Here is a 72,089-nt window from a genome sequence, read left to right as displayed (position 1 = left end):
CATGAGAGTTCTGGGGACTTGGTGAATGAAACGTGAGGGACAGCCACATCCGAGTGATGATAGAGGTGTGACGCCTTCATTGGCAGGTGAACCAGCGAGACCATGTTGCCTCTGGAGTCCCATAATAAATCTGTCAGCGTAATTCGTATCTCCACCAAGTGGAATAACTCTTCCTCATATTATGGATCAGGTCCTGGAGTGTCTTTGAACCACAATGTACAGTGCAAGAGTTTCTCAGGTTGCTCATCATGTGGATTTGCAGGTGTAGGTACCTGGAACTCCATCCGGACGTCAGGGTTGATGTCTAAGCTATACCAGTAGTGTGGCACCCCCCCCTTGGGAAGTGGCAGAAGAGTGTCGGGATTCAGGGTATAACATCTTTGGAGAGTGACATTGTCAGGGAGCAAGAGAGAGGTCTGGAGGCGGAGATGACGTTGTGAGGAAAGATGCTTTGGCTGGACTTAGCCGAAATGTCATGCGGAGCAAGGACAGTGAGGGGATGTCCGAGGACGAAATTATTGGTCTTATCCAGTAATGCAGCAAAAACGGTACGTAGGCATGAGGGGCTCCCTCTGGCAACAGGGTCTAGCATGCAAGAGAAATAACCAATCGGTCTCTGACGTGTACCATGAGACTGCGTGAGGACCCCCGAGGCGTGGCCCATCTTTTCTGAAACAAACAGTTTAAACGGCAGTTGGTAGTTGGGGAGACCCAGAGCAGGGGAGGAAGAAATAGCCTTCTGTAGAGATGAAAAACAAGTAACTGCATGGGGTGTTAAGGAAAACAGTTCATTCTTCAGAGCATCATATAGTGGTTGCATGAGTTGTGAAGCCTCAGGAATCCAAGACCGGCAATACGTGATGAGGCCCAGGAAGGCATGTAGAAACTGGTGAGTAGATGGAAGTGGTAGATTTAGAACAGCAAGGATTCTATTCCTGGTGAGATGACGGGTGCCATGGGAAAGGCAATGTCCCAAGAAGACCACAGAGGGCCGGCACCACTGTAATTTCGACTTAGAGGCCTTGCAGCCTTCGTTAGCCAAGAAACAAAGGAGATCTTCAGAATCTCGTTCAGCAGTTGAGAGGTCATCCGCACAGAGGAGCAGATCATCAACATACTGGAGTAGAACCACATCAGTATGTGCTCTCTGCCAAGGTTCCAGAACAGTGGACATGGCCTTTGCAAACGGAGTGGTAGGGTTCTGTGCTCCCTGTGGCATAACAGTCCACGTGTACTGCTGTCGGTCATGTGTGAAGGCGAATAGATGTTGGCAGGATGGATCCAGTGGGACACTGAAGAAGGCGTTAGCAAGATCAACTACTGTGAAGAACCTGGCAGTAGGTGGAACTTGTGATAGTAAGGTATGTGGATTAGGGACGACAGCTGTGTCTCGGATAGTGACTTCGTTAACAGCACGAAGGTCTTGGACCAGACGGTATTGGTCAGGTTGGCCTTTCTCTGTCTTCTTCTTAACAGGGAAAAGGGGAGTATTGCATTGTGATACGCATTTTATGAGGGCGCCTTTCGCTAGGAGGCTGTCAACCTGTTTGGAGATGGCGATTGCTTGTGCTGGTTTCAGTGGGTACTGTGGTCTTCGTGGAGGGGCGGCTCCTGGTAAGAGTGTGACGACCACCGGTGGAACTCGCAGGCGGCCTATGTCATCAGGCCCTGAGGAATAAAGTTTAGTGGGAATTCTGTCCAGAGCACTGGGGGTATCCGTGACCCTTGGTTCCTCTGTGGGGGACGTAAGGTGAACTAGTAGGGGTAGGGAGCAGAGAACAGAAGTATCTTTACGTGACAGGGGTGTGAGTAATTCTACCTGACCATCTGCAGTAAAGGTGATGGAGGCCTGTAGGCGGGACAACATATCTGCACCTAAAAGGTTAATAGGGCAAGTGGAGGAAACAACAAAACGTGAGAGGATATCCGAGCCTACACGGAGGAGCTTAGTTAATGGATTGCTGCGGGGAGTACCATCAACACCTACACAGGAAACATCAAGATCTGATAAACAGGATGGGTCTGGCAGGTCTTGTTCTCTAAGAACACTGCGGGCTGCACCTGTGTCAACTAAAAAGGTAGTAGGATGTCCCTCAACGGGGAGGACTACTGTGGCAAGTGCCCCCCCTTTCCCCTGTAGACAATGCCATGGTAGGGGTATTAGACACAGGCTTGCCTGTTACCTATTGTAATAAATCCAAATGGGCCTGGTCTGGACCAGTGTAGTGTCGTGTGGAAGTTGAAGGCAGACTAATCTAGGGGGCAGGGCAGGCTGCACGAATCTGTCTAGGAGCGGAATGAGCATCCTGTGGGTCATTATCACCATACCCATCAGCAGGGCCTGGTGGTGGTGGTGAAGCTTGGGAATATTCAGGGGGAGGACAGGTGGAGGTGGTGGTGGTTGTAGATACCCTGGGGGAAAATATCCAAAAGCAGCAGCAGCAGGGTTAGAGAACCATGGGAGTTGAGACCTGAAGTATCTGGGATAGGGGCAATCCCTCCTAAAGTGGCCAACCTGATGGCAGTTAAAACAAGTTCTGGGTACAGTTGGGGTCCGGCCCTGTGTAAAATGCATTGCCTGTGGCTGCAAGGGGTATACTTGTGCCTGTGGCTGTTGTGGTTGCACGGGGTATACCTGGGGAGTAGTGGCAGGGCCAGGAGCTGGAGTAGTGGTAGCGAGCATCAGGGGGCTATTCCTTCTCTGTGTGGGCTGCAGCACGGACTCTAAACCTTTGGCAACCAACAAAAGGGTGTCTAGGGGAATGATTCTGTACTCAGGCCGTGCGAGTACCAGGCCCTTACGAATATTCTCTTTTAACCCGGCCACGAAGGCAGCGGATAACATCTGAGTGTGTGCTTTATTATAAACACTGAAGCCTAAATCAGAAAATGTTTGGGTTAGGCGTGAATGATACTTTTCTACAGATTCGAGCTTGTCCTGGACAATATCATTGATACAAGTGGCTTGGTCAGTCAACTTGTCTTGGGCCCAGGCACGGAGCTGTTCACAAAAGGTGATTCCGGACTGAAAGTCCATGTCAGTAGTGAGAGGGGCATCATTGAAACTCCTTGCCATGATTGGACAATATGCATCTCCAGCTTTAATTTCACACAAACTGTATAAATCCCGCCAAGCAGCGGAATATGTCTTACGTATCTGAGCCATTCTGCGAAAGAATGGCATGTGCTGTTTTTCAGGGTCTGGGAGAGAAGTGACCAAGGTTGCAGCTTGCGATGGGTTAAAGGTAACATACATCGGTGGGGCACCTTCAGTGGCAGGGGGCACCTGTAGGTGTAAACCGGAGGGAGCTTGTCTCTGGGAGGATCTATTCTCTTGTACATGATCGTCCACGAGGGGAGCAGGGTTTGAAGGCCATGGTAGGACGCTACATCAAGGAAGGCAGGAGCTTGCACAGGTGAGGGCCCAGGAGCAGGGAGGCCTGTGACAACATTACGGGGGGTGACCATCTGTGATGTAACGGGATGGAAACCGGAAGCTGCTGGGGAAATGCCTATAGCATAGGCATGAACTGAAGTGGCCGGCTCATCAGAGCCGACCACCATGAGCGGGAGACTTGGATCCGTAGCAGGGGAGTACGGGACTAGGGCCATGGAAGAGGCAGAGGTCGTTACAGGTTGGGCTGGGCGTGAGAGACAAGCAGACAGGGCGGAAGTCAAAACGGACAGGGGGTCGGAAGGGACAGGGGAAGATACGGGAAGAATGGGGGAAGGAGGCTGGGGAGGGGAGGTAGCGGGAGCGGAAACCATGGGACGGGTTAGGGTAGAGAGGGCAGAGAGGAGTGAGGTTAAATCCACGGGAGGAGGGGTAGGAGGAATATCAGGTAGTGGGATAGGAGGTATAGGAGTAGCGGAATGGGATGAGGCAGAGAGAAAGGATGAGAGGAGAGATAACAGATCAGCGGATCAGAGGAACAACGGAAGGAATGTCAGAGGGTGGAGTAGGAGGAGTAGGAGTAGTGGGATGGGACAAGGAAGAGAGGAAGGATGAAAGAAGGGATGACATATCAGTGGGAGGAGGAAGAACGGAAGGGGTGTCAGAAGGTGGAGTAGGAGGAGTAGGAGTAGTGGGATGAGACGAGGCAGAGAGGAAGGATGAAAGAAAGGATGACAGATCAGTGGGAGGAGGAAGAACGGAAGGGATGTCAGAAGATGGAGTAGGAGTAGTAGGATGGGACGAGGCAGAGAGGAAGGATGAAAGAAGGGATGACAGATCAGTGGGAGGAGGAAGAACGGAAGGGGTGTCAGAAGGTGGAGTAGGAGGAGTAGGAGTAGTGGGATGGGACGAAGCTGAGAGGAAGGATGAAAGAAGGGATGACAGATCAGTGGGAGGAGGAAGAACGGAAGGGATGTCAGAAGGTGGAGTAGGAGGAGTAGGAGTAGTGGGATGAGACGAAGCTGAGAGGAAGAATGAAAGAAGGGATGACAGATCAGTGGTGGGGGCCCTATATCAGAATAAGGGGGGGACCTAATGTCCTCCCCCTGGCCCCCACCCCTGATCGGTGGGTGGGGGCCCTAAATTATAATAAGGGGGGGGACCTAATGTCCTCCCCCCTGGCCCCCACCCCTGAGCGGTGGGTGGGGGCCCTACAGTAAAATAAGGGGGGGACCTAATGTCCTCCCCCTGGCCCCCACCCCTGAGCGGTGGGTGGGGGCCCTAAATACTAATAAGGGGGACCTAATGTCCTCCCCCCGGCCCCCACCCCTCAGCGGCGGGTGGGGGCCCTAAATACTAATAAGGGGAGGACCTAATGTCCTCCCCCCTGGCCCCCACCCCAGAGCGGTGGGTGGGCCCTAAATACTAATAAGGGGGGGACCTAAGGTCCTCCCCCCTGGCCCCCACCCCTGAGCGGCGGGTGGGGGCCCTAAAATAAATGTCCCCCCCAGGTGACTAGGGGTCCCCAAACCCCTGGTCACCCCCTCCCCCCCCAATAAAAATTATCCCCCTACCTACCCCCCTCACCTTAAAAACTAATGAGGGAGGGCCTTTAACTAAGTACCTGTAAAAAAACCGAAAAAAAACAACTTACCATTCGATGTTTTCTTTCTTCTAAAATCTTCTTTTTTCAGCCCCCAAAAAGGGCAAATAAAAAAACATAATACCGTATATACTCGAGTATAAGCCGAGTTTTTCAGCACATTTTTTGTGCTGAAAAACCCCAACTCGGCTTATACTCGAGTCAATAGTCTGTATTATGGCAATTTGCATTGCCATAATACAGACAGGGGGCTGCAGAGATGTTACTTACCTCTCCTGCAGCTCCTGTCAGCTCCCTCCTCCTCCGCGCCGTCCGTTCAGCACCTTGGTCAGCTCCCAGTGTAAATCTCGCGAGAGCCGCGGCTCTCGCGAGATTTACAGTGTGAGCTGACAGAAGAGCTGAACGGGCGGCGCGGAGGAGGAGGGAGCTGACAGGAGCTGCAGGAGAGGTAAGTAACATCTCTGCCAGCCCCCCTCCTCCCCCCACTGAACTGCCAATGCCACTGAACCACCAGGGAAGGAGAGCCCCCCTCCCTGCCATGTATCAAGCAGGGAGGGGGGACGAAAAATAAATAAATTAATAATAATAAAAAAATAATAATAATTAAATTTAATAATAAGAAATAATAATAAAAAAAATATTAAAATAATTCAAAATAAAAATAAAATTGCCCACCCCCCACCAAGGCACTGAAACACACACACACACACACACACTGCACTCATACACACATTGCACTCATACACACACACTGCATTCATACACACACACTGCATTCATACAGACACTGCACTCATACACACACACTGCACTCATACACACACACTGCACTCATATACACACTGCATTCATACACACACACTGCACTCATACACACACAGCATTCATACAGACACTGCATTCATACACACACACACTGCACTCATACACACACTGCACTCATACACACTGCACTCATACACACACTGCATTCATACACACGCTGCACTCATACACACGCTGCATTCATACACACACACTGCATTCATACACACACTGTAAAATAAATATTCAATTCATATATTTTTTTTAGGATCTAATTTTATTTAAAAATTTACCAGTAGCTGCTGCATTTCCCACCCTAGTCTTATACTCGAGTCAATAAGTTTTCCCAGTTTTTTGGGGTAAAATTAGGGGCCTCGGCTTATAATCGGGTCGGCTTATACTCGAGTATATACGGTAACCGATGCAATTATATAAAAAAAAAAAAACGAGCGCTAAAAAAAATAATCCATCTTCACTCATGGAGGGCTCCGCGCAGACTGAGCTCTGCAGGGCGGGGGAAGGCTTATATAGCCTTGCCCCGCCCTGCAATTAGGCTCAGAGCACTCTGATTGGTGGGTTTAAGCCATCCAATCAGAGTGCTCTGACAGGTAAATGAAGAGACTGACAGGTAAGTCTCTACATTTACCTGTCACAGCAATCTGATTGGTTGGTTTGAAATCCACCAATCAGAGTGCTCTGTGTCATTTTACACAGTGTGGGAAAGTTCTTTGGAATTTTCCCACGCTGTGTAATTTGACTCATAACTCTCTGATTGGTTACTTAATCCACCAATCAGAGCGTTATGAGTCAAATTACACAGCGTGGGAAAATTCCAAAGAACTTTCCCATGCTGTGTAAAATGACACAGAGCACTCTGATTGGTGGATTTCAAACCAACCAATCAGAGTGCGGTGACAGGTAAATGTAGAGACTTACCTGTCAGTCTCTACATTTACCTGTCAGAGCACTCTGATTGGATGGTTTAAACCCACCAATCAGAGTGCTCTGAGCCTAATTGCAGGGCGGGGCAAGGCTTTATAAGCCTTCCCCCGCCCTGCAGAGCTCAGTCTGTGCTGAGTCCTTGCCGGGTGAAGAAGGATTATTTATTATGGTTTTTTATTTGGCCTTTTTTGGGGCTGAAAAAAGAAGATTTTAGAAGAAAGAAAACATCGAATGGTTATTATTTTTTTTTTACAGGTACTTATTAGTTTTTAGGGTGAGGGGGGTAGGTCTCACCCTCATTAGTTTTTAGGGTGAGGGGGGTAGGTAGGGGGATAATTTTTATTGGGTGGGGAGTGGGTGACTAGGGGTTTGGGGACCAATAGTCACCTGGGGGGGATTTTTTTTAGGGCCCCCACCCGCCGCTCAGGGGTGGGGGCCAGGGGGGAGGACCTTAGGTCCCCCCTTATTAGAATTTAGGGCCCCCACCCACCGCTGAGGGGTGGGGGCCAGGGGGGAGGACACTAGGTTCCCCCCTCTTATTTCAATTTAGGGCCCCCACCCACCGCTCAGGGGTGGGGGTCAGGGGGGAGGACACTTGGTCCCCCCCCTCTTATTTCAATTTAGGGCCCCCACCCACCGCTCAGGGGTGGGGCCAGGACCTTAGGTTCCCCCCCCTTATTTTACTGTAGGGTCCCCACCCACCGCTCAGGGGTGGGGGCCGGGGGGAGGACATTAGGTCCCCCCTTATTAGTATTTAGGGCCCCCACCCACCGCTCAGGGGTGGGGGCCAGGTGGGAGGACATTAGGTCCCCCCCCTTATGTTACTGTAGGGCCCCTCACCTACCGCTCAGGGGTGGGGGCCAGGGGGGAGGACATTATGTCCCCCCTTAGTATAATTTAGGGCCCCCACCCACCACCCACCAGTATTTTTTCATTAGGGCCCCCACCCACCGCTCAGGAGTGGGGGCCAGGGTCTCGGGAGGGGGGAACTTATTTATTTTATTTTTTTTACAGTGAGCAGCCTCAGGCTGCTCACTGTTTAATAGACATACCCCTACTCGCGGTATAGCGAGTAGGGGCATAATTTACTAATACTAAGTAATCTTTACTTAGCATTAGTAAATTTGGCTGAAAGACCAATTTAGATCTTTCAGCCTTTTAGTAGATAGCTTCCTAATACCGTGGGAATTAGGGAGTTATCTACTTATTCATTCCTGTCATTACATTGACTGGCCAAGTAACTTACATTTTATATGAATGTGTGTTACTTGATTGTTGTAAGTGTTGCAAATGCTTACAGCTGAATCCTGGCTATGTTTGTATACTTTTTATTTACAATTATTTACAATGTAACATTCTTCTTCTTTCACTGTGTATATATATTAGTACTTAGGCAATACTGTGCTTCGGAACTTCGGCAATTCGGCACTTTGACACTTCGGCAACTTCGGTACTTCGGAACTTCGGGACCTCGGCACTTCGGACATTCGGAAGTACCCGAATGTCCGAATTGTCCGAAATTCGTCCGAATACATATTCGGACCGAAACGAATTGCACATGTCTACTAACAGCATGTCTTAACAATAGCTGGATTCTGGTACTCCAAATTGGCTCCCCTCTGTGGTCCTTAGGTGTTTTCTGTTTCAATTTACTTAGGATACAAGTAGTTGAAAAACATAAAGCTTTATTGGACACACTATGGGTACTTCAATACAAGAAAAGTAAATACTTCTACCAGAAAAATCCAAATGACATAAAAATAACATGACGAGTTTCGGCAAAATAGCCTTTTTCAAGAGTTCATTCTTCTTCATCCTTCTGGTTCTTTTAAAAGCCGTCCTTTGGCGCTTTTTTTCCTCAGTCCGTCCTACTTCTTTGTTCCGGTTTCCGGTCTCCGGTCGCATTTTCGGATACAGCGTCTATTAGATATGACGTCATGACGTTCTCTCCACAGTCGCGTCATGACGTGTATATCGGGGGCGGGGCAACTTACTACCCGGACTTTGCCCAAATTGCAAATGGACTCTCAGAAGTTCATGAAGGGCAAAACAGTATATATACACAACATTTAAAACGTTCTTTCGTTCTAAAAAATATAGCTAAAAACGATATCATTAGGCAATACAAGAAAAAACATAAATAGAAAACAAATTCGACCTATTATATTTGGAGAAAGAAAATAAAGAGATGCTATTAACATTCTTGTTACTTTGATTGACTCCTTAAATACATATCAACCATATACACTCTTTTCAAAAAAGTAGAACTTGAGATTAACCCAAAACTTAATATAAAATAAATTGGATAATACTAAAAACATACATTAATTAATATATATATAAATAAAATATATCTATTATGAAAATATATATTCTTAAAAATTGGTATAAAAAGATATATATAAAAAGGGGACATTTAAAGTTTATATACACTACATAAAAATATATATAATATGTATAATATATATATACAAAATTTTACAAGGGGGATTATAAATACGGAGTAATCTCAAAATCTACATTAAGACCTTGTGGTATTAAGGTCTCCATATTAAAAATCCATTTCATTTCGGTTCTATTAAGTAAAGTATCTAAATCTCCCCTTCTCCAATGAATTTCAACTCTTTCTATGGCCACAAACTCTAACTCCTTAGGGTCACTATTGTGGTGTTCCATAAAATGTTTTGAGACACTATGATTAATGAATTGACGGTTAATGTTATAGATATGCTCTCTAATTCTAGTTTTGAGGTTACGTGAGGTTCTACCTATATACTGAAGTCCACATGGACATGTTAACATGTAGATAACATTTTTACTAGTACATGTTATAAAGGATTTGATGTCGTATTCCTTTTTTGTAATATTAGATGAAAATTTCACTATCTTTCTATACTTACTTTGTCTTAATTTGCACCCCCTACATTCCCCACAGTAGTAAAAACCTTTAGGTTGTTTTAAAAAATTGTTATTATCATTCTTGTCAATATCTAAAAAACTTTTAGTTAAAACTTGTTTAAGATTCCTCGCCCCTCTAAAAATCATTTTTGGTTTGTCTTTAATAAAATTGGTTAATTTATCATCTGTTTTTAAAATATGCCAATTTGTATTAATTATTTTTCTCAGGCTATGACTTTGAGTACAAAAATTAAAAATAAGGGGTACTACTTCTTCTTCACTCTGAATCAAATTGTTATCTTTATACTTTAAAAGGGATTGTCTATCGATGGTACCAACTTCTTTAAATATTTTCTCCAAAGAGGTGTTATTATAACCTTTTTCCTCAAATTGTCCTATTAATCTTTCTGTCTGTTGTACAAAATCTTCGTTTTCAGTACAGTTTCTTTTGATTCTCAACATCTGACCTTTTGGAATATTTTCCAACCATGGTCTAAAATGGCAACTTTTACAGTCAATGAAACTATTGACATCAACGGTCTTAAAATACATTTTACTTTTAATCTTCTGGTCTTCTACATAAAAAGTCAGGTCAAGGAAATTAATATTTTGGCTGCTAATGTCCACTCATTATTATTAAGTTCTTTGAAAAGTGTCTTAAGTGATACATATATATTAATTAATGTATGTTTTAATTATTATCCAATTTATTTTATATTAAGTTTTGGGTTAATCTCAAGTTCTACTTTTTTGAAAAGAGTGTATATGGTTGATATGTATTTAAGGAGTCAATCAAAGTAACAAGAATGTTAATAGCATCTCTTTATTTTCTTTCTCCAAATATAATAGGTCGAATTTGTTTTCTATTTATGTTTTTTCTTGTATTGCCTAATGATATTGTTTTTAGCTATATTTTTTAGAACGAAAGAACGTTTTAAATGTTGTGTATATATACTGTTTTGCCCTTCATGAACTTCTGAGAGTCCATTTGCAATTTGGGCAAAGTCCGGGTAGTAAGTTGCCCCGCCCCCGATATACACGTCATGACGCGACTGTGGAGAGAACTTCATGACGTCATATCTAATAGACGCTGTATCTGAAAATGCGACCGGAGACCGGAGACCGGAAACAAGGAAGTAGGACGGACTGAGGAAAAAAAGCGCCAAAGGACGGCTTTTAAAAGGACCAGAAGCATGAAGAAGAATGAACTCTTGAAAAAGGCTATTTTGCCGAAACGCGTCAAGTTATTTTTTATGTCATTTGGATTTTTCTTGTATTGAAGTACCCATAGTGTGTCCAATAAAGCTTTATGTTTTTCAACTACTTGTATCCTGAGTAAATTGGAACAGAAAACACCTAAGGACCACAGAGGGGAGCCAATTTGGAGTACCAGAATCCAGCTATTGTTAAGACATGCTGTTAGTCTGAGCCAGTTTATTAAGTGGCTCATGACCATGTGAGTTGAACCAGTTATTGATTTTATACTTCCTTAATTGCTACTTTATTACCCTACATACGCTGTATCTTGTTTGCAGATTTTACAAGATTGCTTGATTTACATGTGTCAAAGGGTAAAGTAGTATAGAGTGCTCTCACCTATCACTTTTTGTTGTTTTATTATATCTTTTGACTCGTCTTTAATTTCAGTGAAATTCCACCATAGCCAGTTTGAGTATTTCATGAAGATTTTATCTTTATGAAATACTAATTTTGCAAGGGTACTGACATGTTGCTTTAAAGTCAAAATAACCGAGCCAGAGAAAATCTCGAATTCAGCTGTGCTTCCTTCCAGCTCAGTTACGTTGGCCTTAAATTATTTGAGATTCCCTTACAATTTTCACTTTAGTGAATAATAATCCTGTCTATGTATTAAGAAAAATATGGTGGATCTAGCAACCGTACTTGCAGGCAATGCTGGAAATTATAGTGTGCAACGTGTGTGGGACCAGTGACTGTTTGTATGTGATAGCAATGTGAATTCCGTCGTTTATTTGGAATTGAAAGGAGATTATCCTTGAAAGTGCTTTGGTGTATTTTATTGTACAATTATTCAGAAAGTTCACTTTTCTGTTAAAATTCTGATATCTGTAAAGACATGCAAATTCATCCATCCAGAGTTGTATGGAGAAAAATGTTTTCATCTATAAAAAGATAAATTAAGCAATTAATTATACATGATTAGAAGCTAAAACAGGAGATTGTAATAGATGGACAGAGTTAGGAAGATGTAATACAAAAGGTAAACTCATTATAGAGGAATGAGAGATTTGACCATTCATACACTCTGTCATTGGCAGAAGGACCAGTGCTGGAGGGCTTCAACTCGGAGACCATTAGACAACTCTTTATTAAGCTTTCACATTAATGATGACTGACTTGTATCTGTCCTGGACTTCGGGTGATTGAACCCAACTTGTGGACAGGACATATGGGGCCTCTAAACGGTTATACGGACTGCACTCTGGATCACCTGACAATCTGCTTCACCTCTTAAAATGGCTTCAACTCTTATAATGCTGGCCCAGTGAGCAATCTGCACCCTTCCACCTGACCTTGTCCCCCCCAGGGCTGGATTTATATCATGAGTACCCGTAGATACAGAATTCTCAAGTGTAGGCATTCAGCCACACAAACCTGAAAAAAACGCCTACATAAAAATGTCTAACAAAAAATGCTGTATACACACGTTGAATAGTTATATAACTGAAAAGAGACTTGCGTCCATCAAGTTCAGCGCTCCTCACATATGTTTTTGCTGTTGATCCAAAAGAAGGCAAAAAAACCCAGTCTGAAGCGCTTCCAATTTTGCAACAAACTAGGAAAAAATTCCTTCTTGACCCCAAAACAGCAGTCAGATGTCTCCTTGGATCAAGCAGCTATTACCCCACTAATTAGAAATTATATCCCTGTATGTTATGTTTTTGCAAGTGTTTATCCAATTACTGTTCAAACATCTGTATGGACTCTGATAAAACTACCTCTTCAGGCAGAGAATTCCATATCCTTATTGCTCTTACTGTAAAAAACAACAACTTTTCTTTGCCTTAGATTAAATCTCCTTTCTTCCAGCCTAAATGCGTGACCTTGTGTCCTATGTATAGCCCTGTTTATGAATAGATTTCCAGATAATGGTTTGTACGAGCCCCAAATATATTTGTATAATGTTATCATATCCCCTCTGTGGCGCCGTTTTACCAAACTAAAGAGATTTACATTTTTTAACCTTTCTTTGTAACTGAAATGCTCTATTCCTTTTATCAATTTTGGAGCTCGTCTCTGCACTTTTTCTAGTGCCATGATATCCTTCTTTAGAACAGGTGCCCAAAATTGCACAGCATATTCAAGGTGTGGTCTTACCAGCGATTTATAAAGAGGCAAAATTATATTTTAATTACGAGAATTTATGCCCCTATTTATACATGACAAAACCTTACTGGCCTTAGCAACTGCAGATTAACATTGCATATTGCTGCCTAATTTGTTGTCTATAACAATTCCCAAATCCTTCTCATGTGTGGTTATCCCTAATTCACTACCATTTAGGGTGTAGGTTGCTTGTGCATTCTTGACCCCAAAGTGCATACATTTGCATTTTTCTACATTAAATTTCATCTGCCACTTTAGTGCCCAGTCCCCCAATCTATCCAAATCCATCTGCAGCAAAGCAATATCCTGCTTATATTTTATTACTTTACAATGTTTTGTGCCATCTGCAAACACTGAAACATGTATTTATTTTTTTTTTTTTAATTCTTTATTTTTATCGTGCAAGAGTGTACAGTCAAGCTTCATATGCCACAACAGCACTATCAAGCATTGCAAGACAAACATAGGATATCAGTAACATGGCATTAGTAGGAATTGCACATTTTTTGTAGTGTAATAACAGACAAATCACAATAGTGGAGTAATAGTTGTCAGTAGTTAAGAAAAAAAACTCTATGGCTTAGTACACAGGCTATCTTAACTGACGTATGTGCCCTGGGCACTGAGTGAGTAAACAAGCATAAGTGTTCAAGCTTAAGTGTAATCATAGGTTACGGGAATGCCTCAGGTATAACATTCTATGCAGCTTTACATTAGGGTTAAATATGATAACGCTTTTCATTAGTTGAAGTGGGTGTCTGAGCCCTAAGGTTTGCTAGTGTGGCATTCTTGTTTGAGTTCCTCGCTTAATACAGTGTATAAATGCTGTAGGCACTGTAGGTAGTGTGTCTGGCTGAGCATATTAGGATTCAACTCTAGGGCAGATAATAACAGGTTTAAGTCAGAGTCCATGGATGCAGGCTTAGTTACATGAGTCCATCAGGTTGAGCAGGATTTGAGCAGTTCTCCTGTGGTTCTCACTGCAGTGTGTGCTTGGTACGTGCCGCTTGTGCCCTGGTGGTGCTGTGGTGTCATCCTGCGCTGTTCGTTGGCATATGGCGGTGGTTGTAGTAGGCCTGGGCTGGTATGGTGGGCCAGTTCTAGCTGGAGGCAGGGAGGAGGGCTTGGTGTTCTGTCCCTCTGGCTTGTCGTGTCTGGGCTGGCAGCTTTAGGGTCTGGTGGCCCCTGTGGTTCTGTTTTAGAGGGGTGGTCTCGTGGGGTCCCGTTATGTGTATACCCCTTTGCTCCCTGGTATTTGCCTGCAGCCTGTACCTTTTTCTGCTCAGCATGGTCAGCCTAGGGCAGACTTTCATGGTGGTCGTCTGACTGTTCCCTTCAATCAGGTCGGTCGCGCACATGGTTGGCGTGCGGCGGCCATCTTGGTTTGTCGCCCGGTGGATGTTCCTCGCCAGGACGGTTGTTTCGTCACAGGTTGGTACGCTTTTAGGTGCCTTTGCAGACCGGGATGACCCCCCCGGTCCAGAGGGGGGGGGGAAGCGAGACGCCGGCCGGAGACCCAGGAGAGCGGCCGTCTCGTCCCGGCTCAAGCTCCAACGAGCTCCGGGCCCCAGTCGGGTTACTGTCGGTGCCGGACCGGGTCTTAGGCGGTATCCCCGCTTACCCCAGCTTCTGGGGGTCAGTATGGGCACCTGTGTGGTGTTTTAGTCGCGGTTGACCTTCAATTTGCACCGGCTTTCGGGCCCTGAAGCGGGAGCTCAGACAGAGCACGTCTGATCCCGTCGGCGGTCAGGCCCCGCCCCGAAACATGTTTTTTTAATGCCTATTTCAAGATCATTTATAAATATGTTAAATAGAAGCAGTCCCAAAACAGAAAACTGAGGGACAGCACTTACCACTTTTGTCAAGCCTGAAAATTTACCATTAATGACAACTCGTTGTACTCTATCCTTAAGCCAATGTTATACCCGAGAACAAGAATATTCGTCTAGACCAATTTCATTTAGTTTGAACACTAACCTATTGTGAGGAACCGTATCAAATACCTTGGCAAAATCCAAGTAGATCACATCTACTGCAACATTATGATCTATATTTCTACTTACTTATTTGTAGAATGCAATTAGGTTAGTTTGACATGACCTATGTTTCATAAAACCATGCTAATTATTGCTAATAACAAAGTTCTTCCCAATGAATTCCTGAATATAGCCCTTCAAATATTTTCCCCGCCACAGAAATTAAGCTCACAGGTCTATTTCCAGGCAAGGATTCTGAACCCTTTTTAAAAATAGGAACAACATCTGCCTTACTCCAATCCTCCGGTACAATACCTGAAACAAAAGAATCTTGAAAGATTAAATACAGAGGTTCACTTATGTCCCCACTTAGCTCCTTAAGTACTCGTATGTGAGTGTATGCATATATCTGTGTATGTCGGTTTGTAGAATGCATATGTGTAGTATTTGTGTGTGTAGCATAGGCGTTGCTGGGGGGCAGGGGGGCTAAAGCCGCAGATGTGGGGCTCACCCGGGATTACTACATTTGGTAGAGGAGGCAGCGGATATTAGGTTTGTTTTTTTTAATTTAGAATTTTTGTCAAAGCAGCATCCTGTTACAAAAAGGAAGACCAGTAGTGTAATGCTACATCAGGCTACATAAGGAGAGGGGATGGTGCCCCTCAGGTGTCAGTCAGTAGGGGGTGCTGAGGAAAAGAACTTTGCTACGTATTCCTCTGTCAGTTAGGTAGTGTGGAGAGATTTTGGCTGGTCAGAAAATGCTTGTTTCAAGCTACACTTTCTTTAAGATCACAGAGTATCAGCAGCACACTATTAATGGGTAGACAGGACGATACATTACATAGAAAGGAGGGGATATGTCATGATATACTCCCATCTCTCTGTCAGAATATGGTCATCAAATTTTCCTTTGGGATCAAGCCCAAGGTGATTTTGGAACCTAGGAATGCCCTTGTTGTGTGGTAGTGTGTGTGTGCAACAGTGTGTGTATACTATGTTTGTGTGTGTGTGTGTACTGTGTCTGTTGCACTGAGTGTAACTGTGTGTATATATCTGATTGTGTGTACAGTAATGTGTGTCATTGTGTGTTTACTGTCTGTGCTGCAGTGTGTGTATACTATGTGTGAGTGGGGAGGATGTGTGTATACCCGCAATGTTAAATAGCAAGTTGAAATACTTGCTCCAGTCTGCCGGTGTTGCCGCTACACCAACACTGGCCAGAAAGTCTAATATGCCAGCTAGGTTGCAACCCCAGAATTATTGAATTAGACATTTTTGGTTCCAAAAGAAGCTTGAGAAACTTAGTGGAGATAGACTCTTTTGTCACTGATCTGGTATATGTTGCTTCTCAGTAAATCTGCCTAATACTAACATACAGGGGCGTACCTAGAGCATTTGGCACCCAGGGCGGATCCTATTTTTGGGACCCCCCCTGCCCCTTCCCCCCCCCCCCCCCCTCAAATTTAAATATAAAAACAACCATTTTTTTTATGTATTTAGCACTAAGCAGTGTTTGTGTGTTTGAATGTATGCATGTTTTTGTATGGAGTATATGTGAGTGAATGCAGCGGTGTGTTTGTATGTAGTGTTGGCGTTTGAATGCAAGCATGCATTTGTGTGTTGTGTGGTATTTGAATGCAGTGGTATGGTTATATATAATGGTGGGGTGTGTATGTAGTGTTGACGTTGAAATGCATGAGTGTATTTGTGTGTAGTGTTGGCGAGATTTTTAGATGTCTGCACATATACACATACACGGACATACACACATGCAGATACATATACACACAAACACAGTCACACACATATACACATTGACACACATGCAGACATCGTGGCGACTCTAGGAACAATATCTATGGGGGGGGGGGGGGGGGCACATAAGATACCACAGTCAAAACAGGAGGGGGAGAGCAGTACAAATTTTCACTTGGGGGTGGGGTAATATGCTGCCATTGGCTGTCTGATGCCAGCATGCTGTGTTCTGCATGCTGGCATCTGACTACACATTTGCATATTATTCACATTAGCCACCCAGATTTCTTGTTGTGGGCTGGCTGACACCTCTTAATTTCAATCTTTGTTTAGCAGATAACTCCTATTTGCTATCCTTTGTGGGATTGCCATATTTAAGGACACCAAATAAGGTGCTATCTGCTAAACAGCACCCTCATTTAGTATCTTTAAATATGGAAATCTCACATACGGGCACCAATTCAGGGAATGATCTACTAAACAGCTAAAGGATAAAAAAATGCCCTTTTCTTATTTTCAGTTGTTTAGCAGATAAATCCCTTATTTGTTATCCTTATGTGGGATTGCAATATTTAAGGACAGGAAATAAGGGAGCTATCTACTAAACACATACGCAGAGATACACACAATCACACATAATCACAGATTTACACAAACACAATCACTGACCCACACACATACAATCACAGAAGTACAATCACATACACACACAAACATTACATACATACACACATTTAGTAATTAAGAGGTCCACCCTGCCTCCCTACCTTGCTCTAGAAGGGCTGGAGTGGATCCTCAGTCCCTGGTGGTCAGTGGTTGCTGCTGGGATCTCTGTGCTCTTTCTGCACAGTTCCATCGCACGCCCTGTAATGATGCCGAGGCCGCGATGACATCATATCCTGGCTGCCGGCTCACTGCAGGGCGAAGACCGTCAGACACAGTCAGATGCACACAGTCCCACACACAGTCACTCACACACAGTTACAGGCAGACAGTCAAACACGCAGGCAATCACACAGGCAGACAGTCACACATACACACACAGATTCACAGACAGTCACACCCACAATCACAGGCAGACAGTCACACATACACACAAGACAGTCACAGGCAGTCACTCACACACACACACACACACAGTCACAGACAATCACACACACAATCAGAGGCAGACAATCACACAGGCAGACAGCCACACATACACACAACATAATCACAGACAGTCACACACACACACACACAGTCAAAGACAGTCACAATCACAGTTACACACTCACACACAGTCAAAGACAGTCGCAATCACAGTTACACACTCACACACAGTCAAAGACAGTCACAATCACAGTTACACACAGCACACACACACAGTCAAAGACAGTCACAATCACAGTTACACACTCACACACAGTCAAATATAGTCACAATCACAGTTACACACAGCACACACAGTCAAAGACAGTCACAATCACAGTTACACACTCACACACAGTCAAAGACAGTCACAATCACAGTTACACATAGCACACACACACAGTCAAAGACAGTCACAATCACAGTTACACACACACAGTCAAAGACAGTCACAATCACAGTTACACACACACAGTCAAAGACAGTCACAATCACAGTTACACACTCACACACAGTCAAAGACAGTCACAATCACAGTTACACACACACACAGTCAAAGACAGTCACAATCACAGTTACACACAGCACACACACACAGTCAAAGACAGTCACAATCACAGTTACACACAGCACACACACACAGTCAAAGACAGTCACAATCACAGTTACACACAGCACACACACACAGTCAAAGACAGTCACAATCACAGTTACACACAGCACACGACACACTCTCTCACTTACAGTAAGCTTGGGCTGGAGGAGGAGTGGATTCAGTCCCTCCTGTGCTGTAGTTGGGGAAGCAGGGACTCTTTCCTGCTTCCCCTCTGTGTGATCAGTAAGTAGCTCCACCCCCGCATCCGGCTTGGCTCCGCCTCCACGGTCGTTTTAGCTCCGCCCCCAAATCTCTGTCAGGTTTCCTGCTTCCAGCCCCTGCGTGTGAGCTGTGTCGGCTGCCTGGTGCCCCTGCTGCTACAGCACCCGGTGCAGCCACAGAGCTCACAGAATAGCAAGCCTGGCCAGCCCTGGTGGCACCCCCCTGCCTGATGGCACCCGGGGCGGACCGCCCCCCCCCCGCCTCCCCCTTAGTACGCCACTGCTAACATATGCACAAACACATGCATTCACACACTGTACATGTGGTTGCATCGCAAAATACACATAATATATGAAGTTAAATGAAAGAATTTCATGCATAGACCTTTGACTTCAAAGCACCATACACATCATTTTTCATGTGAGTTCATGAGAAACGACTAACCAGTAAGAAACTATTTGAAAAAGGAAAGGTAGTGAAATAATTTGCAATGAAATAACCATTAGATTTATTGCCAGCTCCGAGAATCCCAGTGTTCCTCCTCCCATCGAGGGTTAGGCTTCTGATTCTTCCGTCCATATGGATCCCATTGTGAGGGAAATCTTTCTAAAAAACAAAGTATTTTATATGGCATGGCCTGATTGTAGTTAAGCAGTGGCAGGACTCTTTTCACACAAAATACGTAATAATTAAAAAATAATTATAAATTGCATTTAAAGTTTTACTGCTAGCACTAGTTGTCTAAGAGACCATATAAGAGTTAACTTTATTGCATGTTAAAGGGACACTGTAGTCACCAAAACAACTTTAGCGTAACAAAGCAGTTTTTGTGTATAGACCATGCCTCACTGCACAAATCTTCTCTCTATGGAATATTGGGTAGGAGTCTATCTTTCTTAGAGAACAGCCTAAATTAAGTGTGACATGTTAAAAAAAAAAAAAAAATACAATGGAATTCTTTTTTAGGGATTCTGATTTTAGTCCACATATGTTACTGTAACATTCTTAAAATCAGCTTGAAATTATTCTGATCCACTTTATAGTAGATACTGTATCTTGCATGAAGCATCCGTTTGAAAATGAGAATATCTAAATATATTGGAAAAGAAGTGGTCTGCAGTAATCGTTGTTTAAAATGTTGCAGTCATTTGGCTGGGGTAGCAGTGTGTGTTTGTAACAGCGCGAGCAGCAGCTTGTGTAGTAGTGTGTGTAGCTGATGTAGGTGTGTCTGTATGTGCACCGTGTGGTAAGCAGTATGTATGTGCATGTGTAGAACTGTGGGTAGCAGTATGTGTAATAGTATGTGTAGAAGTGTATGTGTATAACAGTGTGGGTAGCAGCACGTGTAGTAGTATTATTGTCGCCATTATATAGCGCCAACAGATTCCATAGCTCTTTACAATAATATGAGAGGGGGGGTTTACCTATAAATAGGACAATTACAAGAAAACTTACAGGAACAATAGGTTGAAGGGGACCCTGCTCAAACGAGCTTACAGTCTATAGAAGGTGGTGTATAAAACACATTAGGACAGGAAATAATCAAATAAGGTGGGAGTCAAGCAGAGCTGGAGGAGAGAGTAAAGTGCTGCCCTTTAGGAGAGAGCAACAGATAGGTATGTGAGGTAGAGGTTACTCTGTGAGGCCATAAGCTTTCTGCAAGAGGTGGGTTTTAAGGCACTTCTTAAACGATTAAAGACTAGGGGAGAGTCTGATGGCAGTAGGCAGGCTATTCCATAGGAAGGGAGCCGCCAACAAGAAGTCCTGCAAGACTACGGGTGCGAGCAGCGGACAAGAGAAGGTCACAGGCAGAGGGGAGAGACTGAGAAGGGGCATACCTATGGATCTGTGAAGAGATATAAGAGGGGCTAGAATTATTCAGTGCTTTATAGGTATGGGTTATCACTTTGAATTGACTCCTATAGGATACAGGTAGCCACTGTAAGGACTGATAGAGGGGTGAAGTGTGAGAAGACAGACTAGAGAGGAAAATCAGTCTGGCGGCAGCATTCATTACAGACTGTGAGGGGCAATACGGCTTTTGGGAAGACCAATCAGGAGAGGGTTACAATAATCCATCATGGAAATTACTAGACCATGGACAAGCTGCTTTTTAGCATCTTGCGTAAGAAAGGTCTGGATGCGGGCTATGTTTTTAAGATGGAATCTACAGGATTTGGCAACATACTGGATGTGAGGCTCAAAGGTGAGGCCAGAGTCTAGTATGTCGCCAAGACATCACTATTGCAAGGATGGACTTATGTGGATAAGACTAACTTTTAGGGAGAGTGAAAGAGGAGGATTAGTATTAGGAGGAGGAAAGACAAGGAGCTCCATTTTAGAGAAAATTAGTTTCCGAAAGTGGGAGGACATCCAGTCAGAGATAGAAGAAAGGCAAGCAGTGACACGTTGCAGGACGGCAGGGGAGACATCCGGGGAGGAGAGATATATCTGGGTGTCATCAGCGTACAGGTGGTAGTTGAATCCAAAAGAGGTAATAAGTTTGCCAAGAGAGGCAGTATAAAGAGAAAATAGAAGGGGACCAAGGACAGAACCTTGGGGTACTCCAACCGAGACAGGACGAGGGGAAGAGGTATCATTAGAAAAGGAGACACTAAATGAGCATTGGGAGAGATAAGAGGAAATAGTCATAAGGACTGGGTGATTGAAGAATTTGAAGAAGGAGTGCATGACCAACTGTGTCAAAGGCAGCAGAGAGGTCAAGAAGAATTAGTATGGAGTAGTGGCCTTTGGATTTAGCTGCGATTAGGTCGTTAGTAACTTTGATAAGAGCAGTCTCAGTAGAGTGGAGAGGGCGGAAGCCAGTTTGAAGAGAATTAAGGGGAGAGTTGGAATTGAGGAAGTGAGACACACGGGCAAAGACAAGTCTTTCCAGAAGCTTTGAGGAAAAAGGGAGCAGGGATATGGGAACATAGTTAGAGGGGGAGGATGGGTCAAGAGATGCTTTTTCAGGATAGGTACTAGAGTGACATGTTTAAGGTCAGCAGGGACAAAACCAGAAGAGAGCAGTTGAAGATGTGTGTTAAGGAAAGCACAAGACAAGGGGAGAGAGGTTTGATAAGGTGAGATGGGACAGGATCGAGCAAGCAAGTGGTGGGGCGAGAGAAGTGCAACCACCTCTTGTTCAGTAGCCGAGGAGAAAGTCTGAAGGGTAGGAAAGGCATGGTCTACGTGTGGTTGAAAAAGAGAATGGTAGGGTGGTGAGAATTATTTCCTTAGCTGTTCAATCTTGTTGGTAAAGTAGCATGCAAAGCTATCGGCTGTAAGGTTAGTTTGGGGGATGGCCACAGCTGGGCGAAGAAGAGAGTTAAAGGTGTCAAAGAGAGGCCTGGGATTGCAGGAGCATGAACTAATGAGTGAGGAAAAGTATGACGGTTTGGCAAGGACAAGGGCTGCGCTGTATGAACACAATATGAATCTTTAATAGAGAAAGTCTGCCTGGTGCGAGACTTCCTCCAGGAGCGTTCAGCACATCGGAAGCATCTTTGCAGGTAGCGTGTTGATTTAGTATGCCATGGTTGGGTGTGTGTTCACCTCGAGGTGCATGTTTGGAGGGGGGATGCAGCGTTCAAGGCAGAGGTGAGGGTAGTGTTATATGTGGAGATATCCAGTGAGCGACAGGAGAGGGAAGGGATGCAGGGCCGGCGCGTCCATAAGGCGGCACAGGCGGCCGCCTTAGGGCGCACCGGCTCTGGGGGCGCAAAATTCCAGTGACCGGCAGGAGGGAAGTGCTCCCTCCTGCCTGGTCACCTCCTGGATCCCCGGAGCTGCTGGCAGGCGTGCGGCTGACTGGATTAGGAGGCGGCGAGGGAGCTCTCTGATCTCTCTGACCGGCTCCCTCGCGCGCCTTTTGCTGATGCCGCGGGAGCCGGAATATGACGTCATATTCCGGCTCCCGCGGCACCAGAAAACCGCCTGTGAGGGAGCCGGTCAGAGAGATCAGAGAGCTCCCTCGCTGCCTCCTAATCCAGTCAGCCGCACGCCTCCCAGCAGCCCCACTGGACCACCAATGAAAGACCCACGCCAGCACTCCAGGTAGGGAGGCTGGGTGGGAAATTTAAATTTAATTTATTGTTAATTACTTTATTAATTACTGTGTGTGTGCATGTGAGTGTGAGTGTGTATGTGTGTGAGTGAGTGTGTGTGTGTCTGTCAGTGTGTGTGTAAGTGTGTCTATGAGTTTGTGTGTGAGTGAGTGTGTCTGTCGGTGTGTGTGAGTATGTCAGTGTGTGTGTGCGCATGTGAGTATGTGTGTCTGTCAGTGTGTGTGTGTTCGAGTATGTGTCTGTGAGTTTGTGTGAGTATGTATTTTTCTGCATGCCTGTCTGTATGTATGTATCTGTATGACGGTATGCCTCTGTATGTATGTATGTGTCCGTATGCCTGTATGTCTTGTACGTATGTTTCTGTATGTCTCTGTATGCATGTATGTAACTGGATGTATGTTTGTCTCTGAATGTCTGTATATATGTCTCTGTATGCATGTATGTAACTGTATGCCTTTATGTCTCTGTATGTGTGTGTCTGTGTGTCTCTGTATGCCTGTATGTCTTTGTATGCATGTTTCTGTATGTATGTATGTGTCTGTATGACGGTATGCCTCTGTATGTATGTATGTGTCTGTATGACGGTATGCCTCTGTATGTATGTATGTGTCTGTATGCCTGTCTATATGTATGTGTCTGTATGACGTTATGTCTCTGTATGCATGCATGTATCTGTATGTGTGTATGTCTTTGTATGCCTGTATGTATGTATGTATGTGTCTGCATGCCTGTATGTTTCTGTATGTATGTTTCTTTATGCCTGTATGTATGTATGTGCCTGAATGTCTTTGTATGTATGTTTCTGTATGCCTGTCTGTATGTATGTGTCTGTATGACGGTATGCCTCTGTATGCATGCATGTCTTTATATGCCTGCATGTCTCTGTATGCATGTATGTCTCTGCTTTTATGTCTCTGCTTGTATGTCTCTGACTGTATGTGTCTGTATGTCTCTGTATGATTATTTCTGTCTTTGTATGACAGCGTACCTGTATGACTTTGACTGTGTGACTGAAAAATGATGCATGTGTGCCTGTGGCTTGGGAGGAAAGACACACAGGTGAAGATGCATTTTGTTTTTTTTAATGAGGGTTGGGGGCGCCAAAATGCATCTTCGCCTGTGTAACTAAAAATCCTACCACCGGCCCTGAAGGGATGGATAGCAGTTGTGAATCAATATCAGCTGACAGGTGCTGGAGGTCAATAGAATTAAGGTTCCTACTTAGTTGAGGGGGGTTAGGTTGAGGTTGTTGGGTGAGGGGGTACTCGAGAGCAAACGATAGGAGGTGGTGATCAGAGAGAGGATGTGTAGAACTATGTGTAACAGTGTGGGTAGCAGCATGTGTAGTAGTGTGTTTGTGTAGTAGTGTGGGTCACTGTGTTCAGTCTAAGTGAACAGGGCCATGCACAGATCAGGCTCCCTCAGACTAGAGTCAGACAAAGATCATTTTAAAATATTGTTGATTCTATCACATGAAATGTACAAGTCTTTAGTTCTTTTTCATTCTGACCTTCATCTTGTAGTAAGCTTCTAGCTGGGCTCCAGATCCTCCATAACAGCTTACATAAAAAAATGAAAGACAGGTAATTAATACAGATCATCTCACTGTTTTATTGTATTGGGTCCGGAGTCACATTACCAGCATGGCATATAAAGCAGCCACTTACAATCTAACTAGGAGAGAAGACATTCACAAAAATGCTTGGTTAACATCAGGGCCAGATTTACATATCGGGGTCGGATAGGGACAAAAGTCTAAGTAGCCCCATGCTTCCCAACCCCAAAATAAGGCAGATAAATTATAAGTCATTTATTAACTGGACACAGCAGGCCTAAAAACATATAAAGCCCATTCATATTTGACAGCTGTATATGTATAAATGTATGTATGTGCAAATTTCTGCTCTGCTTGTGATGTATTGTATTTGAATCTGTGAGTACACTGAGTGTGTGCAGCTGTATAAATGCATACAGGGTTAATGATAATGTTAGAAGTGGTAAGAATCAGGGGACTTAAAGGACTCCTGACCCCAAAATCATTTTAGCTTCCTTGCAAAGACTTCTTATTTAGCTGCATTTGTAAGTCTGTGATTGGACAGCCACATAAAGGCTGGGCGGGGTTTTAAGGGGAGGGCTTGTAAAGGCAGTAATGTAACTTCTGCAAGCTGTATTTTGATATACCTCAATTAAAGAAATGCGTATTTAAATGCTTGCAAGTTTTCATTTGGGTCTATTTACTAAACAGTGATTTTTATTTATTTTGTATCTGGGCAGTAGAGTCTCCATTTAAGGTTAGAGAGGGGTTAATATTACAGTTATGTTACGCAGCGTGGATAGTGTTAAAAAGATTAACAGCTTGAGAGGAGTTGAAGTTGTAGTGCAAAGGCTGTTTAAAATTATTGAGATTATTTAAACAGTGCCCTCCACTAATATTGGCACCCTTTGTAAATATGTGCAAGGAAGGCTGTGAACAATTGTATTTATTGTTTAACCTTTTGATCCTTTGTTCAAAAAATACACAAAAATAATTGCAAACACAACACAGGTTTATAAAAAAAATAAATCATTGTTAAATATATGTGTGGCAAAATATATGTGTGGCATAATGAGCTGTGTAGCTCTTCCCCTGCCGATTCAGTCAGTAGAGAGAGACGGGGAATTATGTAACTTCCTTTCCCTGCCTCTCTCTTCACACAACAATATAGGAAATGGCACAGGTAGCCTCAACTATCGACTGTGCCAATAAAATACCGGCCAGGTGGCAAGCCTAATTGGGGTACACAAGGTGTTTAGTTTTTGATGAATAGTTAAGCATAGGAATAAGGTCAAGGGTTTATTTTCAGGATTAGACTTTGAGTGCTGGTGTTCTAAGTACTGGTCAACAGAAGTCACCCTCCTATTGACTTCTGTTGACCAGTGAGCCTCCTAACATTGATGTTATTAGAGCTGCAGGAGCTGTTATACAGTGTGTATCAGATAAAGCTTGTCCTGTGTCACGGGTGGCGGTACGGAGACCGGGACCCCTGAATGCCTGATGAAAAGATGAGTCTGCAGCGTGGAAGTGGATTATCAGGGCCTGGTGCAGGGTAACCACACGCCCCCTGGTGTTGAGCGTTTGTGCGGCCACATACCAGGGCCCTGTTTGGTATTAAAGCTCACTTAAAACAGAGGGCACTGTCCTATCACTCCCCTACAGCCTATTTAAGATCAAAAGGCACAGTATAAATGCTAAAAATAACAGGTGCCCCCTAGTGGTCACGGTACCATTTTTAAAAGTAATGTATCTTCAAATGTCCTCTGTCATCATGAAGTCATCTTATGACCTTGATGGGACATTATGCCAATTTCACTATCAGACCCAATCAGTAAAGAGACTGACATAATCAAATTACTATTATTTGACGTCTACTCCTAATCCTTTGGATGCAGGTTCTGTCACTCAGAGACTCCTAAGCACCACCAAGTGTTTCATCTGCTTTGATCTTTTGATCTCCATCTCTGTTCCTTCATTATTTTCTCAAATTAAGACGTCAAGCCTCGTTTCACCATTCATATTTGCATATCCACATAATAAGACATAATTGAAGAAATCAAAATTTGAATATGTTTAACCCATATAGAAACAAATTGTAAGTCTCATATAGTATTTTAATTTACATCTGTTATATGTACTTCTTAGAATAAAATTACTTTACACTGGAATATGATTTTACAGGATCTGTCACATTTCCTTTTTATGTTTTTTATAGGGTCATAAATACTCCATGTGGAGTGTTCTTCTTCCTGTGTATCTAGCGAATAGTTGAAATCATGTGATATTCACCAGCAGACCATGAAATCATGGTGGAGCCGAGAAAATAACAGTGTAGAGACTTTTGAAGTAGTGAATCAGTAATTGGCTAGTTAAATACGGGAGGCTTTTTAATAGATGTCAGGTGTTAATTACTGGAATAGTCACCATTGAAACCACAGAACATAAATGTATCAATCTCATAAATGGGCAGAAGGCAACAATCATGTAAATTAAATAAAAGCAAAATTAATTTCCATATTCTGCATTCGTTGGATCAATTCTTTAACTAGATGACAAAGAATTACCTTTTGGTTGTGAATATTAGAAGGGTTATTCACTAAAGTTTAGATTGTTGGAAATTCAAAGGGAATTTCAAGTTTAAGTACAAACTAGTTAAACAATAAACACAGATGATTTGGCTATTTTGGCCTAAAATTAGAATTCTCTTTGAGTTAACTTTTATTGGTAGTTTTATTATTGCTTTTATTTCCTGCACAGAATAGCTGTGTGGTTTTAACTATTAAAGAAACACTAATAAAAAAAAGAAAAGAAAAACAACAACAGATGTCTTCATGTTATTGTTTTTATTACTCAGCCATATTTTAAAAAAATAATATTACTACTACTACTAATAATAATAATAATAAAAGTGCCTGTAAAGGAACACTCTTTGTTTTGCATTCAAATTGCTGCTTCTCTGGAAAATTGAATAAAGCCTTTTTACTTACCTTTAATTTATCAACATGTCAGCCTCCTCTCAGCTAATCCAGTGCCTCACCACATGGAAGCATGGGGTGGGGGGGGAGTTAATGAGCAATTAATGAGCAATCGCCTCACTGCAAGAAATCAGCATCTCATTCTAGAGATGTGTTTACTCAATGCATCTCTTTGGGAAACACGCTGTGACTTTATGCTGGAGGTGAAGATGTTGCATGTAGGTCCTGCGATCTTTGCTGCAATGCACTAGGAAGTCCCTCTAGTGAATATCTGAGCGACAGTCTCTAGGGGTGGTATTAAAAACAAATGTAAACACTGCCTTTTCTCATAAAAGGTAGTGTGTACACGACTGACCCTGCAGGGACAGTCTCTTTGCCACAGAACAACTACATTGAAGGGACACTCCAGACCCCAACAGCACTTCAGTTTGCTGAAGTGCATTATGTGTGGAGAGTGTGTCCTCTTTTTCTCATTTTACAAAAAGTGCAGGTTTCAATAGAAATGGTCACTTTTATCATTTAACCTTGTTACACACCCCCTTGCATTCAACCAGACAACAGGTCCTGTTATTTCCTAGTTTGGTTAGTAAAGTGAGCTAAATTCAATAGGTAACAATTGCCCAGAGCACCTGATTTGCAAAGACTTCTCATTGAGCTGCATTGGTAAGTCTGTGATTGGACAGTCACAAAAAAGTCTGGGCTGGGCTAGAAGAGGAGGGCTTGCAAAGGCAACAGACAAAAGACCATCACTCGCAATAGTAAAGTCATCAATCCTGATGAATTTTGTCTATCCTGTGTCCACATACTTTGCTGATGCCAAATATCAATTGGATTCAAGAGCTTAATCTGTTTGTGTAGGAAGCATTTAGTGGTTAATTGACAGCCACTAGCGATCTCGGAATTGCAAAATGTAAACCGTGACATTTTTTTTTAGAAACCACATTGTTTTCATTTGCAGAGCTGCAGCGACAGCATCTTGTCGAAAAATCACTTCATTAATATGAAGTGATTTTTGTGCCTAAAGGGTACTCTCATACTGAGACAAATTGTTCATGTTCCTAATCACCAATAACATTTACAGGCAATCTACAGTGTTAAAAATACAAAGTTATATTCCTAACATTATAGTGCCCTCTGGTCTCACTTGCGGCCATCTCCTCCCTTAACATTAAAAAGGCTTTTTTTTCTTTTTACTCACCCGATTACAGCGCTATCATGCTTGGCGCTTAGTTGGCGCTCCACCTCCTCCAACATCATGCGACGGGGGAGCTAATGCACATGCGCAGCGCGCATTGAGAGCGCATTTTGCCCTCCCCATAGGAAAGCAATGCCTGACACTGGATGTCGTCATTGGAAGCTCCGTGGAGGCAATCTTAGTACTGCAATGTAAACATTCTCAAAAACTACAATGATTTACATTGCAGGACTTAGGGGGACAAAGACACTGCACCCAGACCACTACATTGAGAAAAAGGGGCCTCGGTGCTTATAGTGTTATACGTGTTCTACATTGTAATTTTGTTCCAAACAGACCCCTTATTGGCACAAGAATGCAATGTAGTATTAAAGGGACACTATAGTCACCAAAACAACTTTAGCTTAATGAAATGGTTTTGGTGTATAGATCATGCCCCTGCAGTCTCACTGCTTAATTCTCTGCCATTTAGGAGTTAAATCACTTTGTTTATGAACCCTACTCACACCTCCCTGCATGTGACTTGCACAGCCTACATTTACACTTCCTGTAAAGAGTCTTCTAATGTTTATCCTTCCTTTATCTGTTTCATTTAGATTTTCGTATCCCCTGCTAAGTTAATAGCTTGCTAGACCCTGCAAGAGCCTCTTGTGTGTGACTTAAAGTTAAATTTACAGAGCAGGAGATAAAATTGTTTAAGGCAAATTATATCTGATTGAAAGTGAAACCAGTTTTTGTTTTCATGCAGGCTGTGTCAATCATAGCCAGGGGAGGTGTGACAAGGGCTGCATAAACAGAAACAAAGTGATTTAACTTCTAAATGGCAGTGAATTGAGCAGTACTACCTGAGAGGCATGATCTATACACTAAAACTGCTTCATTAAGCTAAAGTTGTTTAGGTGACTACAGTGTCCCTTTAATTTATTTACAATGCAATAAAACATATCTGTATTCTCAAACATGAAAGATTTGTAAGAATTAGTGAGAATTGTGAGAAAAAAAGATCTGTTGTCTTAGCATCATGTGTTCAGAATGTATATAAATCGTCCGTATTATTAAAATTTTAAGGATTATTTACATATAGTTACATAGTTACATAGCTGAAAAGAGACTTGCGTCCATCAAGTTCAGCCTTCCTCACATATGCTTTTGCTGTTGATCCAAAAGAAGGCAAAAAACCCAGTCTGAAGCGCTTCCAATTTTGCAACAGACTAGGAAAAAATTCCTTCTTGACCCCAAAATAGCAGTCAGATGTCTCCTTAGATCAAGCAGCTATTACCCCACTAATTAGAAATTATATCCCTGTATGTTATGTTTTTGCAAGTATTTATCCAATTACAGTTTAAACATCTGTATAGACTCTGACAAAACCACCTCTTCAGGCAAAGAATTCCATATCCTTATTGCTCTTACTGTAAAAAAAACTTTTCTTTGTCTTAGATGAAATCTCCTTTCTTCAAGCCTAAATGTGTGACCTCGTGTCCTATGTATAGCCCTGTTTATGACTAGATTTCCAGATAATGGTTTGTACTGGCCCCGAATATATTTGTATAATGTTATCATATCCCCTCTCAGGCGCCGTTTTTCCAAACTAAAGTGATTTAAATTTTTTAACCTTTCTTCATAACTAAAATGCTCCATTCCTTTTATCAATTTTGTAGCTCGTCTCTGCACTTTTTCTAGTGCCATGATATCTTTCTTTAGAACAGGTGCCCAAAATTGCACAGCATATTCAAGGTATGGTCTTACCAGCGATTTATAAAGAGGCAAAATTATATTTTCATCTCAAGAATTTATGCCCCTATTTATACATGACAAAACCTTACTGGCCTTAGCAACAGCAGATTGACATTGTATATTGGTACCTAATTTGTTGTCAATAACAATTCCCAAATCCTTCTCATGTGTGATTATCCCTAGTTCACTACCATTTAGGGTGTAAATTGCTTGTGCATTCTTAACCCCGAAGTGCATAACTTTGCATTTTTTTTAATTTAATCTGCCACTTTAGTGCACAGCCCCCCAATCTATCCAAATCCCTCTGCAGCAAGGCAATATCCTGCTCACATTTTATTACTTTACAAAGTTTTGTGTCATCTGCAAACACTGATACATGGCTTTCAATGCCCATTTCAAGATCATTTATAAATATGTTAAATAGAAGCGGTCCCAAAACAGAACCTTGAGGGACACCACTTACCACTTTTGTCCAGCTTGAAAATTTACCATTTATGACAACTCGTTGTACTCTATCTTTAAGCGTATTGTACTCTATTTTTAAGAATATTCATCTAGACCAATTTATTTTAGTTTGAAGACTAACCTATTGTGAGGAACCGTATCAAATGCCTTGGCAAAATCCAAGTAGATCACATCCACTGCAACACCCTGATCTATATTTCTAATTACTTCTTCATAGAATGCAATTAGGTTAGTTTGACATGACCTGGTTCTGGGGACTATAGTGTTTCTTTAATGTGAGGTAAATTAGAGATTAGAGCCACAAATAATATACTAGATTGCCTACTTACAACCAGATGAGGATGATGATGGGCTCTAGCTGCAGTCTGGATCCACTGGTCTGGTGTAGGCTGTTTGTAACTGTGGTCACAAAAATCAATGTTCTGGGAGAACGGGAAGCAGCTCCATTTTTTTAACGCCCTTTACACTGCTCAAGGTCTGGGTCCCAGGGTCCACCTTCATGTTCCACCAATGAGTTTGTTCACAGGAGGTGGAGTAGGGGATGTCCTGATATGTGTGTAAGGAATGCATTGTGTGAATCTGTGTTTGTATGTGTAAGGGATGCAAGGTGTGTTTCTGTGTATGTACAGGATGCAGTGTGTGCGTCTGTAAGGGGTGGATTGAGTGTGTGTACTCCATACAAAAACATGCTTACATTCAAACACACAAACACTCCTCAGTGCTAAATACATTTAATTATTTTTTTGGGGGGGGGGGGGGAGAGGGGGCAAAAATAGGACCCGCTCCGCGTGCCAAATGCTCTAGGTATGCCCCTGCTAACAGTTCTTGGTTTAGTGAAAAACCCTGATTTTATTTCTCTGTGAATGTACACCTGAAAAATATAATATTCTTGCACTACAGATAGAATACGATTTTGTTGGTACATCAAACTATACATGTTAAGCAAGGAATGTGGGAAATTCTCATTCCGATACAAAATACAGAACTCACCGCAATAACTGCCAATCTTGTGGATTTACAAAAACAGGATCTTCAAAAGTGAGTTGATTTTTTTTAGTATTTAAAATAATTAATTATCTATATTAAATATTAAAAATTAAGATCTGCTTGCACTTGGAGTGTCCATGTAATATAACCAGCCACAGGCTTCCATTAACTTGCTAATACAGGCCTCAATTTAATAATATTGGTATGTTTTCCAAATGATTTAATATTTTTGGATAAACATTTTTTTTAATTATTTAATATTATAAAAAATATTTAAATGTTATAATATTTTGATATTTTGTGATATATGGATATACATATATTAATATATGGTATATATTTTGATATTTTAGTATATTTATCCAAACATAATAAATAGTTTGGAAATGTGTCCAACAATATTAACACAAGACCAATTTCTTATTTTTCTTACTTTTTATTTTTTACGGGTTACTATCAGATTTTTCAGTATTGTACCTTTTTAGTATAATATTTTTTTTTATGAATGCCTGTTGTATGAAGCAGTACAGAGCTTGAATTGAAAGCAGTAAAATAAGGAGGATGAGATAAGTACTTTACTGACCCCTGCTGGCAACATTGCAAAAAGAACCAAATCTTAGAAATGTACCTGAATTGTGAGAAAAATCATATTTTAGTATATATTTTACACAGAGTATCAACGTTATCATGGACTACCCTTAGAAAAGTATAACGAAATTTACTGTGTAGGTGTATCTTATGTTTCACCTCTACTCACCTCTTCACTGCTGTGTGATTCAGAGCTGCCTGAAGATGGGGGACAATATGCATTTAAAACTCTAGGTTTGCCATTGGAGATTAGCACTTGGCTTCTGCAGGAAGCCTCCTGAAAAGGGAGAGAAAAAACATCAAATCCCATGAACCAATAATCAAGATTTAACCCTTGTTACAATATGACGTATTGAGTGTAACACATTTAATGATGAAAGAATATAGGATAACGTGCTCACAAAACAATCATATAAATGGTGATTATGACTTTTTTTTAGCTATTTGCCCCAGAATAGCTTGATAAATCCCCCATATCTTTATTTCAGAAAGGCGAGGGCTGTGACTCTAGGGACCTATAACCTTATTGGAGTATTTTGCTATCGCTAATATTTTTACAAAATCACAAATAAATATTTGAATACGGTCACAATACGCACCAAGATTATCTCAGCAACAATAGAGCTAGTACTTAAAACAACTAGATTTATGAATTGCAAAGCCCACAAATGCTCACGTGAATAGGTCTGGAGAATAATAACAATCCAGTAATTGGTGAACTCACACTAAATTGTCATACCAATTAGGATCCCAAGTTTGAAATTCCAATGCAGGAATAACAATTTATTGCCATGAAAAACAAAACAAACAAAATAAAAAGAGATCATAGGATAATGTTGTAAAAAAATCCTGACTGACAACGATTGAGAAAGCGGTCACTATACAGCGAAACGCGTTTCGGAAGGAAGACTTTCTGTTATTATTGTTTTTAGAACATTTTATTTGCAAGTCTTATCTTTTTATTTTATTTGTTCAATACATTTATTTTATGCAAGAAAACAGTCAACCATCTTCCATCTGCTGCAAAAGAAGGGTTGTAGCCCCCTTAGGCACACACACCCATATACCAGGAGCGGGGTTTTAGACTCCTGAGAAGGTGAGAAGCCACTTTTTTCTATTTATATCTGTATTTGTGGGAGTTATTACACTAGAAACTGTCTTGCTTCCCTTTTTTCCCCACCCTTTCTTTTCTCTATATATGAGGAACGGGATGAACGGGAAATGAACGGGAAAAGAATCAGAGGTCTAGTGTCACCACAGCACACCCATATTCAAGCGACTTGAGCCTATCCTGAGAGGCCCTGGCCCATGTGAGTGGGATCACTGTGATTTTATAAAACCATAGATATTGCTGTACTACAAGCCACTACAATATTGCACTATATGAGTTTTTATTGTTTCAGATTTGTATATTGTTTACTGCCTATATACTGAATACTGTGTTAACCCATAGGGGTAAGTCCGTATCAATTGAAGCGCTCCAATTACACATCAGGGGTGATTTCCTTTCACAGGTGTTCATTTAATGTTGTCAGATATTTTCACTGGCAGATAAGATTGAATTAAAAATGTGTACTGTAAAGTCACCACTTAGCAGATGTGACTCAATTTAGTAAAAAAATGCAAAGCTCAGGCACGTTTTTTGTTTCTAACTACTCACTGAGAAGAAATTCTGGAATGCAAGCTAACATAAACACTGATCAGAGATAAGGTTTCAGTGTCTGCAACAAGGGGGGTTGAAAAAGCCCAGCCCAGACACATATACATATCCAAAATATATATGTATTAAGGCAATTTTGCCTGGATTTGTGGGAGGTGCTGGTTTGCTACCCCTAGCCTACTTAAGGCACTCCCCTTACCTTGCTCCTTACCGTTCGAGGTCAGCGTTGAATGAGGATCCACTTCCGGGTTCTCTCAGACACCATCTTGGTTTTCTTACCCACGAGTTTCTCTGCGGCAAGCTGTGTCCAGAAATCCTCTTGCAGGGCTTTTCCGTCCGTCCAGCTTCTTACCCCGGTCTTTGTCGTAGATCGCATCCCAGGGACTCCTAAACCGTAAGTTAGACCTACCAGTCACGCCAGGATCGGTTCCCACGGCGCATGGTACAGCACGGGTCCTCGCTTTACGGTTTTCTCTGCACAGTCGCATTACACAGCCTTTCTCGCGGCTTCATTTCGTACAAATTGTTCGGCTAAATCATGCATATTAAGAGAAGCGATCATTTCGCACAACTGTTTTCCCTTGCTTCATTTAACGATTAGCATTTCGGTTGTGTTTTCCGTTCGGCACTTATTCATGTTATATTCATGCACGATTGCTGTTCGCATTAAAATGCATACGTTTAAGCTATTCGTGCTAACTTCTGGTTCCCTTCATACTAGATTCGGTTATTCTGCTATGTATTCACATAGATCTGTTTCGTGAGTTACATTTCATCATTTCATGTATATACATTCGGTTAAATAGTTGCTTGTTTTAATAGACAGACCATTTTCATTGCTATTTAACCCCTTAAGGACCAAACTTCTGGAATAAAATGGAATAATGACGTGTCACACACGTCATGTGTCCTTAAGGGGTTAAAGGTATCACTTATTACATCAAGGGCATGAAACCAGCTAACATTTCTGTATGGATCATTGGACTCCCACGCTTTCCAGGAGTTTTCATAAATTATCCATTTCATTACAAATGGACTCAGCCTACGTTACAGGTCTCATTTCTTTGTTGTTAACCATGACACATAAGGCTATAATTCCTTTTCATGCATACTCGGGTTGAATCACACTGGATCATACTGATCCAACCAATCATACGTTTCCTGCACAGTAATATACATATATATATAACTTACATTTTATGTTTCCCTTACACACCATTATTAAATAACACATTTGTTGTTTGTACATAGGCCACGGCCTCCCTCAGATGTCTTATTAAAGCCATGACATTATTTTTCTGAGTAACACATTTCTATTCCCATGGTATATCACAACATTTTATTTTCAATCATACTCCAGCAAACCATAAAAACATTGCCGCTACAGGCTACAAGTCTGTTTTCTTTCCAACAATCCACACTCATCATACTACTCTCTTTTACCCATTTCAGGCTGTCAAGCTTATATATATTTGCTCCACACGTTTTTTTCCTGTGAATTTGTCATACTACCAGGTACGTACACCTGCTCATATAGTGTTGCGGTCACCGGCCCGCCGAGCCTCACGGCCGTGCCCGACCGGCACGACCGTACCGACTACACGAGCTTACCTGCTCGTCGGCGAGCCGGGGACCGCGCACTCAGTTCTTCCGGGCATCTCGCCCGAATCCAATATGGCGCCGACCACGTGGTCGCGTCTATGGATAGCCCCGCCCCCGAGAGTTATACCAACGTGTGCGTGACGTCACGACGTCAACGCACACGCACGTTTTGGGGTCAGAGGTCGCCCTCTGACCAATCATAGCCTAGAGAGGGGTATTTAAACCCCTAGCTTTTCCCAGAACTTTGCCCTGTCGTGGTTTCAGTTTTCTGGTTTCCTGAGAGTGCTATTTTCGTGTTTCTGATTTCCTGGTATCCTGATCCTTGGCGTTTCCCTGGTTATTCTGATCTCTGGTTTCCATGACTTGGCTTGTTTAATCGGTATTGAGTATTTTCTGGCTTCCTTGACCTCGGCTTTCCCTTTGACCATTCTCTGTCTCTAGCGTATTAGTCCGGCCATTCTAAGGTCCGGTTTACGCTCTATCCTGTTATTTTCCTTTTCTTACTTATGTATATGTTTACATAGTTTCTGCGTGCTGGACCACATTACTAGCCGTGACATATAGTATTCTACCATACATTTCATTTCTTCCCCCTAGGTTAGAGTACTGGCAATAGGGTCACAGGCTTCCCAATAGGTATTTACTCCGTCTTGGCAGTCGCCATCAGTTAGTGGTCCCACGAGGCCAACACCCCGCCTCAACGTTTCAGAGGCAAACACCCATCGGGCCACATGTTAGCTAGCCGCCTCGCATGTTGCATAGAGAGGGCCTCACCTGTCACTCTCTTCCCCTGTTTTCTGTCTTACAGTCACCGAGAGACCTAAAACTCCTGCCACTATGACGAGTGGCCTCAATAACCCTTCGCGCCAACGCATAGATAGAGCCTCTCAAGCCGCTTGGCAATTAGCAGGGCCTCATCTGTCACCAAACAAGTAAAATGTTTCGCCATCCGGCCTAGCTAGCCTGCCAGTACAATTTGGTGGTTTCATATACTAATTAATTGTTTTGTTTATAGTATGTCTCAGGAAGGGGTAGAGGATTTCTCCCTGCCTAGCACCCCGGCTAGAGCTGTCACTCCCACACAAGGAGGAGAGCTAGCTAGTCCAGCATCGATCAGATCCTGGACGTTCCCGCGTATAACCACGGAATTGAGGAGACGACAAATCCCCTACCCCGCTACAGCAAGGAAAGCAGAACTTTTCAAAATGCTACGTAGATCTACAAATAACATGGATGCCGGGGAAGAACCTAGCCAGTCCAACCCAGGAGACATACTTGCCATGTTGTCCTCACTCATGGCGTCCATGAGCAAGGTCAACTCCAGGCTGGAGAAACTTGAGTCGGTCACCACGGCCCTTACTCTAGCAGGGCCACCTGCTGTTGCTTCACAAGCACCAGCCGACCTGCCACTAGTTGCTCCAGCCATCACCCTGGATGACCAGGAAGTTAGCCCGGCTTATATGATACCTGAGCACATAAAAAGGGATATCCTGGAAGGTAAAGACGTCAACCTGGCTTCCCTGTTGATTGCCTTGAGAATAAGACGTATGCTTATGATGATGTATCTGTTGTTGTCAGATCTAGGGATGCCCGCCTGAACAGAAAACTGACTATCCCTGAATTTGTACTAGCCTTTGGTATTTACAGGGATGTCATCTGTGCGGTCTATCCCAACAGAAGAGAGGAGTTTGATCTCTATATGCACAAGCTGGTAGACCTGGGCAATAAATATGGTGGTTCAACCTTCTATGACTACCATAGGTCTTTTTCTGCAAAAGTGTCTGGAGCCTTCTCCCAGTACGGAACACGGTCCAACTGGGGAAGGATAGATACCGTCATTTTTTGCAGACACTTTGCAGGTCTAAGAACACCGGCTTGTGCATACTGCTCCTCCACAGCCCATACTACCAATTTTTGTCCCAACACGGCGGACGAACATGCCTCCACGCAAGGAGCTAGTTCCTCTCGTGCTCCAGAGAAGTTGTCAAGAGACAAACTGGGACGCCCAATCAAGTTTCTGGGCAAGTCCAAGATATGTAATAATTTTAATGTTGGGTCTTGTAATTATAGTGGATGTACACTATTGCATGTCTGTTCAAAATGTCTTAGGGCACATGCAAAGACCATGTGTCCAAATAAAATGTATTCCAAGCCTTACCTAACGTCCATTAATATGCCAGTATTTACTGCATTTATGTCTCAGCACCCATCTAGACACCTAGTAGACTTTCTTATCTCTGGTTTAACAGAAGGCTTCCATACAGGTATCCTACACATACCAGCCGGAACTCCGGAATGCCCTAATCTACAATCCGCACAACACAACCCCACAGCGGTTGACACCCTCATAGCCCAAGAAGTGGCTTCGGGCTTCGTATTGGGGTCTTTCAAAACTCCCCCATTCATAGAATGGCGCACTAACCCCATTGGTATTGTCACAGGGAAATCTTCCCCAAAACAGAGACTCATCATTGATTTATCGGCACCCCACTCATCGGCCAACCCCAGTCTTAACTCCCTCATACCCTCTGAGGAATTCTCCCTGCAATACACCACCATAGATCACGCCATTACCGCTATCCTACAAGCAGGGGTTGGAGCCTGGCTTAGTAGGACCGACATTACTAACGCCTTTAAATTACTACCAATCCACCCCACACTGTGGCACCTGCATGGCATCAAGTGGTCCGGGAACTACTATTTTTTCTCCCGGTTAACTTTTGGGTCCAAAAGTAGCCCAGCTATTTTCGACACATTTGCCGAAGCATTGTGCTGGTTACTATTGAACATAGCCAGATGCCCTACGGTATTACATTACCTGGACGATTTCCTACTGGTCGAGGAGAATACTTCCCCTCCTACTAGTCTCAAAGCTACCACTAAGCTATTTGAGCAACTAGGTGTACCTATCTCCCCTAAGAAAACAGAGGGGCCAGACACGGTTATCACTTTTCTAGGTATCCAATTAGACTCCGTGTGGCGGCAGCAGCCATTAGTAAACTGTATTTTTCTTAAAATCTGTACGTATCCCTTTAAGAACCAAGGGTACGCAAGTGTACTGTACTGCATGTCTATAGAGTTCGTATGCTGGCGGTATAAAAACCCGTCGGCATTCAGTTAATCGTTCCACAAACAGTGATTTCCATCTCTGTTCGTGAAATGAACAAACTGCCGGATGGAGACCACCCTCAGGAGATCGCGTGGCTCTCGTTAAAGGTTGCAACATTGTTGCAAACGGTAAATTAAGAGGATTCCGGGTGGCCGTCGTTCGGCTACCGACCACGCGGCGGTCGGCCATCTTGGATCCTTTGTTAGCCCAGCGGTGTTTGGTTGTCGAGTGCCTGGAACTCAAATTGGCCACTCGGCGGCACGAATACCGCTGGACTTCCAAGCCGTTCGGGAGCCCCGGTCTTTCGGTATCGGGTTCTATGGGATCCTTCGGTAGTTTGGGGGGAACTTAGAAAATAAACGTATTATATGCGGCGTTCGGTTAGTTGAGCTGGGATCGGAGCGGCACTTCCAGGGAATGTGCGCCCCGACCCCAGCTATCTGCCGAATACTCGTTCGCCCAAATCTGACGAATAATATTGCAAATATGTATTTTTATGTAAAAGCTTGTTTCTGCTGCACGAGGGGATAATGCACTTAACAGTATATGCTGGTGGGAGGGTCCCTCTCGTGCAGCAGTGTATTATGGGGGAAATATCTCTCTGGTTCAGTCCCCCACGTAGTCCCCTGTTTCTTCACCCCTGAATTGTCTGTAGGGAAACCCCTTGCATGGGAATTCCCACAAATACTGTGAGTGTGTGAATAAAACGTCAGTTGACCTCCAAGCTATGTGTCGTCTAGTTCTTGGAGGGAAGGGATTGTAACTACGCTACCTGTCGTGTACCTGTTTTGGATTACCTTTCCTATCTACCAGCGGAGATATCTTGGATAATACCTCTGCTCCGCTACACTCCGCCACAATGCTAGCGAGCCTACCACACGATAAGATAGAGAATATTCTCACTTACATAAACAGCTACCTTCAGCGCGGTACTTGCAACCGCAAAGAGCTACAGTCCCTGCTGGGATCACTAAATTTTGCTATGTGCATCATACCTCAAGGCCGCTCCTTTATATCACGACTATTGCACCTTTTCCCACTTTTCCTACATGACACGCACAGGTTGTCCTTAGATACCCAAGCTACGGCAGATCTAAACATGTGGAAGAGATTTTTAACCACTTGGAATGGTAAAAGTATGTTCCTCCCTCAATTGACTGACTCATCTCCTACCATTTGGTCAGATGCGGCATCTACCACTGGTTTTGCAGCAATTTTTGGGAACAAATGGCTTTGGGGCAGCTGGCCTTCAGCAGTTCAGGATTTGGAAGGTTTTTCCACTACTTCAGCTCTTTTTGAGATCTATCCCATCGTGGCGGCTGCCGTAGCATGGGGTCATTTATGGGCTAATATGCCAGTACGTTGTTACTCAGACAACCAGGCAACCTGTCACATCATCAACAAAGGTCGTTCCAAATCCCTTACGATCATGAGATTTCTGAGGAAACTCACTTGGTTGGCAGCTTGTCATAATTTTTTCCTATGTTGTTTCCATGTTCCAGGTGTATGTAACACAGCTGCTGACAATTTGTCTCGCTTTAAATTTCAGGCGTTTCATCAAGCACTCCTGTCAGCTGCGCCCACAGCCACCATCACTCCAACATTTCAACAACTCATACTGGACTAGAAACCATCATGCAGCATAGCAGGACATTGTCCCAATTGGCACTTTCAAACAATACACACAAAACATACAACAGGGCTTTCACACTATTCAAAATATTCCTTCTGGAACATAATATCATGCAACCATTTGTTATGACATCTTTTGGGGGATTTGCTTCTTTTTGCCACCTTAAGCTTAAAATGTCATATAACACCATCAAACTCTATCTCACTGGCATTCAACACCACGTGCTAATCCTACACCCAAATAACAACAGTTTCATGGCCTCTCACCAGATTAAGACCATACTCAGAGGTATTCAGAAATCAGAACCCACACATACAGCCCAGAGGCTACCCATAGATAACCATATCTTCAAAGCATTGTCTAACCTGCTTGACTTAAAACCGTTTGACACCAATACAAATTCTATCATCAAAACAGCAATATACATAGCTTTCTATGGATTTCTAAGACCTAGAGAATTCACTACAACCACCACGACCCAAACTACTCCTTTCTGCCTCTATTCCCTCTATTGACAAAACATATCATTACATCCTGACTTTACCTCACTCCAAAACCAGTCAGCACATACCCGTAAACATTCCGTACTACCGCACGCACAACAGATGGTGTCCCATCAGGGTTCTTGATGCATACATACAGCATCAAACTTACTGCCCTCACAACCATTACTACAGCTACAAGGTTCAGTACTCACCACCACAACCTTCATGACCTACGTCAGGTCCTTGCTCACACAACTGGGCCTCAACACAGCCAACTACTCAGGGCACTCCTTTCGTATAGGAGCCACGTCCACAGCCTCCAGTGTCAACATCCCAACTCATGTTATCAAAACACTGTGGCGCTGGAAGTCATCCGCTTACTCACGGTACATACCGAACCCAGTACAAGAATTAAGGGATGCTTTCAAAAACATGTCTGGTTGATAAATGTATTTATATTGGTTGTCTGTAATAAATTTGATTACTTAATTTTTGCCCTCTTCTTTCTCTTGCCTACCTCATTGTCGGTTCCGGCACACCACAACCGACTTGCTCTTTTTATTATCCTACATTTATTTATGGTATTTCACACTGTACTATCATAAGCACCTAACACAAGTATTAAGGCAATTTTGCCTGGATTTGTGGGAGGTGCTGGTTTGCTACCCCTAGCCTACTTAAGGCACTCCCCTTACCTTGCTCTTTACTGTTCGAGGTCAGCGTTGAATGACCCTCCCACCACACCACATTTTAACATTTATTTATTTCTACCTGGGTAGGCCCTCTTCTTTCTCAGGCCTACCTCATCGTCGGTTCCGGCACACCACAACCGACTTGCTCTTTTTATTATCCTACATTTATTTATGGTATTTCACACTGTACTATCAAAAGCACCTACAAAAAAAAAAAAATATATATATATATATATATATATATATATATCACATGTATCACATTTAACTAATAACCAGACACAGGATTACAAGAAAGATATATTACTTAAGTAATTCAGATTACTTAAGTAATATAGATGTGTCAAAATCATACTTTATAGCCCAAAAAGTAGACTAAAAATCTGCTAGAGAGGACCAAAATCTCTTTGAAGTCTGACAGTTAGATTGACAAATGGGTCATAGCGATAAGACAACTATGACATCAAACGCATCACAAAATTCAATTAACTCCTTATATAAAGTGGTAATAGGAATTCATAATGAAAAATTCTTCTGGTGTTACAATGCCATCTAATGATCATAGTCTATAAGATAATCAATTGAAGAAGGTACACTAACCTAATCCCATTGATTACTTTAAATAAGTGACGTAAAGAAAATCAAGATAAGGTTTTCTTTAAAGATGAGAGAGGCCAATACAATAAAATGATAAAGCAGAGAAGAATGAGAAGGTCACACTCTGAAAATCTAACACTCTGTCTTTCCACCTGAATCTGGTATTTAGTTAACCCCTTAGTCACCAGACCGTTTTTCAATTTTCTTACCGTTAAGGACCAGGGCTGTTTTTACATTTCTGCAGTGTTTGTGTTTAGCTGTAATTTTCCTCTTGCTCATTTACTGTACCCACACATATTATATACAGTTTTTCTCGCCATTAAATGGTCTTTCTAAAATTACCATTATTTTCATTGCATCATATAATTTACTATAAAAAAATCGTAAAATATGATGAAAAAAATAAAAAAACACACCTTTTCTAACTTTGATCCTCAAATTTTGTTACCCATCTACAACCGCCAAAAAAAACACCCATGCTAAATAGTTTCTAAATTTTGTCCTGAGTTTAGAAATACCCAATGTTAACATGTTCTTAGCTTTTTTTTTTTCAAGCTATGAGTACAAGTAGGACATTGTTGTTTCAAAATATATATTATTAAAATGTATCAATACTGACATTGTAACACTGTTATCTGTCATAAATTTCTGAATCACACCTCACATGTACATATATATTTTTTTTTAAAGTAGACAACCCAGGGTATTCAATATGGGGTATGTCCAGTATTTTTTAGTAGCCACAAACACTGGTCAAAGTTAACATTTATATTTGTTTGTGTATTAAAAATGCAAAAAGCTATTATGAACGCTAACTTTGGCCAGTGTTTGTGACTAAGTGGCTACTAAAAAGACTGAACATACCCAATTTGAAATATTTTGGGTTGTCTTCTTTTGCAAATGGTATGCCATCATGGGGGTTAATTCTCATTCCTGGGCTACCACACGCTCTCAAAGGCAACATTACCAATCTGGCAAATTTCAATGTGAAAAAATGGAAAATAAAATCTTATATTTGACCCTGTAACTTTCAAAAACAATATAAAACCTGTACGTGGGGGGCACTGTTATACTCAGGAGACTTCACTGAACACAAATATTAGTGTTTCAAAACAGTAAAACATATCACAACAATATAATGAGTGAAAGTGGCATTTGTGTGTGAATAATGAAAAAAAATTCACTTTCACTGGCAATATCATCGCTGTGATATGTTATACTTTTTTGATACACTAATATTTGTGTTCAGCGAAGTCTCCCGAGTAAATCAGTACCCCCATGTACAGGTTTTAAGGTGTCATGGAAAGTTACAGGGTTAAAGACAGTGCTAGCAAATTAAATTCTCTGGACTTTTGGCCTGGGTTGTCAGGGAGGTCCCTCAAATAGCAATCAATAAAATTACTTAATTATGTAAAAATATTACATAAATATGCACATAGAATTTAAATATATATACATATTTATATATTTGAAGTCTATATATTATATATATACATGTGTAATTTAAATAAGTGTATTTTTATATTATTTGTATATATTAATATAAAAATACACTTAGTATGACAATATATATTTGCATATATATATATATATATACACATATATTGTTTTTTTTAAATTTTCTAAACATTTTTTATTTTTACTTTACACATGCAGGGGGACTGCCTGTAAGTTCATTTATTAACAACAATGATATCGTCAGTGAAAGTGTCAGTTTTTGCTTTTTCACACCCAAATGGTACTTTCACTGACGATATTATTATTGTGATATATTTTACTGTTTTGAAACGCTAATATTTGTGTTCATTGAAGTCTCCTGCATATAACAGTATCCCCATGTACAGGTTTTATGGTGTTTTCAAAAATTACAGGGTCAAATACAATGCCAGATTACTTTTGTTGCCTTTGAGACAGTATGGTCTGATCTGCCTCCTTGACAGTCTCAGCCAATCCAATGCTTTATGTGAACGCATTGTGATTGGCTTTGAATAACAGTTCTGATGATGTCAGCCAAGAAGGCAGATCAGGGGCAGAGCCAGCAGCAGCAGACTGGTGGTTTTAACACTATAGGGTCAGGAATACACCTTTGTGTTCCTGACCCTATAGTGTTCCTTTAAAGGGACACTCCAGGCACCCAGAGCACTTCTGCCCATTGGAGTGGTCTGGGTGCCAACTCCCACTACTCCTAACCCTGCAAGTGTAATTATTGCAGTTTTTTATAAACTGCAATAATTACCTTGCAGGGTTAACTCCACCTCTAGTGGCTGTCTACTAGACAGCCATTAGAGGGAACTTCCTGATTCATAGCAAAGATTTTCTTTGCTAGAGCGTCACTGGATGTTCTCACTCTGTGTGAGGACCTCCAGCGTTGCTCATTTCCCCATAGGAAAGCATTGATAATCTTTTTCAATGCTTTCCTATGGGGAGCGCTAATGCGCTAATGCGCATGCGCGGCATTGACACGCATGCGCATTAGGTCTCCTCGACCGGTGGGCGGGATCAGTCACGCCCACCGGCCGACGGAGTCAGAAGGAGGAGTGGCGGCGGAGGAGGAAGCAGCGACGAGGGACATTGTCGCTGCCTCAGGTAAGTCACTGAAGGGGTTTTTACCCCTTCAGCAACTGGGGAGTGGGAGGGAGAGGGAACCTGCAGTGCCAGGAAAACGGATTGTTTTCCTGGCACTGGAGTTTCCCTTTAAGACTAAATAAAATAACCTCTTTAGGTTGTGGCAGGTAGCGCATTATGTACCTCTTCTGAAAACAGGAAGATTGTAACTTGGGATCAAACCGGCTGTGCTGGAAAAAAAAAGGCAGGTGCGGGTTTTATAAAATATGGATAAACAATAAAACAGAAAAATAACATAAAAGAGAAAAACGTGATACAAGCACATCTCAAGTCTTTAGGTCAGAGACCTCTCCTCCTCTTAGACAAAAGGTATTAGATTGTGAAGGTCCCATGTATGCGATGAGGTAGGGCCTGTAGGCTCTGATGTGTTAGTGGTATGGCCATAAGACATTCAGGGGCCTCCTTTGATGATGAACGTTTAAAGAAAGCCCTGTCTTTTGTTACTGTCAGATATTAATATAGTAATCCACCCCAGCCGCTCTTAATTGTTGAGCAACAGGATTGAGAGACTTCCTCCACTGTAAGGTGGACCTCTGTAATTTATATTTAGATCTTAAACCCCAACTGTGGTTGCATAAGCACATGAGTATCCATTTTACTTTAACATTTTCAGTATTTACTATGACACCGTAGAATACTGGAAATGCATCTGTTTTAATCTCTGCACCTAATTTATATCGGGTTCAGAGAACACCTGTTCACTTCTTCAACTGCAAATAACACTGATGTCTCTTGGATACAAAATTAGTTTGACTTTTTAGCATTGTATTAGTGCACTTACCATTTGACTCCCCATTCTAAAGTCACATGTTGTGGTGTCACGAGCAGAATTCTTGTTGCAGATGGTCTCACGTACACTGAATTCCATTATTATTTCAAGGTCTATGTCAGCAACTCTTGGATATGACACCTGCAGCAAAAGCACAGATGTTATACTGTTTTATAGAGTTAATGTCTGATTAAATGGAACGGATCATCCAGGATTCCCAGACCACAATGTGTGAACATTTTGAAATTGTGTGCTAAATGCGACATGATCAACCTCTGTCTAGTGGAATACAGAATGTTTAAAGGCTCAATCTCAGCTGCTAGAAGTACTCACTCTCATTACTCTGCTTCTTGTTATTCTGAGCAACTTTGTACCCCTGGACTCATCATTCAGCTGTGCAAGGGAAGCATTCAGAGCTGATCTGATAACATCTTCTTCATAGTCAAAAGCTGGATACCCTGGTGTAGAAAGAGGTGCACAAGAACATTGTATGAATATTAAAGCAGAATTTATAAGAAGGGGATGGAAGGCTGTGGACCCACACATGCCTTTACCATGAACATTATTGTTATTATTATTGCCATTTATATAGCTTCCAACATTTCAAATGGACAAAGCAGGACACTTTATTTTTAGGGATGTGAGTGAGAGTGTGTCCAGCACAAGGCTGTTCTGAGACATTTTAGATAACATAACAATTTATGGAACTGAAATATAATTTAGCACAGGATCAAAGTATCTTATTTACAGAGAAACTAATCAAAAAGCTTTACCTTAATGAAGCAGTTTTGGTGTATAGATCTTGCTCTGCAGTCTCATTGCTCAATTCTAAATGATTTAACTCTGAAAGGGACACTGTAGGCACTGTAAGTATTTCATCTCATTGAACCGATTATAGTGTCTAGAGTCCCCTGACACTGTCCCACCAGTCAGTGTTAAACCATTTTTCAAGCAGTTTAACACTAAATAAGGGTTCTGGCCACCAACAACCTGGCCCCTACTGAAGGTATGGGTAAGGTAGAGATTACTAGACTTGGGCATTCGTTTGCAAAAGAATTACAATTTGGAAGAAAATTAGCTTATTCAACCATTTGTCTGAATTCTGAATCTCAAAACAACACAATGGAATCCTTTGACATGATCTACAAGGGTAATTCTGAAAATTATTATTTTATTATTTATATAGCAGCAGCAATTTCCATAGCGCTGTACAATGGAATAAACTATATATTTCATAAACTGGCCATCTGTTAATTTGCTACAATATGGAGCTTAGTGAATAACCCTGCCAGTGCACATGGAGCCATTCAATATAAGTAAGAAATAAATACATGTAGACAGCTCAACCTATAATTATAATTTAAGCTTTTTCTTACCATAGATAAATCACACAGCATAAGATTATCAAACACCTTGTTTTTACTATATACTTAATATAGATTTAGGGGGAAAAATGGATTGAAGATAAAATCTTACTACGGTAATTACTCTTTGCTTACAAGGATGAAGATATACTAATATACTAATCGAAAAACCGAATTCCATCATTTAGGCTAAAATAGCCACAGTGCGTCTATAGATGAGTTGGATATTTTTTCTACATTTTCTATTTGCCTTTGGTTTTGCAAAAACAACAGCATTTGTTGGTTGGTGAATGAACCCTACTGTGACATACAACAGGGCTACAAATAGATACTGTTGGACTATAACCCTAGAGGTAAAGGACTGTAGTCCAATAGAAACACGAGCACTGCCTGTCTTAGTACAGATATCTTGGTCTCCTAGGTACCTCACTCCAGATCTTTACCTGAGCAGCCCAGCAGATATAGCAGAAGGATACCAGGGTGAATGGTTTTCATGCTCTGCTTGGATGGTGACCTTTGTGTGAGACCCTCCCAAATGAAAACCTGCCATTTTATACCCCTATCTCGTCTAATCTAAGCATTGGTAAATGTTTAACATGTCCTGTTTTTTGGAATGTAGCCCAGGATTTGTGTACATTACTTTTTTGAATAGAAAGTAGTTTAAAGCTACATTGTGCCATACCTACTGGATCTAACTCTGTCTGCTAATAGCACAGTATTCTGTAAGCTCTTAAAGCAAATATTACATCAAACGTTTGATGAAGAGATAAAGATAATATTAAAGGAACACTCCTTGCTGCTGTGGTTATGGTGCCTGGAGTGCCATGTCACTCCCGATTTTTAGTAGTCAAAAGCACTACATGGCTTAGTAAAGGAGAGCTTCCTGCTTAGGAATTTCTATCTCTTTGGCTTTATTAGTGGAGGTACAGAAAAGTCATGTTAGTACCCAGGTAAGAAGTAAAACGGTTCAAAAATGGTTGACTACTTACAATGGGTTGGCACCAGTTGACTACATACAATGGGATGGCACCAGGACACTCCTGGCACCACAGTGAGCTGTAGTGGTTATGGTGCATCACAGTGTTCCTCTAAAAAGGTAAATATTTTGAGAAACACAGTTTCTGTTGATGTTAACCCTTCCCTCGCAATCAAAGCAACGCGACCATTATTTAGTGAATGCATCCACTTATTTTTCTCTTTTCTCCAGTGCCAGTGGCCATTTAGAGAAGATTTATTTTCCAGAGGTTTGCTGCAGACATTCATTTTACATTCTGTTGCCATTTTCAGTTTAGTAAGCTGCACTGCTTCTTCTTCGGGGTCCTTACAAATACCTATAAGAAAGGTATTTCACAATTTTTAGTCATCTATTTTTGTCATATATATTGTATGTGAGAAAAAGTGTATTTTTACTTTTATATTAACACCTCAGATTCTGTGTGAAATATTGCAAGATAAAGGACCCAGTATACCTTCTAATGCTTTTATTTCCGCACATTTTTTTAGATTAAACTAATAAGTGAAAAATAAAAATTGTGTACATTTACATAATCTCATTGTTAGCTATGTATCCCTTACTTGAAATAAATATTATTCTAATATTTTTTCAGTCAAAAAGTGCTTTTGAAGCTAGAGCACATGGGAAGTGCAGTTGCGGTGTTCCAGTGCTTATACACAGCAGGAGTTTATGTCCAGGATATCTGCGCTCACATGGTAGGGGTGGACAGGACAAGTCAGTGCACATTTTTATTCAAAAGACAGGTCTTCTAGATGAGGTGGATTACACCTTCTATTCAGCCCCCCACAATACTTATTGACAAACTGATTTTTTTTCTTGTTAATAGTTTAGCCCTAGCAAGAGTATCGTGCACGTCCATAGGTTCCATTACTTGGTAGGACCAAGCTAACATACCAACATAGCCATGACACTGGACAACCTTTTTGTTGCCTCCCCTTGGTCTTGGAAATTGAACACATCCTTAATATGAGATACTGATATAGTGGCAACCACTTGTCGAGAAATTATATAAATATTTTGAGGCGATTGCTATTGATCCTCTATAAACTGAGGGAATTGCATGCCTTGAGACTATTGATTCGTGAAATGCTCCTGGAATATAGAGCCAGTGCTATCACATGGTCTAGAGTGACCTTTTACAAAAAAATCAAACAAAATGGACAACATTCCATCAAGACAGAGACATCCACATATTACAAACATCAAGGATGCTTCTGGATCCTTAAAAACTTTGCCAAAGTGTTCACTGACTTCTATCGGAAATTGTATAACCACACTCGCTGTGACCTCAATAGCAGCGACAGAGAAATGACCAGTATACAAGCTTTTCTCTCCAAATTAGATCTACAAAAACACATAAGCTATGGACTCGCTGAAGGGTAAGATTACGCCTGAAGAAACTGATGCCGCTATAGCTGTAACATATTCTCCCTCACCTTTCGGTCTCTGCACCCAGCATCTGCATGACTGACACTTGCGGCATATTTATGGACGCCGGCCACTGCGGATCCACGGCAAAATATACACCCCACGACCGCCCACGTTGTTGACGATGTCAGCATGCGCGTGACGACACATGGGAGCCGCACGCGCACCTTTTGAGGTCAAAGATCCCGGCCAATCAGAAAGGTAAAACAGGTATTTAAACTCAAAGTTACCTTTCCTCATTGTCCTGTCCTGGTTTCCCTAGTGGTTGTCCGAGAGTGCGTTCCTATACAGTTATATTCTGTTTTTTGACTTTGGCTTTGTTTTTGACTTCCCTGTATTCTGGTATCCCTGACTTCTGGCTTTCCTTTATCGTTGTGTCCCTTTCTGTGTCCCCTGACCTCGGCAAGTATACTGACGATTCTTTGGTACGTTAGTCCGGCCATTCTAAGGCCCGGTAATACGTTACCTATTACCTATCACATCTGTGTGACACAATTCCATGTGCTGGATCAATCAGTAATCCTGACAATAGCATCCCTGAAGGGATATAAAGCCCCTGAGCCAGACAGCTTAGATGGAGGGTGTAACAAACTGTCTTTTGTCACTGGGCTTTTATGTGACCAACTGCCCTTTGCCCCTGGCTTTTGGAGGAGCCTGATTGCCAGCCTCCTGCCTCATGACTATGGCCCTGGGGTGTATGGCCCTTAAAAAACTATATGTGGGCATATTGGGACTTTTAAAAGACTGTTTCTGCCCCTTTGATTCCATGGGAGAATGTGCATCTTCCCCTCCCCCTTTAATACCTATCCCATTGTTCTCCAGCAGGGCGCTGTGCCAGGGACACTGCCAGACCAGTTTAAACTGGCTGCTTTGTCCCTCCTCAGTCTCTCATCAGCCCCCATAGCAAATTTACTCTGTTCGTAGGATTTGAGTGCTGTTCACTTATATTTGTCGCTCAGATCTGAGCTATCTTGGGATAGGTTAAATGTGGGGAACCTAATGTAAATATGAATAATGTATTTTTATGTATTTTACTGTTGGTATAAAATGGAGATATTATCTGTACCTGGAGATAATTGAGTTTACTGCAGTTCCTTAAGCCAATTATCTCCAGCATAGAGGGGAGGGATTTTACTGTGTATGTGGGAGTGTTATTTTGTTAATTAATGTTCCCATTGGTTTGTGTCCCTTTTGTCACAGTTTACCACCAGGTCCAGGGGGTGTGCCTCTGGCTTGAAAACTTGCATAAAAGAAAGCCCTTTGGTGCTGATTAAACAGATCATCTTGTACCTTCATGAAGTTTCGGCTCATGTTTGGGAGATTGGAGAACTACACTCTGGGGATTGCTATAGTCACTTTACTCCCCAGGGTATAATCACTAAGCTCTTCTAAGAGCTTGTTCCTGTTCCTGCTCTCTGGAATTCGGAGAGGTCGACCTACTGGTAACTGGACACTGGTCTTGGGTCCAGAGTGGGTGGAGATGGCGAGACCCCAACCAAGCTGCGGCAGTTCGTGGGAGTCTACAGTGGTTATGGTGTCTGGCGGAGTGCTTGCAGTCCTCGGGAAGCACTAGGAGCATGCGGTCGGGGTGCAAACAGTTCCATTACAGAGGGTACTAGAAGGCTTTTGCAAAGAATTGGTGCCCTATTTGGAATTTTGGTTCAATGACCTTATACACCCTGTTCCAAATTATTATGCAAATTCTATTTAAGTGTCACAAAGATTAAATATTTTGTTTTTCAGTTTAACTCATGGATGGCATTATGTCTCAGGGCTCTTTTGATAACTGAAAACAATCTCGGAAACCTGTGATAATAAGATTGCCAGGTGAGCCCAATTTAAGGAAAAACTACTAAAGGAGGGTGTTCCACATTATTAAGCAGAGCACCATTTTCATGCAATATGGGGAAGAAAAAGGATCTCTCTGCTGCCAAAAAGAGTGAAATAGTTCAATGCCTTGGACGAGGTATGAAAACATTAGATATTTCACGAAAACTTAAGCGTGATCATCGCACTATCAGGGGAGGGCTGGCAGCCTTAGGCCTGGGGGGCAAAACCAGTCAAGTGGCCCATTGCGCCACCAAATCAGTTCACCATCCATGCCCACCTTTTCCTGGTTTTATAACAGATATTGATGTTATGCTAATCCGTAGCTCTTTGCCATACCCGCTCCTTCACGGCTCTGACTTGTTGTCAGAGCACAGGCTGAGAATCTCTGAGCCTGTGCTCCGACTCACTAACTGAGCACCGGAACCACGAGGGAGAGGATATGATCTGACTGCACCTACTGCTGGTGCGCACCAGTGGACCGCCAGCGAATCGTTTAAATTAAATATGCTGGTGTACCCAACTTGTGAGCTGTGTTGGCCGCCGGGTGCCTCTGTTGTCATGGCACCCTGCGTGGCCGCACAGCTTGCCCACCCCAACGGCTGGCCCTGCTGACACACACTGACGTTACTACTTAGACATCCCTCAATATTAATACAGACATCAGAGTAAACACCAATAAACTGTGGAAACAGAGCTGATCCCCCCACATTTATAAAGGTTTGCTTAGAGGATTTATTGTAAGATTAAATCATGCCTCCTCCTCTCTCTCCCCCATGCGCTGCTCTGTAGGCTGGGAGGAAGTGAAGAGTAATCACAGTCTCCCAGCACAACGCCACCTGTGGCTGCATGGGGAACAGCTGTTTAATGTAATGCTTGCAGGACGGCCAGCTGCCCCATAACCTCTTTGTTTCCGTCTCTGCAAAGGGCTCCAGGCACTGCTTGTTGTGAGTGTGAGCCACTGTAAATTAGGGGCAGAGGGCAGAGGGCACTTGCACTGCGGTCAAGACGGGTCTGGGCAGGAGGAGAGTGCAGTGCAATCAGTGAACTCCCCTCCTGTGGGTCACCAGTAGACTGGTGCACCTGCCCAGGATCGGAGCCGGTGCAAGGATTTTTGCCGCCCTAGACAAAATATAAATTTGCCGCCCCCCCCCCATGTGACATCACAATGCCCCACCCATATGATCTGCCATATGAACTAACGCCAGTGCTGCACACAGTGTGTGTTTACATTAAAAAGCCTGCAGGGACCAGCTATAGACACCACAACCACTTCATTAAGCTATAGTGTCCCTTTAATGTGAGGTAAATTATAGATTAGTGTCACTAATAATATACTAGATTGCCTACTTACAATTAGATGAGGATGATGATGGGCTGCAGTTTGGCTCCACTGATCTGGTGTAGAACAGGATCTCTGGAGGCTGTTTGCAACTGTGGTCACAAAATTCAATGTTCTGGGAGAATTAGAAGCAGCTCCATTTTTTGGGCTCAAGGTCTGGGCCCCAGGGCCTGACGGTGGGTATGCCCATAAGGCCCACTCATAAGTCCACTTATATGTTCCACACACCCATGAGTTTGCTCACAGGGAGTGGAGTGTGTAGGGGATGTGTTATGAGTTATTGTAGAGGATCTAATATGTGTGCTTATGGTATATAGTGTATAGGGATACCAGTTTGTGCAGGTGATGCAGTGTGTTTGTGTGTAGTGGAAGCAGTGTGTATTTACTCCCCTTACTCCCCCCCCTCTTCTTATTCCCCCCTCCCCTCTTCTTATTCCCCCCTCCCCTCTTCTTATTCCCCCCCTCCCCTCTTCTTATTCCCCCCCCTCCCCTCTTCTTACTCCCCCCCTCCCTTCTTCTTACGCCCCCCCTCTCTTCTTCTTACCCCCTCCCCTGTAGCGTGGCCGAGCTGCTTTCTGGTCCGCAGTGCCCGGCCGGAGTGATGGGAAGGTGCACACTGAGTGTGCACCTTCCTGTCAGTCCGGCCGGTTACAGGAAACAGGAACTCCGCGCGGAACAGGAGTTTCTGTTTCCTGTAACCGGCCGGACTGACAGGAAGTGCACACTCAGTGTGCACCTTCCCATCACTCCGGACCGGCCGGGACCGCGGACCGGAGACCAGCTCGGCCACGCTACAGGGGAGGGGAGGGAGGGAAAAGCTGCTGCAGCCGTCTGAGCGCTCTTTACAGAGCGCTCGGCGGCTGCAGCATTTAAAGGGCCGGCCCGCCACGGCCGGTCCTAAAAGAATTTCGGGCGGCCTGGGGGGCAATTGCCTCCCTGCCCCCCGGCCCAGCCAGCCCCTGCGCACTATTAAGAGATTTGTGGCTGATTCAGAGCACAGACGGGTTTGTGCAGATAAAGGCACATTGAGGAAGATTTCTGCCAGATCCATGCATCAGATCAAGAGAGCAGCTGCTAAAATACCATTACATAGCAGCAAACAGATATTTGAAGCTGCTGGTGCGTCTGGAGTCCCACTCCTCCAGAGTCTTGCAACTGTGCATACACCTTCTATTCGGCCACCACTAACCAATGCTCACAAGCAGAAACGGCTGCATTGGGAAGAAAAATACATGAAGACTAATTTTCAAACAGTCCTATTCACTGATGAGTGCCGTGCAACCCTGGATGGTCCAGATGGATGGAGTAGTGCATGGTTGGTGGACGGACACCCTGTTCCAAAAAGGCTGCGATGTCAGCAAGGCCGTGGTGGAGTCATGTTTTGGGCAGGAATCATGGGAAGAGAGCTGGTCGCCCCTTTAGGGTCCCCGAAGGTGTAAAGATGACCTCTACAAAGTATGTGGAGTTTCTGACTGACCACTTTCTTCCCTGGTACAGAAGGAAGAACTATGCTTTCCGTAATAAAATCATTCTCATGCATGACAATGCACCATCTCATGCTGCAAAGAATACCTCTGCATCAATGGCTGCTATGGGGATAAAAAGAGAGAAAGTCATGGTGTGTCCTCCATCCTCCCCTGACCTCAATCCTATTGAAAACCTTTGGAGCATCCTCAAGCAAAAGATCTATGAGGGTGGGAGGCAGTTTACATCCAAACAGCAGCTCTGGAAGGCTATTCTGACATCTTGCAAACAAATTCAAGCAGAAACTGTCCAAAACCTCCCAAATTCAATGGATGCAAGACTTTTGAAGCTTCTATCAAATAAGGGGTCCTATGTTAAAATGTAACGTGACCTGTTAAAATGTTTAAAAAGTTAAAATGTTGTTATAAGTTTGATTGAAATAGCTTTTGATTTCAGTAAATATGCTGCAAACACAACAAATTACAATTTTCAGTTCTTTACAACCTATAAAGTGTTTGGAAACTTACTGTGCGTAATAATTTGGAACAGTGCATTGTAAGTTTTTTATGTTTAAAAAAAATACTGTTATCATTAGGTTTGTTCACTAAAATTTTAATTGTACTCTTAATAGTTGATAACATGAGAATTATGCTGACTGTTATTTACATCAATTATTTAGGTAAATGAGAAAAATATAATTTGCATAATAATTTGGAACAGGGTGTAAAAGGAGTGGTGCTGGACTGAGAAATGACGCTTGGAGATATCGTTTTGTTGCCAAAACCGTGTAAAGATGACTCCTCCCCTGTAACTTATTGGTCCATTTCCCTCATAAATCATGACTTGAAAATCCTTGCAAAAGTCCTGGGGGGCAGGCTGAATCCTATATAGGTGAATTTGATCCATGCGGATCAAATGGGCTTTGTACCAGACTGATGGTGATCTGTTAATGTATATGTTAGTGGCATGTATATCTGTGTATGTGTGTGTCAGTGTGTGTACCAGTGTGTGTATCTGAATGTTAGTATGTGTATCTGTGTGTCAATGTGTGTATCTGTGTGTGTGTATCTATGTCAGTGTGTATCCGCGTGCCTGTGTGTATCTGCCATTGTGTGTATCTGTGTCCATGTGTGTATCTGTGTTTGTATATCTGTGTGTTAAGTTGTGTGTATGTGTCACTGCATGTGCATGTGTCCAGTTGTATGTATCTTTGTGTCGATGTGTGTGTATGTGTTAGTGTGTTTATATGTGTGTATCTGTGTGTTAATGTGTATATGTATGTTAATGTGTATATGTATCTTCATGGCAGTTGCCGAATGAAGTTAAGTTAATTATTTTTTCAACATTGAAAGAAGTCCTTGGAGTGCTTTTTCCTACTTTGATTTCTATTAATTTTGCTGACAAGCACCGGGCTATAACCAATATTTTACTGGAGTGCAAACATTGGACAGTATTGTATATATATATATATATGTGTGTGTATATATATATATATATATATATATATATATATATATATGCTGTGTTCCAGCAATCAAACACTAACACATGCAACACCCTTGCAAACACAAACATGAATTCACCAAAATTATATACAAACACACTCCTTTACTCAAACACCAATACTACACACAATGTACATCTGCATTTAAAATACAACACTACATATACACACACCCCTGCACGCAAATTAAGTCATTACATACCAACACACCACCTATATTAAAATGCTAATATTATATAGAAACACCAACCATAAACAAAAAAGCACACCTGCATTTAAAAGCAAACATTACATACAAACACACTCCTGCATTCAATCACAAACACTACAGACAAGTACACAGCTGCATTTCAATGGTAACAGTATATACAAATACAGCCCTAAATGCACAAACATACTCTATAACAAAACATGCTTACTTTCAATTCCAAAAACACGGCTCACAAATACAACCCTGCAAGGATGGGCAAATGGTAGCTCCCCAGGTGGCATAGCATTGTGGGAGTTGTACAACAGATGAGGAGCTATCTTTTCGCCATTCCTGCGCTAGAGAGGGGCTCAAAAATGTTCTTACATGAGGGGCCTCTCTACATTAGGTCCGCCACTGTACCTCGGTGTATGGCTGACAGCGGACCCTACCCGCTTATACCAGTAAAATTATGTCCCGCTGTTTAAGGCACTGATCGAAGACATGGAAAAGTGGGTTAGGGAGTGTGCTACTATGTGTGTGTTTGTTAGTGTGTGTGTGTATGTGTGTATCTGTTAGTGAGTGTGTTACTATGTGTGTGTCTGTTAATGTGTGTGTGTCTATCTGTTAGTGAATGTGTTAGTATGTGTGTGTCTGTTAGTGAGTGTGTTAGTGTGTGTGTGTCTGTTAGTGAGTGTGTATGTTGTCTGTTAGTGACTATATGTGTCTGTTCGTGAGAGTGTATGTTGTCTGTCAGTGAGTGTGTATGTCTGTTACAGAGGTATCCACTCCCATCATCCCCAGCCACCCTCCTGCAACTTAAAGGTAAGAGGAGGGTGGCTGATAAATGAGGTGTGTATGTATGTGTATGTCAGTATGTATGTATGTCTGTGTGTATGTCAGTATGTATGTATGTCTGTGTGTATGTCAGTATGTCTGTATGTATGTCTGTGTGTATGTCAGTATGTATGTATGTCTGTGTGTATGTCAGTATGTATATATGTCTGTGTGTATGTCAGTGTGTCTGTATGTATGTCTGTGTGTATGTCAGTATGTATATATGTCTGTGTGTATGTCAGTTTCTGTATGTATGTCTGTGTGTATGTCAGTATGTATATGTCTGTCTGTGTGTATGACAGTATGTATGTCTGTGTGTGTGTGTGTATGTCAGTATGTATGTATGTCTGTGTGTATGTCAGTATGTATATATGTCTGTGTGTATGTCAGTATGTCTGTATATATGTATGTGTGTATGTCAGTATGTCTGTATGTATGTGTGTATGTCAGTATGTATGTATGTCTGTGTGTGTATGTCAGTATGTATGTCTGTGTGTGTATGTCAGTATGTATGTATGTATGTATGTCTGTGTGTATGTCTGTATGTATGTCTGTGTGTATGTCACTATGTATGTATGTGTGTGTATGTCAGTATGTCTGTGTGTATGTCAGTATATGTATGTATGTCTGTGTGTGTGTCAGTATGTATGTATGTCTGTGTATGTATGTCTGTCTGTGTGTATGTCAGTATGTATGTCTGTCTGTGTATGTATGTCTGTGTGTGTGTGTCAGTATGTCTGTATGTATGTCTGTGTGTGTCAGAATGTATGTCTGTGTGTGTATGTCAGTATGTATGTCTGTGTGTGTATGTCTGTATGTATGTCTGTCTGTATGTATGTCTGTGTGTATGTCAGTATGTATATGTCTGTGTGTATGTCAGTATGTATGTATGTCTGTGTGTGTATGTCAGTATGTATATGTCTGTGCGTATGTCAGTATGTATGTCTGTGTGTATGTCAGTATGTATATGTCTGTGTGTATGTCAGTATGTATGTATGTCTGTGTATGTCAGTATGTATGTCTGTCTGTGTATGTCTGTCTGTGTGTGTGTGTCAATATGTATGTATGTACGTCTGTGTGTGTGTATGTCAGTATGTATGTGTGTATGTGTCTATCTGTATGTGTGTTTGTCAGTATGTATATATGTCTGTATGTATGTCTGTGTGTGTCTGTGTGTATGTATATATCTGTCAGTATGCATGTATGTCTGTGTGTATGTCTGTATGTATGTCAGTATGTATGTCTGTGTGTATGTCAGTATGTATATGTCTGTGTGTATGTCAGTATGTATGTATGTCTGTGTGTGTATGTCAGTATGTATATGTCTGTGTGTATGTCAGTATGTATGTCTGTGTGTATGTCAGTATGTATATGTCTGTGTGTATGTCAGTATGTATGTCTGTGTGTATGTCAGTATGTATGTATGTCTGTGTGTATGTCAGTATGTATATGTCTGTGTGTATGTCAGTATGTATGTATGTCTGTGTATGTCAGTATGTATGTCTGTCTGTGTATGTATGTCTGTCTGTGTGTGTGTGTCAATATGTATGTATGTACGTCTGTGTGTGTGTATGTCAGTATGTATGTGTGTATGTGTCTATCTGTATGTGTGTTTGTCAGTATGTATATATGTCTGTATGCATGTCTGTGTGTGTCTGTGTGTATGTATATATCTGTCAGTATGCATGTATGTCTGTGTGTATGTCTGTATGTATGTCTGTGTGTATGTCAGTATGTGTGTCTGTGTGTATGTCAGTATGTATATATGTCTGTTTGTATGTCAGTATGTCCGTATGTATGTCTGTGTGTATGTCAGTATGTATGTCTGTGTGTATGTCAGTATGTATATATGTCTGTGTGTATGTCTGTATGTATGTCTGTGTGTATGTCAGTATGTATGTATGTGTGTGTATGTCAGTATGTCTGTGTGTATGTCAGTATGTATATATGTCTGTGTGTATGTCAGTATCAGTATGTATGTCTGTGTGTGTGTCAGTATCTGTATGTATGTCTGTGTGTGTGTCAGTATGTATGTCTCTCTGTGTATGTATGTCTGTCTGTGTGTATGTCAGTATGTATGTATGTCTGTGTATGTATGTCTGTGTGTGTGTCAGTATGTCTGTATGTATGTCTGTGTGTGTGTCAGTATGTATGTCTGTCTGTGTATGTATGTATGTATGTCTGTGTGTATGTCAGTCTGTGTGTATGTCAGTATGTATGTATGTCAGTATGTATGTCTGTCTGTATATATGTCTGTGTGTATGTCAGTATGTATGTATGTCTGTGTGTATGTCAGTATGTATATGTCTGTGTGTATGTTAGTATGTATGTCTGTGTGTGTATGTCAGTATGTATATGTCTGTCTGTGTGTATGTCAGTATGTATGTCTGAGTGTATGTCAGTATGTATGTATGTCTGTGTGTATGTCAGTATGTATATGTGTATGTATGTCTGTGTGTATGTCAGTATGTATGTCTGTCTGTGTGTGTGTCAGTATGTATGTATGCATGTATGTGTGTGTGTATGTCAGTATGTGTGTGTGTGTATGTGTCTATCTGTATGTGTGTTTGTCAGTATGTATATATGTCTGTATGTATGTCTGTGTGTGTCTGTGTGTATGTATATATCTGTCAGTATGCAGTATGCATGTCTGTGTGTATGTCAGTATGTCTGTATGTATCTGTGTATGTATATATCTATCTGTGTGTGTGTGTGTGTATGTCTGTATATCAGTATGTATGTGTATGTATGCCATTATGTATGTATGTACGTCAGTATGTATTTAAGTGTATGTATGTATGTCTGTTTGTAGGTCTGTATGTCAGTTTGTATGTATGTCTGTTTGTCAGTATGTATGTGTGTGTGTCAGTATGTGAGTATGTATGTACGTCAGTGTGTGTGTGTGTGTATCTGTATCTGTGCATGTGTCTATATGTGTGTATGTCTGTTTCAGTATTTGTGTCTGTTAGTATGTGTGTATCTTTCTGTGTGTCTGTGTCCTTTTGTGTCTGTGTGTGTGTATTCCTGTGGGCAGGATTTGGAGGCGGGCACAAGGGGGCCCAGACCTTGAGCTGTGTTAGGGGTCCCACAATTTCTGATGGCCCTGATCAGAGATATCCGATTTGCCCACCCCATCCCACCTCACACTCCCATCCTGCATGCCCTGAACAAAGATCCTTGATGGTCTGTCTTAGGCTGTTAAATGAGGCCATACTTTATAGTGATCCTTAGATTGGTCTATTATAGTGCGTATATTTCATTGCTTATACCATTGTATGGTGTATAATGTATACTGTATGACGTTAATTACTGTGTACCTCAATTTTACCGTTACTCTTATATATTGTTTGACGACTGTCATGACAAAAATAAAGATTTAAAAAAAAAAAGAAAGCAAATAAACTAAATTAATTAAGTTTCAATAAATTCAGCTTATTGTGTTCCTGTATAACAATCCAGACACATAATTGCTGGTTTGTTTTATTTTTATGTTTAGACATCCTGTGTTCCAAATAACTGTTATACTATTTTTTTTTTTAGAGGAACTTATGAAGGCCAGATAGAGTATTTTACCTAGAGTAAATGTTACCATGTTTCTTGGATGCCCATCACTTCACATGTAAGTTAGTTCATGAAAAATCCAGTCCTGAATTATGTATATTTTGATTTGATTTATGTAAGACTTGATAGGTGCCTTGGGATATATAAATTTGACAAACCTACAACATAATCATACAATCCGCTTGTTCAAACATTACATTAATATTTAAAATCCATACCAGTAAGTATACTGCTTACATTTTAGCCATCTCTGAAGTTACCTTCCCTTCATTCTATTAAGTGCCATTTTCAAAGATTAAACACATAGGTTTCAGGTTTGTTTTTCCATCTAATTAATTGAAAAATATTGATCCGAATGCAGAGCCTGGTTTCCCAGCTTTAGATTTCACTAACACGATGTTGGCTGTCAGACTGTGCATGACCATAACTGAGCCATGAAATGTGGACTGGGACCTCTGCAGAGTTCTTCTGTTGCTATCCTTTTGTAGTAGGAGATACCATATCATTTCCCATAATGTTGGATAAGTAAAATTTTCCCTCCATTAATATAATGACTACTTATTCTTTAAACCTCAGCTTTAAATTGAATGATTATACACTCCTTAGCTCAAGCTAATTGTGATTTTCTTTCTGTACGTATGTTTTGCTATCCGCACTTTCCTCCTGTGCAGAAGTTTAGTTTCAGGTCAACACAAGGACTTCAGACCTTCACATCATACTAGATGTAATGAGGTTACAGATTGTTCTGTGTGCACATGTCTTTGGTGGCTCATGTTGTAGTCATGTATAGTGATGTCGCGAACATAAAATTTTCCGTTCACGAACGGCGAACTTTCGCAAATGTTCGCGAACGGGCAAACCAGGCGAACCGCCATAGACTTCAATAGGCAGGCGAATTTTAAAACCCACTGGGACTCTTTCTGGCCACAATAGTGATGGAAAAGTTGTTTCAAGGGGACTAACACCTGGACTGTGGCATGCCGGAAGGGGATCCATGGCAAAACTCCCATGGAAAATTACATAGTTGATGCAGAGTCTGGTTTTAATCCATAAAGGGCATAAATCACCTAACATTCCTAAATTGTTTGGAATAACGTGCTTTAAAACATCAGGTATGATGTTGTATCGATCAGGTAGTAAGGGTTACGCCCGCTTCACAGTGACAGACCAAACTCCTTGTTTAACGCACCGCAAACAACCGCAAACAGTCCATTTGCACAACCGCAAACTCCCCATTTGCACAAGGTTGGATACCAAGCTAGCCATGTCCCGTTCCTTGTCCTCACTGATGTCATTGAAGGTCTCTTCCTCCACCCAGCCACGTACAACACCAAGGGTCCCGAAAGGTGACAACAAGCCCCCTGTATTTTTTTTATTAAATGTACACTACTGTTACACAAGATATGAGTTGCACTGGTGTGACAATGTGCCCTGGCAGACCCTGAAACGCACACGTGTGAAGGAAACTGACTGCTATTATATTACAGTCAAAAAAGTTTTTTGTTTTTTTTAAATGCAACCTATTGTGACACCAGATATGAGTGGTGGCACTGGGCAAGTGGGCACAGTATACGCTGTGAGCCTGACACACACGCTGGCAGGCAGGCAGGCAACTGCAATTAGATTACACAAAAAAAAAAGCAGACTGATGTTCTAGCCCTAAAAAGGGCTTTTTTGGGTGCTGTCCTTACAGCAGAGATCAGATGAGTCATTCAGGACTGTAGTGGACACTGGATACACTAGCCTAGCTATCGATTTCCCTATTAAATCAGCAGCAGCTACACTGTCCCTCCTCTCACTAAGAATGCAGCTTCCAGGGGGCGGGGCCTAGCTGTCATGGAGGAAAGACGCACTTCGTGTGAGCTCCCTCAATATCTCACTTTAAGCAGCTATCAACAAGCAAATTTCACCCCAGAAGGGGATGACCCAGCAATGTTGCTCCTACCTGACCGACCCGACATGCAAGTGTGGCCTGGTGCTCACCGGGCGGGAGTGGCGGCCGATCTCCCGATCCTGGGATGCCCAGGAGCAGCTACTCCCCGTCTAGCCCTGAGAGGCTGTCTGTAGCTAATGGATGCACAGAGCACAGCCGCCCAGGCTGACATACTCATCTGCGACTCTCCCAATATGGCGGCAGCCGCGTGTCCTCCTGGTACCAGCAAAGCATGGCAGGATATTGAGTCTAAGCTGGACAGACTCTTTAATCAATTTTGGAAGCAAATAACAAGCAGGAAGCCCCAACAAGCTCCACCACAGCCCCAACGAGCTTCACCACAGCTAAGCGAAGCAGTCCCCATTAAAATCCACCAACGCAAAAGGCGTAGAAGACGGGACCGGAGGCACAAACAGAAATGCAGAGCCTGCCCCACGTCAAGCACTCGCCTCCACCTTAAGCCACCACAATCCCGCACCGGACGTGAAGCACCACCGGGACAGATCCGACCACCCGACAAAACAAGCTTCCACCACCTCAAGCCACGAACCCGGCACTCAGCCAGAGACTTGCCTTTGTTGTTCCAGGTATCAGGGACTCCCAGGGTCTGCACCTGGCACCCAGAAGGGATCGGATGAGCACAAGCAGTAAACAGCAGCCTGCCAAGCATGTCCCACTATAGCCAATCCTCCACACCATGCCTTTGATCACATGAACTGCTCTCTGCACATTAACTAATCGTAAAGTAGCAAGCGTTTAACCCCTTAAGGACCAAACTTCTGGAATAAAAGGGAATCATGACATGTCACACATGTCATGTGTCCTTAAGGGGTTAAGCATGTCATTATTTCACCTCCTAAAGAGTTTATTGTCATAGTTCCTTACATGCCTTTACCTTAACCGTTCATGTATTATGTTATTCACTAGTCTCATCTCATGGGGCGACTCACACTTGATTTATAACTAGTGGTGGAGCTGCTGGTATAAATACACAGTTGATAACGTGCAACAGAGGCGGCTTTAGACTTTATGAGGGTGGTGAAGGAGGGTGATGCTGAGGGTGGTGGGGTGGTGAGGCTGAGGGTGGTGGGGGTGGTGAGGATGAGGGTGGTGGGGGTGGAGAGGCTGAGGGTGCTGAGGCTTAGGGTGGTGGGGGCTGCGGAGGCTGAGGGTGGTGGGGGGTGCTGAGGCTGGTGGGGTGGTGAGGCTGAGGGGGTGAGGCTGAGGGTATTGGGGAGGGAGGGGAGGCTGAGGGTGGTGGAGGTGGTGAGGCTGAGGATGGTGGGGGTGCTGAGGCTGAGGGTGGTGAGGGGTGATGCTGAGGATGGTGAGGGGGTGATGCTGCGGGTGGTTGGGGTGGGGGGGTGATGATGAGGGTGGTGAGGATGGTGGCCTCAGGGGTTATGCTGAGGGTGGTGAGGGTGGTGATTCTGAGGGTGGTGAGGGAGGGTGATGCTGAGGGTGGTGAGGGAGGGTGATGCTGAGGGTGGTGGGGTGGTGAGGCTGAGGGTGGTGGGGTGGTGAGGCTGAGGGTGGTGGGGGTGGTGAGGCTGAGGGTGGTGGTGAGGCTGACGGTGCTGAGGCTTAGGGTGGTGGGGGGAGCGGAGGCTGAGGGTGGTGGGGGGTGCTGAGGCTGGTGGGGTGGTGAGGCTGAGGGTGGTGAGGGGGTGAGGCTGAGGGTGGTGGGAGGGTGGTGAGGCTGAGGGTATTGGGGAGGGTGGGGAGGCTGAGGGTGGTGGGGGTGGTGAGGCTGATGGTGGTGGGGGGTGCTGAGGCTGAGGGTGGTGGGGGGTGCTGAGGCTGAGGGTTATGGGGTGCTGAGGGTGCTGGGGGTGGTGGGGAGGCTGATTTTTTCTAAATTATATGTTGGTGGGGAGGCTTTTTTTTTTCTAACTTATATGTTTTCCAGACATTTTCAACATTATTTAACCAATAATATTTTCTGTCTAAGAACTTAAAATATTAAAGGGATACTATGGTCACCAGAGCAACTACAGCTTAATGTAGTTGTTCTGGTGAGTATAGTCAGTCACAGCAGGCCTTTTGCTGTAAACCCTGTCTTTTCAGAGAAAAGACAATGTGTTTACATTACTACCTAGAAACGCCTCCAGTGGCAGTCACTCACTCAGCCAGCCAGCCACCACATAAAGGCCACCAGATGGAGCTCTGCATGGAGACGCTGAACTTTAATCATAGAGCTGCAATGATTCCATGTTCATGTTGATTGGCCAGTATGGCGTTTGGCTCTGCTTCCCACCCAGCCTCCTTGGCTGAGATCAACAGAATTTACATTCTCATCCAATCCATTGCTTTCCTATGGGTACGCATTGTGATTATCTGAGATCATCCATTCTGATGTCAGCCAAGGAGGCGGATCAGAGGCAGTCCAATATACGAGGAGCTCCATGATGGAAAAAAATTCATTAGGAGTAAATCCCCTTTTTAAACCCAGGTAAGGGGGGTGGGGAGCGACCACCTAAACAATGGGTTTGGAACTATAGTGTCAGGAATACACATTTGTGTTCCTGACACTATAGTGCCCCTGTAAGTATACTAGATTTAATTTTAACACAAACTATATATCTTGTATATTTGTTAACAAAATGCATGGGGACATGTGCACATTAGTTATTTTTATGACACAATTCTGGGCTGAGCTAGCACATGCCTGGCTTCTCCCTTTGTAGAACAGCTTGTAGAGAAGCATAGGAAAGACGTAAGCTACACACTTGCAGGTCTAGCACAGAGGATTCTCAATGAGAACCCTCTGATTAGTGTATTCCCCTGCACAGACTGAAAGTCTTTTTAGTAACACAGAAGAGTGTTTGCAAATTCATAGTGATGTCCCGAACTGTTCGCCAGCTGGCCTGTTCCCCTGGCCTGTACCTCCCAGACCCTCCCACCTCCTGGACAGCATCCATTTTACATTCATTGTGAAGCTGCATTCTTAGTGAGAGTAAGTACAGTGTAGCTGCTGCTGATTTGATATGGAAATTGATAGCTAGGCTAGTGTATTCAGTGTCCACTACAGTCCTGAAGGACTCATCTGATCTCTGCTGTAAGGACAGCACCCCAAAAAAGCCCTTTTTAGGGCTAGAACATCAGTCTGCTTTTTTTTTTTTGTGTGTGTGTAATGTAATTGCAGTTGCCTGCCTGCCAGCCAGCCTGTGTGTCATGCTCACAGCATATACTGTGCCCACTTGCCCAGTGCCACCACTCACTCACTGGTGTCCCAATAGCTTGCATTTGAAAAAAAAAACTAAAAAACTTTTTGGACTGTAATATAATAGCAGTCAGTTTATTTCACTAGTGTGCGTTTCAGGGCCTGCCCAGTGCCACCACTCACTCACTGGTGTCCCAATAGCTTGCATTTAAAAAAACAAAAAACTTTTTGGACTGTAATATAATAGCAGTCAGTTTCCTTCACTAGTGTGCATTTCAGGGCCTGCCCAGTGCCACCACTCACTCATATCTGGTGTCCCAATAGCTTGCATTTAATAAAAAAAAAAAAAAAACCTTTTTGGACTGTAATATAATAGCAGTCAGTTGCCTTCACTAGTGTGCATTTCAGGGCCTGCCCAGTGCCACCACTCACTCATATCTGGTGTCCCAATAGCTTGCATTTAATAAAAAATAAACCTTTTGGACTGTAATATAATAGCAGTCAGTTTCCTTCACGAGTGTGTGTTTCAGGGCCTGCCAGGGCACAGTGTCACACCAGTGCCACTCATATCTGTTGTCACAGTAGCTTGAACGCATAGTACCACTAATCGAAAAAAAAATGACAGGCAGAGGCAGGCCACCCCGCAGGGGCCGTCGTGGTCGTGGTTCTGTGACTTTGGCCCTAGAATAATGCCCAGTGTTCAGAGGCCATGTACCCTGAACTTGAAAAGTTCTGAAGACATAGTTGACTGGCTAACACAGGACACCCAATCTTCTACAGCTTCCGCTCGGAACCTCGACGCACCATCCTCCTCCAGCTTAGCTTCGGGTACTTCTCAAGTTACCATTCGCCCGCCTGCCGCCACCACCAGCACTAGCACCACAGCCGCTTCACTTGGTATGTCAGAGGAGGTATTTACACATCAGTTGGAATAAATGAGTGATGCGCAACCATTATTGCCAGAGGATGTAGATAACAGGGATATGTCTCAGTCAGGCAGCATTACACACGTACGGTATGATGATGATGATGTTGTACCCACTGCTGCTTCCTTTTCTGAGTTGTCCGATACAAGTGAAGCGGTTGATGATGACGATGCGCCCGTGGGTGCCCGCTAGAAGAGAAGAAGAACAGGGGGAAAGTTCAGATTGGGAGACAGAGAGGAGGAGGAGGAGACGAGTTGGAAGCAGGGGGAGGTCGTCGCAAGGAACTAGTGGCACAGTCAGACAGCATGCATCGGCACCCGGGGTCAGCCAGACAGCACGCCAATCAACGCATGTTGTTGCCACCAACAGAATGCCGTCATTGCAGAGCTCAGCAGTGTGGCATTTTTTGTGTGTGTCTGCCTCTGACAACAGCGATGCCATTTGCAACCTGTGCCAAAAGAAACTGAGTCGTGGTAAGTCCAACAACCACCTAGGTACAACTGCTTTGTGAAGGCACATGATCGCACATCACAAACGCCTATGGGATCAACACATGAGTACAAGCAGCACACAAACTCAAAGCCGCCATCCTCCTCCTGGTCCAGCATCTTCAGCCACATTAACCACTGCTGTCCTCCTTGCCCTATCTCAACCATCCGCCCCTCAGTCTCTCACCTTGAGCATTTCCTGCTCATCTGCCCACAGTCAGGTGTCTGTCAAGGACATGTTTGAGCGTAAGAAGCCAATGTCACAAAGTCACCCCCTTACCCGGCGTCTGACAGCTGGCTTGACTGAACTCTTAGCCCGCCAGCTTTTACCATACAAGCTGGTGGAGTCTGAGGCGTTCAAAAAATTTGTAGCTATTGGGACACCGCAGTGGAAGGTACCCGGCCGAAATTTCTTTGCACAAAAGGCAAAAAAGGCAGTGTTGGGGCAAGGGTCCATCTGACCACTGATACCTGGTCTGCAAAGCATGGTCAGGGCAGGTATATCACCAACACTGCGCATTGGGTAAACCTGCTGACAGCTGCCAAGCATGGAATGCGTGGCTCTGCAGAGGAGTTGGTGACACCGCCACGACTTGCAGACAGGCCTGCTGCCACCTTCTCTACTCCTCCTACTCCATCCTCTTCCATAACCTCCTCGGCTGAGTCCTCTTCTGCTGCTGCGTCTTCCTCCACATCAACGGCAACCCCCCCCCCAGCTCCCCAGGTACTGTTCCACATCCCGGATACAGCAGTGTCACACCGTCTTGGGGTTGACTTTCCTGAAAGCAGAGAGTCCCACCGGACCAGCACTCCTGTCCGCCCTGAACGCACAGGTGGATCAGTGGCTGACACCCCACCAACTGGAGATCGGCAAAGTGGTTTGTGACAACGGAATACATTTTTGGCGGCATTGCATTTGGGCAAGTTGACACATGTGCCGTGCATGGCACATGTGTGTAATTTGATCGTACAACGCTTTGTGCATAAGTACCCAGGCTTACAGGACGTCCTTAAAAAGGCCAGGAAGGTGTGTGGCCATTTCAGGCGTTCCTACACGGCCATGGCGCACTTTTCCGATATCCAGCGGCGAAACAACATGCCAGTGAGGCGCTTGATTTGCGACAGCCCGACACGTTGGAATTCAACACTCCTAATGTTCGACCGCCTGCCCCATCAAGAAAAAGCTGTTAATTTGTATGACTGGGGTGCTAGGACAGCCTCTGCGGAGCTGGGATTTTTTTTGCCACGTTACTGGACGCTCATGCGCAATGCCTGTAGGCTCATGCGTCCTTTTGAGGAGGTGACAAACCTAGTCAGTTGCACCGAAGGCACCATCAGTGACATCATACCATTTGTTTTCTTCCTGGAGCGTGCCCTGCAAAGAATGCTGGATCAGGCCGTAGATGAGCGTGAAGAGGAAGAGTTGTGGTCACCATCACCACCAGAAACAGCCTTATCAGCATTGCTTGCTGGACCTGCGGCAATGCTGGAAGAGGATTGTGAGGAAGAGGAGTCAGAGGAGGAATGTGGCTTTGAGGAGGAGGAGGAGGACGACCAACCACAACAGGCATCCCAGGGTGCTCGTTGTCACCTATCTGGTACCTGTGGTGTTGTACGTGGCTGGGGGGAAGAACATACCTTCAGAGAGATCACTGAGGACGAGGAACAGGACATAAGTAGCTCGGCATCCAACCTTCATGCTGTCGTGCCTGTTGAGGGACCCTCGTATAAAAAGGCTGAAGGAAAACGACCTGTACTGGGTGTCCACGCTACTAGACCCCCGATATAAGCAGTAAGGGCCTTAAATGTTACCGAATTACGGCAAGTCGGAAAGGATGCAGCAGTTCCAAAATAAATTTAAAAGTATGCTTTACACAGCGTATAAGGGTGATGTCACAGCACAACGGGAATCTAACAGGGGAAGAGGTGAAAGTAATCATCCTCCTCCCACGACCACGCCGGCAAGGACAGGACGCTTTACAGACGTGTTGTTGATGTCCTACGCATCGCCACAGCCCTTCGTGGTCCACCCTCAGAGAACGACTCGACCGACAGGTAGCAGACTACCTTGCCTTAACTGCAGATATCGACACTCTGAGGAGCGATGAAACCCTTGACTACTGGGTGTGCAGGCTTGACCTGTGGCCTGAGCTATCCCAATTTGCGATAGAACTTCTGGCCTGCCCCGCTTCAAGTGTCCTGTCAGAAAGGACCTTCAGTGCAGCAGGAGGTATTGTCACTGAGAAGAGAAGTCGCCTAGGTCAAAAAAGTCTAGATTACCTCACCTTTATTAAGACGAATGAGGGATGGATCCCGAAGGGACTGACAGTGGGCAATACATTCGACTAAAAAAGGCCTGATGAGGGGGACTACTTAACACACCACTACTATCTGGTGGCACATTAGATTGCACGTGCAGTGCCCCAAATTTGAAGTAGGAGGACCGACCAAGCATCTTTTTCCATCTCCCGCTTCCTGGGTGGAGGAAGAGAGACCTTCAATGACATCAGTGAGGACAAGGGACGGGACATGGCTAGCTTGGTATCCAACCTTGTGCAAATGGGGAGTTTGCGGTTGTGCAAATGGACTGTTTGCGGTGTGTTAAACGGGGAGTTTGGTCTGTCACTGTGAAGCGGGCGTAACCCTTACACTACCTGATCGATACAACATCATACCTGATGTTTTAAAGCACGTTATTCCAAACAATTTAGGAATGTTAGGTGATGTATGCCCTTTATGGATTAAAACCAGACTCTGCATCAACTATGTAATTTTCCATGGGAGTTTTGCCATGGATCCCCTTCCAGCATGCCACAGTCCAGGTGTTAGTCCCCTTGAAACAACTTTTCCATCACTATTGTGGCCAGAAAGAGTCCCTGTGGCTTTTAAAATTCGCCTGCCTATTGAAGTCTATGGCTGTTCGCCCGTTCGCGAACATTTTCGGAAGTTCGCGTTCGCCGTTCGCGAACCGAAAATGTTATGTTCTCGACATCACTACAAATGTAGTATTTGTATATACCACCAAAGAAAACATGCAGAAAAATATATGCATGTTTTCTTGGGAAGTATATCTACTAAATTCAATTTAAAGATTGGAGTGTGTTCCTTTAACAACAATATGTAATTTTCAAGGCCAGATAACACAATCTATACCTACATTATAGGACACGTGGCTCGGGAATTGCTAGCTGTCTCAGTGCATTGACCTAGCATTTTGGGCTGTCTACTTGTTTGTCCTCTAAATGCACTCTGTGACATAGGTAAATGCTGACTGGTCTTTACAGGAAGGTCACTGGAACGTTCTTCTTTGCAACTTATATCTTTGATATATAATCTAATACATCTTCCAATGAATAGGGAAAGAGTCTGATTCAGAGCTTTCATTATTTCCCAATGTGTCTGGAAAGAAGGAACTAGAAGATATTCAGCAAAGGACACAACTTCAGTCTCCTAGTTTTGCACTGAGCATTAACAATGTTTGCATTTTTGCTATATGTGTGTTCAACAGCAATTTAAATTTTTCTAATTTATTGCACCAAAACATATTATTTCCAGTTTTTGAAAGGACAATAAGTGTATTAACTTGATATTATAAAAATAATGCAAAAACAAAGGAAAAATAATTTTTGTTCACATTTTTGGCAATAATAAAGTATGCATATTTGATGTATCTTAACCCTTTAAGGACAAAGGCAATTGTACAAGTTCTAATCAAAACCTGAAATTTGAGGTATATGTCTGTTTAACCATAATGTACCTCTTTCATGTTAAGTGCACCCACATATATTTTATATAATTTTGTTCAGGAGAAACAATGCTTTCATTTCTCATTTTATAAATATATGTAGAATATTGCATATTCTATGTTTCTATTGATTATATATGGATGTCTGGATTGGCATAAGTAACAGATGGTCTAAGTCACAAGTCTTTCTTTGTCTGAGAACTCTGGAATGTGGATTTGGGGGTCTTGTCCTTATATGGCTAGAGTTAAACTCTGACGTCAGTATGGGCACATCTATATAGTAACAGAGGGACATGAGGTCTCTCTCGCTCTTTGCTCTTGGCTCTCTGGCTCTCTCTCGATGTAAAGATGTAAGGATGTAACTCTCCCGTCAGGAGTCCAGCAATTACCATCTGCTGTTGAATGTCCATTATCCTGTAACATCATTTGTTGTTTTATTATGTATCCGTAACTAAGAATAAACCTGAAGAAACCGTAAGTCAGATTGCGTATTAGTACTTTTCATTAATATATAGACATATATTAATGTGGCGAGCAAATTTGGCCCAAGACTATATATACAAAAGACGTATATATCAATCAACTGAAGAGAAGAAGAATTTAAGAAGATTTAACATTGACGATATAATTTAATACAAATACAATCTAGAAACGTTTGAGAAATGAAGACGTTATTTTCTTAGTTCTGCATGGCATTTTAATGGTGAATGTTGTAATACTGTTAGCTAATACTGCAATAAAATACACATACTTGTGTTTAGCAATGTCTCACAAGTACAACAGTCTCTCCATGTACATGTGCATGTAAACTGTCACTTTTTACATAGCAATTTAACTGCAAATCTATGCTTAATAGTGTAGTAAAATTGTGTTTTGTTTAGATTTTTAACATACACATACAGTTGCAAGAAAAAGTATGTGAACCCTTTGGAATGATATGGATTTCTGCACAAATTGGTCATAAAATGTGATCTGATCATCATCTAAGTCACAACAATAGACAATCACAGTCTGCTTAAACTAATAACACACAAAGAATGAAATGTTGCCATGTTTTTATTGAACACACCATGTAAACATTCACAGTGCAGGTGGGAAAAGTATGTGAACCCCTAGACTAATGACATCTCCAAGAGCTAATTGGAGTGAGATGTCAGCCAACTGGAGTCCAATCAATGAGATGAGACTGGAGGTGTTGGTTACAGCTGCCCTGCCCTATAAAAAACACACACCAGTTCTGGGTTTGCTTTTCACAAGAAGCATTGCCTGATGTGAATGATGCCTTGCACAAAAGAGCTCTCAGAAGACCTACGATTAAGAATTGTTGACTTGCTGGAAAGGGTTATAAAAGTATCACCAAAAGCCTTGCTGTTCATCAGTCCATGGTAAGACAAATTGTCTATAAATGGAGAAAGTTCAACACTGCTGCTACTCTCCCTAGGAGTGGCCGTCCTGTAAAGATGACTGCAAGAGCACAGCGCAGACTGCTCAATGAGGTGAAGAAGAATTATAGAGTGTCAGCTAAAGACTTACAAAAGTCACTGGCAAATGCTAACATCCCTGTTAGTGAATCTACAATACGTAAAACACGTTTATCAAGACATTTTGCAGGAGAACTTAAGGTAATCTGTCTACCAGCTGAAGCTCAACAGAAGATGGGTGTTGCAACAGGACAATGACCCAAAGCATAGAAGTAAATCAACAACACAATGGCTTAAACAGAAGAAAATACGCCTTCTGAAGTGGCCCAGTCAGAGTCCTGACCTCAACCTGATTGAGATGCTGTGGCATGACCTCTAGATAGCGATTCACACCAGACATCCCAAGAATATTGCTGAACTGAAACAGTTCTGTAAAGAGGAATGGTCAAGAATTACTCCTGATCGTTGTGCACGTCTG

The 72,089-nt window shown here is 42.8% G+C and overlaps 1 protein-coding gene across 1 annotated transcript; it reads right to left on the bottom strand.

Moving 5' to 3' along the window:
- Positions 1-11,655: 11,655 nt before the first annotated feature.
- LOC134570767 (secreted phosphoprotein 24-like) lies at positions 11,656-47,293 on the bottom strand. Its single transcript, XM_063428735.1, has 7 exons — positions 47,214-47,293; positions 45,740-45,864; positions 45,419-45,547; positions 32,404-32,511; positions 24,264-24,312; positions 19,187-19,292; positions 11,656-11,782 (listed from the first exon to the last, which is right to left on the bottom strand). Exons 1-6 carry the CDS (start codon positions 47,263-47,265, stop codon positions 19,195-19,197), a joined length of 561 nt encoding a protein of 186 aa, XP_063284805.1. The 5' UTR covers positions 47,266-47,293; the 3' UTR covers positions 11,656-11,782; positions 19,187-19,194.
- Between the last annotated feature and the right edge of the window lie 24,796 nt (positions 47,294-72,089).

Source organism: Pelobates fuscus, chromosome 8 (genome assembly GCF_036172605.1).
Source record: "Pelobates fuscus isolate aPelFus1 chromosome 8, aPelFus1.pri, whole genome shotgun sequence".
In the NCBI taxonomy this organism is placed as follows: Eukaryota; Metazoa; Chordata; class Amphibia; order Anura; family Pelobatidae; genus Pelobates; species Pelobates fuscus.
The sequence above is the reverse complement of the archived record's forward strand: the minus strand, read 5'-3'. Positions and strand labels throughout refer to the sequence as shown.

What these genes read in the sequence shown, in the direction of transcription:
- LOC134570767 (XM_063428735.1), bottom strand. Translation starts at nt 47,265, where the DNA reads ATGAAAACCATTCACCCTGGTATCCTTCTGCTATATCTGCTGGGCTGC. An exon ending in ATATCTGCTGGGCTGCTCAG is followed by an intron (nt 45,865 to 47,213) that starts GTAAAGATCTGG and finishes TTTCTACACCAG; the next exon opens with GGTATCCAGCTTTTGACTAT. An exon ending in AATCACACAGCAGTGAAGAG is followed by an intron (nt 24,313 to 32,403) that starts GTGAGTAGAGGT and finishes TTTTTATGTAAG; the next exon opens with CTGTTATGGAGGATCTGGAG.